This window comes from Polypterus senegalus, chromosome 8, assembly GCF_016835505.1.
Source record: "Polypterus senegalus isolate Bchr_013 chromosome 8, ASM1683550v1, whole genome shotgun sequence".
NCBI classification, from domain to species: domain Eukaryota; kingdom Metazoa; phylum Chordata; class Cladistia; order Polypteriformes; family Polypteridae; genus Polypterus; species Polypterus senegalus.
This window is the reverse complement of record NC_053161.1, coordinates 160,485,896-160,557,984: the sequence shown is the minus strand read 5'-3', so window position 1 is coordinate 160,557,984 and position 72,089 is coordinate 160,485,896. Positions and strand designations below refer to the sequence as shown.

General features: G+C 40.3%; 3 protein-coding genes across 4 annotated transcripts in view; 1 reads left to right on the top strand and 2 right to left on the bottom strand.

Annotated features, from left to right (window-relative positions):
• Positions 1-12,030, bottom strand: part of LOC120534650 (zinc finger protein 208-like) — a 95,827-nt gene extending 83,797 nt beyond the window's left edge. The window contains exons 1-3 of the mRNA XM_039762241.1: positions 10,774-12,030; positions 4,425-4,967; positions 2,694-3,197 (exon numbers count right to left, since the gene is read on the bottom strand). Coding sequence (XP_039618175.1) covers positions 2,694-3,197; positions 4,425-4,794 — 874 coding nt within the window. The 5' untranslated portion in view covers positions 4,795-4,967; positions 10,774-12,030. The remainder of the gene's footprint in view (positions 1-2,693; positions 3,198-4,424; positions 4,968-10,773) is intronic.
• Positions 12,031-23,891: 11,861 nt separating this feature from the next.
• On the bottom strand, positions 23,892-42,992 carry LOC120533257 (zinc finger protein 660-like). 2 transcript variants are annotated; one of them, XM_039760058.1, is made up of 3 exons: positions 38,335-38,416; positions 33,081-33,626; positions 23,892-25,848 (listed from the first exon to the last, which is right to left on the bottom strand). In XM_039760058.1, exons 2-3 carry the CDS (start codon positions 33,583-33,585, stop codon positions 24,449-24,451), a joined length of 1,905 nt encoding a protein of 634 aa, XP_039615992.1. In that variant the 5' UTR covers positions 33,586-33,626; positions 38,335-38,416; the 3' UTR covers positions 23,892-24,448. The 2 variants fall into 2 exon arrangements, with proteins under 2 accessions (XP_039615992.1, XP_039615994.1); XM_039760060.1 differs by lacking the exons at positions 33,081-33,626; positions 38,335-38,416 and adding an exon at positions 42,700-42,992.
• An 8,665-nt stretch (positions 42,993-51,657) lies between these two features.
• Positions 51,658-58,834, top strand: LOC120533264 (gastrula zinc finger protein XlCGF57.1-like). The gene is made up of 2 exons (XM_039760069.1): positions 51,658-52,189; positions 56,952-58,834. The coding sequence occupies exons 1-2, from the start codon at positions 51,697-51,699 to the stop codon at positions 58,211-58,213; spliced, it is 1,755 nt and encodes a 584-aa protein (XP_039616003.1). The 5' UTR covers positions 51,658-51,696; the 3' UTR covers positions 58,214-58,834.
• Positions 58,835-72,089: the final 13,255 nt, after the last annotated feature.

Below are 72,089 nucleotides of genomic sequence, written 5' to 3'. Positions count from 1 at the left end.
TTTGGCCAGTTGTAGAGTAGCCCAAATATTATGTCCGATAGTGGTTTGTGCCCCACCTGTATCCTTTATTTATTTATTTATTTTATTCTATCTGGTACTGTTCCTTACTACTTCACATGTGATTAAAAATGACCACAATCCAGATATGCAAAGCTTGTACAGATGTACCCAAGTAGATTCAAAGTTATAATTGCTAGCAAGAGGTTTCTTCAAAATCCTAAATTAAGGGTCTGAATACTTATATAAATGAGAAATTTCGGTTTATGTATTTTTTTTTTTTTATTTGCAGATTGTTTGAAAATATATATATATATAACTAAGGACTTTTGTAAAATTAAAAAAGAGCATTTTCCACATTGTCTGGGAGCCACAGATGGAACATGGCCAGTGTGTCTGTACAATCACTGGTGCTATCGGCTAGCACACTCTATATTCACAACGGCCACTTCTCCTGAAAACTTTTAAGAATGTGAGATTTCAGTTTTTTTTTATTTTTAATAAATTTGCAGACCTTTCTGAAAACATGTTTTTACTTTGTCATTATGGGTTATTGGGTGCAGAGTGATGGGCAAAAATGATAACTATGTCAATTTAAAATTAAATCTAACACTATACAGTGTGAAGAAAGTAAAGGGATCTGAATAATTTCTGAATCCACTGTATTTGGACATATTTAGATTTGACCTTCATTGAAATTGTATCTAAAGCAATGTTACATGCTTTAAATAAATTCAATAAAAGTAAAAAAAAAAACAAATTGCATCTATAGATAGAGGTAATGTAATATAACAAACACCATGCCACATTTACATTTTGTAGTCCATTATAAAATGTATTACTATAATTATATAATTTAGCACTTCAAAAAGAAGTTTACAGCTGCCTATTAGTCTGGGAACAATTTAAAAATATCCCCTAACAATTGGAAATCAACCCCTCCACTGTCCAGAAGATCATTCTAGAAGGTGAAGGAGATTTCAAACAACTGCCAACTTGTCCAGGCCAGGCTGCAGGTTCAGCCGAATAACAGAATACAAGATGCTGAAAGAACTCTCAAAGAATCTTAGAATTTGCAGGTGCACAAATCTACCTTTTGAAAGAAAAAGTGCAAATTAGTCCTAAAAAAGAAGTGCCAGGAGAAAAATTTTGCTTGACAGAAAGAACATCAGGACAAGACTTACGTTTACCCTTAAACACCTACACAAAGAGCAGGACTTCTGGAATAAGGTTCTCAGGACAGACTGGGCAAAGACAGAGTTATTTGGCCACATTACCAGAAGACATGCTTGGCAAAAACCAAAGAGGGCATTTGATCCAAAGAACCTGATGTCAACTGTAAAGCAGGGTGGTGAAAATGTTATGGGTTGGGGCTGCTATGCTGAACAGCCTGGTCTCCTCGCCATCATACAATCTACTATGAATTCTTCATTGTTCCAGAGGGTGTTTGAGGATAATGTGAGACCACCTGTCAGAAGACTGAAGCTCAACTGAAAGTGGACCTTGCAACATGACAATACCCTTAAAGATATCAGTAAATCCACCAAGGAATAGCTGGAATGAAAGAAAGAAATGGAGGGTTCTGGAATGGTCAAGTCAAAGTATAGATCTGAATTCATTTGAAACAGGCTGTGCATACAAGACACCCCTCAAACACCATACAAATGAAAAGAATTTCAAGTAGGAGGGAGGAAAAACTCTCTCCATGTTAATGTCAGAGACTGCTAGATAGTTATAGGAAATGACTAATTGAGGTGTCATTACCCAGTGGGCAGTTTGGGGGGCTTACTTTGTCCACATACAGGAACAAACATTTCTGTTCACTTCTCATTGGATACATTACTACAAAGTCAGTGCACCAGATTACACCGCCGTTATCTAAAGATATTTTTTTCAATAAAGATCAAATTTTAATATGTCTACATATGTTTAAAAAAAAAATCACACTATTTCATAACAATTCTCTCTATTGTTGGTGTGACCCAGACCTACTTTTATTTAGTTATTTTGCCAGCAATATTGCCAGCAAGTTGAGTCTGTCACATAGTCGCTTTGACATTTCCTGTTGGGAGATTTTTAATATTTTTTTTAGTTCAAATAAACCATGTGAAAAAGCAAACAACACTTTTGTGCAGTTCTAATAATTAAAGTGTGTTACGGTGTATAAAATCTGTACATTTTTGTTTCCATTATATTTTGTTCAAGACAAGACAACAGATGAACTAAGACAAATTAAAGCAGGTTTTCTTCCCTTACACCTTACTTTTGTTCATAGCTTAGTGCTAATTTGGTTTATAGCCTAGGAAAGGATGTTGAGCGGATACCTCAAGCTATTGATTACTTTATGGATGGACATCTGGAAGAACAATTTGGTTTATAGCCTGGGACAGGAAGAACTACTGATACCTCAGAGCACATCAAAGGTTTTGTTGTGTGGGAAAACGGACAGTGAATTAATTCATCAATCATTTGGACAGCCAGCCAATCAGGTGCATGTGTTGTGAAACCAAGGCTTGACATTTCATAATAAATATGCCATGGCTTGGAAAGCAAGTTAGAGAGAAGTAAAGGGAGAAGAAGAGATATGCTTATATTTAATTTTAAACACAATTCTTGATAAACAATTTCCCTGCTTATATCACAACGGCCTCAAGCCTCATGTTGATTTTTTTAATTTTGGTTATTTTATCACTTACCTCCTTCTGAATGGCTTGAACCTGATGCTTTTGCAGACTTGTCCAGGTGGTGAGAATAATGGTGCAGGTAACAGTGCCCACCAGGCTTGAGGTCTAATTCAGGTCCCTCTTCGTTCAGACAGGACTGGGGTACAGGATCCGATTTAAAGTCTTCCATAAAGCTGCTTACAGTTTCGGTATTGGGCCTGTCTGTGTAGCCAAACACTGAATCAGATTCTTCCTTAATCCTTACAGCCACCCATTCACAATCCTCCTTTTTAAAGTTAAGTCTGCCCTGATGAAGGAGCAAAGACTTCCATTCACAGGCCTCTTCCTTAATGGCTACACTTCTTCTCTCTGTTGTAGACATGGAAGGAGGGGCCCTGTGCAGTATGGGATCCCACTGTTCTTTGTCATTACACATCTCTTCACGTTTATACCCCACATCTAGAGGCTCCTGGAGAGCTAGGCCCACTTCCTGCATATTGTACAACCAATGCTGAAAATGGCAGTGTTCATTTTTGTCTGTAGAAAGAGGAGAATAAAAATTAGAAGAGGTGCATCAGAGAAGCACTGAATACATTTGAGTCAACTCCTTTAATCGTTTCTTACACCTTGTTACCCACTGACCTTGAGTCAATGCTCTTGATTTTCTCCAACTTGGGGAACACCACCACCTCTCACCATTGCCTAGGTGTGACCTCATGTGTGCATATTAGAGGCATCCAATATAATATAAAATAACAGCAATATCATTTCAAAGATGATAAAATGTAATATCACAATACTGTTTAGGTAAGAATGATGGGGGCAGCACGGTGGTGTAGTGGTAGCGCTGCTGCCTCACAGTAAGGAGACCTGGGTTCTCCCTGTGTCTGCGTGGGTTTCTACCAGGTGCTCAGGTTTTCTCCCACAATCCAAAGACATGCAGGTTAGGTGCATTGGTGATTCTAAATTGTCCCTAGTGTGTGATTGGTGTGTGTGTGTGTGCCCTGTGGTGGGCTGGCACCCTGCCCGGGGTTTGTTTCCTGCCTTGCGCCCTGTGTTGGCTGGAATTGGCTGCATCAGACCTCCTTGACCCTGTGGTTAGGATGTAGCGGGTCTGATGATGGATGGATGGATGGACTTTAGGGACTTTCAAAACACAACTTGATGTTATTTCAGAAGAAGGACTGGTGAGCTTTGATGGGCTGAATGTCCTGTTCTCGTCGAGATTGTTCTAATGTTCTAAATATAATCCCCATGCGGGGAGCACTCAGAATGCAAACCCCGGTCACTTATTGAAAGAATAAAGAAAAAAAATATTAGCAACACCTGACTGAAATTTGGGATGACACATTTCAGAGCCAAGTCTGCCAGATGGGATTATATTAATGAATGAACAGTGCCTTTGTCACATCTGATAAGCATTTAGAGCATGACAAAAAGCTCCTCGGAGAAACCGAATGGTTTACAGTGCAAACCAAAACATTCAGCAATTATAAGGTTATAAAAAATGTTCCAGCCTTTGCCAGCTGTTACAAATGTTCTGTGGGTGATCTTGAATACTGTTAGTGATGTTACAGGTAAAAGGCAATAAAGATGTCTGGTATAAATGACTTGTTAAGTTCAAAATGTGTAACTACATGATGACATTTCATTTCTTAGATCAAAACAAGCCTGCGGGTCATGACTCCAGGCTCAGTGGAAAAGAAAAGCAGAGTCCATTAGGGAAATTGCATTAGCCTGAAGTTTTATTTTTTAATCACTTACCTTCTTCAGAATGACTAGATCCTGCTGCTCTTACAGATCTTTTTGCGTCACATTCCAAAGGTTTGGACTTTGGATGGACAGTATGATGCTGTGGGGGGCCATGTCCACTTGACGTTAAGACTATTCCAGGTAGCTCCTCATTGAGACTTGAAGATGGGGCCACAGGCTCCGATTCCAAGTCTTCCATGTAACTACTTACAGTTTCATTTTCTTGCATGTCAGCGTGGCCAAACACTGAATCAGATTCTTGTTTAATCCTCTTAGCCACCCTTTCACAATCCTCCTCTTTAATGCAATGACTCGCCTGCTGAAGGTGTACAGATCCCAACTCACAGTCCTCTTCCTTAATATCTACACTTCTTTCCTCCATGGTAATCACAGAAGAAAGGCCCCTGCGCAGCGTGAGATTTGTCTCATCGTTAGCACACAACTTCTTGGACTTTCTCTTCACACGTATGTCCCATATGTAAAGGTTCCTGGACAGCTGGACCCACCGCCTCCATTTTGTATAACTGTTACTACAAATGGTAGCATTCTTGTTGGCTGTTGAAAGAACAGAGCAAAGTGAGAAGTGCACCAAACATCACTAAACATTTTTGATTATTAGTCCAATATCTGTGGAGACTTTAATGCAAATAATGCATCTTGGAGTAGCAAAAATGTGTGTAATGCTTAAACAGTTATTAGAAGATTTAAACCTGGTTTGCCAAAATGATGGTAGAGTGACCCGATATGATATACAGCACACAGAAGCCCTACTTTTATTTTGTCTGTATTTAACTTTTGCAGCTAGTGGAAGGGCTGATCAGTGTGATTGGGACGTAGAGTATTACACAGCATTGGCTAGTGATCATTCACTCATTACAATAATTAGGACTGATAAGGTATGGAGATGATGGACAGATATTGTTGTTTTTCATTTATTTTAATTAGTTTCTACTTTGTTTTTGGTGTATCTAAACAAATCTGTATCCTTGTATGTAATAGTTCTGTATTTAGTGAGTGGTAGCATCTCTTCTTGCATTTTGCCTTGAGAGTTGTTGCGACATTTTGCGCTGGCACTTAGCGAGGAGCGATTGGCAAGAACAAAGACGTTTGTACCGTTGTGTAATATTTCTGAGGCGGCAATGAAAGATTGGCCATCTAGCTCTGTGAAGAGAATAATTTGTGTTCTGTTTTGTGCATTCCTCAGTGTCTGAACCCCCAAATCACCCATTTGCACTCCCAGCCTACCTGAAAGGGGGTCTCTCTCTGAATGGTCTTTCCCAAGATTTTGGTGTCTGTGTTTTCCAGACTTCTTAAGGAGTCAAGGCCGGGGGGCTGTCAAAAAACACGACCTGTCAAAGCCCATTGAGGCATTCCTTGTGTGATTTTGGGCAATACGAGAAATAAATTGTTGTTGTGTGTACAGTTTACAATACTAATAATCTGCTGAAATTTTATTTTAATAAATCCATCTGGAGTAAATTTAAATATACTTGTGATGAGTTAAAGTCCTGTCACATTATATGACCTAACGATACCAGTCACAAGTTTATTTATATGATCTTAGTGAGTTGCCAGGTAGTTGTGGTGCGCTCCCGTGGCTTCCAGTCATGTAGTCTGACATCTCCAGTGACTTGAGATCAACCAACCACTCTGCAACTCACTCCAAAAAAATAGAACAGGTTTGATTTTTTTCTTAAGTCATATGTAATCTCTGTGTGATGATGTGAGAACCAGTAAGCACTCACCTGGAAGTAGAATTCATATAATGCAACTACAAGGACTTGGACCCTCCTTGCAAACAGAATAGAGGCTCATCTGTCTGATTTCTCCTATTTAATGTAACACTGTGGTAAACTGTGGTCCGCGGTTGAATGGCATCTTTTAAATAAACTGCCATATTCAGGTCTTTGTTTTGGGGGGGGTTCGTGCAATTGTGGCGACAGCGGTTCCCGTGTGCAATGTGGGAGTGGCTGGCCCTGCACTTAGTGTACAGGTGTAGGTTCATCCGTGACCCTAATTGGCGCCAGGAGCTGGTGATTGCCGCAACTGTGCCATGTCCCATTTCTTTAAAAAGGGAAGCGAGAGTGTGAAGAGGGTAGGAATAAAAAACGAGAAGAAAAACCGAGGTTAAAGAGAGAAAGAGGCAGAAGAAGGCAGGAGGCAGAGGAGGCCAGTGCGAGCGAGCTAAAGGGAGCAGGCAGGCATCTGGGAAGACAGCCCCATGGGGAGGAATGTGTGGCCAACACTCTGGGGGTGGTACAAATGGGTCACTCCGGCTGAGCAGTGTTGAAGAGTGGGAGTGACCGGGAGGGCTGGGGACCCAAGTCTAGGACCGGGGAAGGAGCCTTACTGTAGCTATGGGATGACAGGGACCCGGACAACTGCGTCTGTCAGTAGGGCGACTCCTCTGTTGCAAGGCCTGCATGGGATAAGCTGGGAAGCCACCAGTGAGAAAGAGGAATGCACCAGACTTTTAGAAAAGACTGTTTTAATGGACTTATTTATTGATATTTTAACCTCCAAGGGTCACCTTCTTTTAATGGATTTCTAATTGAATTTTAAAGCACTGCACTGTTGAACACCCGTTTTGATTCTTTTTAATAAAAGCACTTGCACGTCACAAGTGATGAGCAGTGCCTGGTTGTCTCCACACACTGAGGAGAGGCAAGACACATGACAGCCCGCATGGAGTTTGCTGAAAGACACCTGAAGGACTCTGAAATGGTGAGAAATAAGATTCTCTGGTCTGATGAGACCAAGATAGAACTTTTTGGCCTTAAATCTAAGCGGTATGTGTGGAGACAACCAGGCACTGCTCATCACTTGTCCAGTACAGTCCCCACAGTGAAGCATGGCGGTGGCAGCATCATACTGTGGGGGTGTTTTTCAGCTGCAGGGACAGGACGACTGGTTGCAATCGAGGGAAAGATGAATGCGGCCAAGTACAGGGATATCCTGGACAAAAACCTTTTCCAGAGTGCTAAGGACCTCAGACTGAGCCAAAGGTTTACCTTCCAACAAGACAATGACCCAAAGCACACAGCTAAAATAACGAAGGAGTGGCTTCACAACAACTCTGTGACTGTTCTTGAATGGCCAAGCCAGAGCCCTGACTTAAACCCAATTGAGCATCTCTGGAGAGACCTAAAAATGGCTGTCCACCAACGTTTACCATCCAACCTGACAGAACTGGAGAGGATCTGCAAGGAGGAATGGCAGAGGATCTCCAAATCCAGGTGTGAAAAACTTGTTGCATCTTTCCCAAGAAGACTCATGGCTGTATTAGCACAAAAGGGGGCTTCTACTAAATACTGAGCAAAGGGTCTGAATACTTAGGACCATGTGATATTTCAGTTTTACTTTTTAATAAATCTGCAACAATTTCAAAAATTCTTTTGTTTGTCTGTCAATATGGGGTGCTGTGTGTACATTATGAGGGGAAAAAAATGAATTTAAATGATTTTAGCAAATGGCTGCAATATAACAAAGAGTGAAAAACGGAAGGGGGTCTGAATACTTTCCGTACCCACTGTACTTGTATACAATTTATGTGCCACACATGGTACATGTGTTGAATGAGATAGCGAACAGCCTGAGCCATTCCTGCAAATCATCTTGCACATATGAAGTATGTTTTCTGAATAAAGTGTTTCCGCCATTCAAACGTTAACAGAATTTTGACTCGCCCTGTACTTCTTTAATCAGACCTGCATTCAAGCATGGATGCCAAACAAATGCTTCAGTGGCCCCAGCCCCCCTAAACCATTTAGATAAGACACGGCACTGTGAGGCTCACAATAACAATGCATTTGAGTGTTTGTCTGTCAACAGAAGTAAGAAAAAGAGTTTGACCAAGAAACACCTCTGATCTTAAACTACAGGCGTTTATTTGAATTAAGAATGGAATTATCCAGCTGCTGATATTTTAAAAAGATTGCTGGGGATACCAGTATGGAAAAAGCAAAAAACAAATCACATGAGAAAAGAGTAATTAAAGTGGAATGAGATTTAGGATTCAATGAGTATTCAATAGAGGATCACGGTATGGCTACCATGATGTCAACTTTGTTAAATGGTGCGACTCAAACCACTTACACCTTTAACACCAGCAAGACCAAGGAGCTGGTGGTGGATTTTAGGAGGCCCAGGCCCCTCTGCTGCTGGATTATGTGAATTTCCCATTGGGAATAATAAAGTATCTATCTATCTATCTATCTATGTCAGGTTAGACCAGATCTTAATGTAAGTCTGGAATTGAAAGATAAGAATTTAGTGGTGTATTATACATTTCTTAATACTAAATATGTATAGGGAGGCACTGTGGCTCAGTGGTAGCGCTGCAGCCTCACAGTAAGGAGACCAGGCTTCACATCCCAGATCCTGCTTGTGTGGATTCTGCATGATCTCCCCGTGTCTGCATGGGTTTCTTCTCATCGTCCAAAGACATGCAGGTTAGATTAACTGTAGGCGCTAAACTGGCCCTAGTGTGTGTTTATTTAGCGGGGTGTGTTTGTGTACAGTACCCTCCACTGTTACTGGCACCCCTTGTAAAAATTAGTAAGTCAGGTTAGAAAAACATTCCTGTTTGCTGAAGAACCATCATCTTGCACAGAAAAAACGAGAAACATCTGACTTTTACTTGAAACGAGTTCATTCACAGAAAAGCAAAGCAAAGGGATAGGCTCCAGCACCCCCTGCGACCCTGGGCTGGATTAAGCGGGTTACAAAATGACAAGACAAGAACATGTATAAAGGATTTAATACACATACTGTATATACGAGGCATAATCAAAAAATATGGTGAACATTTAAAATAAAAATAAGAGACGAACGTTTATTGTAGTAAGAGATTCGCAACTACTAGTCACCCTCAAAATACTCTCCTCCACATTGAATGTACTTATATCAACGCTCTTGCCACTTTGCGGAGCAGTACTGGAAGTTTTCTTTTGAGAGTGTCTTTACTTGGGTTGTCATGGCTGCCTGGGTGTCCTGAATGGATTGAAATCGTTTGCCTTTCATGGTCATTTTCAATTTTGGGAACAGCCAGAAGTCGCACGGTGCCAGATCCGGTGAAAGAGGTGGATGCGGACACGGCGTAATGTTTTTATTGAAAAGCGATGTGTGACAAGGATCGTTGTCATGATGAAGAATGAAACCGTTTCAACATTGTCCTCGGTTATTGACTTTGAATGACGTCCTGATCTTTTCTCGTCTTCAACCAAGTCAGATCCATTACGAATTCGATTAAACCACTTGTAAACGGCCTTAGTTGTCGGCGCAGTGTCACCATAAGACAGGAGAAGGACTTAGGAGTCATAGTGGACTCTAAGCTATCGACTTCCAGACTGTGTTCAGGAGCCATGAAAAAGGCTAACAGAATGTCTTACCGGCACTTCATTCTATATTATTGTGAAAGGTTTAAGACAGAGCGCCAGAAACTAAGACACGGGTTTGGTTACCAAAAATAAAAAATGTTTTTAGTACATCAGGTAATATTATAAGGAGGATCGTGAATAATATATTTTATTAAAGAATGTAATATTTAAAAGATACAGTAAAGTAAAACGATTTCTAAAAAAAGGAATGAAAAAATACAATTGAAAGAATTCGAGGAAATCGCACAAATCTATACGTGCAGCAGATGGCAGCAATGCCTCATAGGAAGTCCCATCCAAGTGAAAAGGAAACCTGCGGCCCTCCAGTATCAGGGTTCAGCATCCGCGCTCTGTAGGCACTGCGTCGCCCCTGTTCCAGGTCTCAATCATCTCCTGTATGGTTTTGACTAAACGTTAATCACTACATGTCCGTCAAGCACGAACAAAAAAAAGCAATGTATTGTTGTATCCTCCATTCCGCACGGGCTTCAATGCTCCGCACTGTCAGAGACCATTGCACACAGCCGAGCATTGACAGCACTGGGTTCTGAGTGCTTTCGGCTTGAACTTGGGAGCTGACAACGAACGTAAAGTACGACGCGGGCTCGGAAAAAATCGAGCGGAGCGGGCAACTGGAACACACCGAACTCGACATCAGTGTGGAGTCAACAGCGAACACCGCGTCTCGCCGCAGCTTGACACCCTCCCCAAATGAGGAAGGCGCTGATAGATTAAGACAACAAGACCCCCAGCAGGCCGTAGCGTTTACAAAAAAGAAGGCACCAGCACCCCGAGGTCAGTCACCAGAGGCACGTGCAGAAAACATGCACTGAATACCCAGAACGAGATCTCGAAGATAAAAGTAGAAGTCATGAAGTCAGCCATAGCCACGGGGGCGCCGGGATTAAGTTCGAACCGCTCGACGTTTCTGGTGCGGCGGTGTCATTTATTTGGCATATTCTGTAGAAAATTAAATTACTTACCCTTTTCTCACTCTCTCATACGCGTCACAGTCTAACAGAGCTCAGCGTCTCTACTTCCCTCCTCGGGAGACGGGAACCGTCACGCCGCCTGTTTACGTCGCTTTTGATGACGTCACCATCCTCCGCTCTTCTGTTCGGTGTTCCTTTTTTTAACTGAGCAACTGACAGGAGCAAAAAGGAAATGTGTAGAAGAAATATACGCAAAACAAAACCTATTCTTGAAAAGCTTAGAATAATAGTGGAATAAATGACACGTTGTTAGGAAAAAGGAAGAAAGCGCTGAATTGTGATTTCTTGCTAATTTAATTGCTCTCTTAGGAAGCTTTCTGTTCTTAGAAGGACCACTCGCTTTGAACACATTACACTGGCGGTTCATGCGACAGTGGCAGTCTCGTCCTTTTTCCAGGCTCCCCGTGAGTGTCGCTGAAGCTAATATCCCCTAATGGGATGTGAAGGGTTACTTTTTTCACATAACCAGGAAAAATTGGGGATTGATAATATAGGTATGTGGAGTGTTGTTTTATGCTATTTCGAGGTTGCAGCATGTGTAAGAAGAGCACAGTGCAGAAGGAACCAAGAGACAAGTATGGAGGTCTGCCGACTGTGTGAACGCGTGGAAAGAAGAAAGAAAGGAAAGCACAGGCAAAGAGGATCAAATTGCCAGTGTTTGGACATTCAATAATTTAAAAATGTGGTTACACCACACTCTACATGGACACTGATACTTGCAAACTATTTGTGAGTAAGAGTACAGCCTAGCTGAAATTTTGAAAGAAAGGCTCGTGTCCTCATTTATTCCACTGGAAATCTCATTTACTAGGTATGTTCTGACGATTGTGTGGACAGCACTGGTCAGCTTGTATGTCAAAGTTCACATTTTTTAAACAGTTCCGTCAGTTGTACAGACTGCATTATCTTGACCAATATATCATAACTAAGCACCATGTGAAGAGTGTCTTAATCTATGTGCAAGGTTTGTTTTTTTGTTTTGTTGTCTTTTTTTTACAGTAGACAAATATTTTTTTTTTCATAATGTGTTCTCAGGTCATTCAGTGATGATGGCATTCAAACCAGTTAGAATTATGCAGCATGCAGCCATTACTGACGGTTTCAATGCCTCTAACATCTTGTGAGGAATAATCAGAATGAGAATTCACTTTATTGGCCAGGTAGACGCATAACACAAATTACACATCTAATTAGACATTGTGAGAGATGGCCGGCAGTTTATCCCAGCCAACACCCCCAGGCTGATAGATGGAGTCCTCCCTGCAACATGGAGGTGCCCCGAATTTCCACAGGGCATCACAGACAATGGAGTTCGGCTTCACAGCCCTGCTGGATACTGTGGGGGCTGCCAGGGGACGCTGCAGGGAGGCACAGGGATTTATATTTTCCTTATAGCCCGGAAGTATTCCCTAGTCATGGGGATGGAAGAAATGAAGTACTTCCGGGCAGAAGCATTTCTGGGTCAAGCACTATTTAAAGGACTGTGGGAAACCCAGCAGACGGAGCTGGAGTTGGGAGGGAGTGTGACAGAGCCGCTGGGTGGAGAGGAGGATTGATTATTGCTTATTATTGATTTATTGTGGATTATTGAATATTGTGGATGTGCTTTGTGCACAATATAGAAAAAATTAAAATTACTTCTGATACTTTTACCTGGTGTCTGGACGTGTTGTCTGCGGGTTTCACGGGGCAACAGCCAGTGGCGTGGCAAGGTCTGGTGGCACCCGGTGCGGAGTTTAAACTTGTCACCCCTATGCCCACCAAAATATAAAATGAAATTTGTTGAGAAAGCAATTTTTTTATTCAATTGGTTAAGTAAAGAGGGCATAATGTTAATTATTTTGTAATCAATTTTTTATGAATAAAAAAAAGTAAAATTCCTTTTTATTAATAAGCCAGTTTAATGCACAATGTAAGAAATCATTTTTTCATAGTGATAGTACCTAGTGCATAACTTTATGATTATTATAACACAATTGAATGAAAACTCAATTGTTTACAAGTTTCATTCTCTAGGCTCGAATCCAACAAACTGTACTTTAACATGATGCTTAGAATCTCTTCTTTCTAACTCTTTGTTCTGCAAATTTTGAAATTGCGTCATCAAAATTGATACCTTCAGCTACATTATTTTCAATTGACAAAATGGCTAAGCTAGAAAGTCGTGCTTGGTTCATAGTGGGTCTGAGATAATTCTTAATTAGTTTGAGTTTCGAAAAAATCTTAATCTTAAAAATCTTAATGCTAAAGTGAGATTGGGAACAGATTCTAAAATTTCAAATTCAACAACAAACAATAAATTATGCACACGTTTAAGTTACCATAGATTTACGACATGAATTTCAAAGAAAAACCGAAGAAGCGTCAAGAAAATTAGAAACAAATACGTTTAAAAATACCGTCTTGGCGACGTAAAATAAAGGTAATAACGAGCCAAATCAAGAGAACGCCAATGATAATTTCCCAACACTGCTCATTCTTGGCCTCTGATTTGTCACCAAAAATTACGCCAAATCACCAATTAACCAGAATTGTGACACATGATTTTGTCGTGTGTCCCGGCTCATATATATAGGGGCCTTAAGATAGTGGGATGGGGAGGGAGATATTGTCCGTTCGCTTGTAGAACGATCCTAAAGTAACCTTATGGTCGGTTCTAAAGCGGACAATACCTACCCACTGTCTAAAATGTTTCACGCCGACTATATTATTATGATGTTCGGGTTAAAAATATCATCTTGTTGCACAGAACGACTTGGGGGCGATGATATATTTGTGGCAGAGATGAGACAATGAGTCACGGGACCGGTTGTTTGTTTACTGGAGTACCAGCACAGTACAAAAGAAACGAGACAGAACACCCCCTCCCCTCACGCGGCACACAATAATACTACATTATTACAGCATCACATCGTTCACCCGCAATTTGCTACAATTAGGGATTGTTAAAGCCCATGTAAATTATTTGACATGTTATTTTATGTCACAAAAAGGTGCATTAATACAAAACCGGCACTTTTTTGTCACCCCCTCAGAGCTGGTACCCGGTGCAGGCCGCACCCACTGCACCCACCTTCCTACGCCACTGGCAACAGCGACCCCTACTGTCACAACACACTAATGGGCAGCCTGAACAGGTCTGAAAATGACCAAACACTGGAGTGTATTTGCACTTCAGTTAGCAACAGGAGAGAATGAATGCATAGACAGCAGACTCTCACTTGTTTCAGAACAGTTTTTTTAAAGGATGTTTCAGGCCAGACGGTGTCACAAGAGTGGGTCTCTATCAAGTACCATTTGATGACTGGAGAATTAAAAGGTATGTTAAAAGATGTCAGCCTCAAATAGTGCTGTTTAGGAATGTTTCACAAATATGTGCTTTTTAAAAGCAGCAGCCCGACAAAACAACACATTTTCTGTTTATCTATAGGTACAAAACAAGTCTACATACACTTTAATACGATGCATCTTTCAGTGACAGAACCAACTTTACTTTATGTCCAAACTAACCTCAGTTTGTGGAAATGGGACCCGTGTACCCAACCCTCAGCCGCCCGGCTGGCATTGCACTTACTGCACTCATTTCCAGTACCAACTCTGAAAAGGATTTCTCAGCAATGCCTTGGGTAAAAATATAAAGTAGCAGATTCTCATGAATGCTTGCAGTACATTTGGGATTTCCTCAAAATTGTGCATAGAAACTAAACATTTAATCATACCTTTGGTTTCAGGTGAAGACATACTTGAGAAACAGGCTCCAGGGTGAACACCTTGGCATTTGCTTGCCAGTCTCTTCTGATGAACCGCCTGGAAAGGACTTCCTATAACACCCCCTATGAGGCCAGAGAACTGTTTATTTCAAGGCAAACTCTGACATACATAAATAGTAAAATTATTATGCGACCATTGGAAACATTTGCTTTGAAAAAGTGATTTTAATCGATTTGTCTGTTTATTCATTCATTATGCCAATTTTGTTTTTGTTTACTTTTTATTTATTCAATGTATAACATGTTTGTTAATTTGTTCATCACATATTTAAATTCCTTTTTCATCTTTATCTATTCAAAAAAGTTTTTTATTTTAAAATTCATTTTGGGTTTATTCATTATTGTTTGTAAACTTGTTTTATTTGTTGTTTATTATTAATGTTATTAAAAATAACTGTTAAAAGTTAATTAATTTATTTTGTTATTTTCCCAGATTAGCACTCTGCAATAATCATCATAACCATTAAGTAATTCATTTACAGTGTCTAGTATTCACCTCTTTGGACGTTTTCACATTTTATTATTATACATCATTGATTCATAGTGTGAACACTTACACAATCAATTATGTTGTGTTTTATATTTGTAATTAATTTTGATATCACTTTACAAAACTGTTTTAGAGCTTCTTCTCCTGTTGGCCAATGTCAAAGATGCCATAACCATTGTGATTCACTGTTGAATAACAATAAAATGTGAAAACTTAAATCTGGGGTAACAGCTTTTTACAGGCACCATAAATATACTGTGCATATGAATTTAACCACAAATATCATATATATATATATATATATATATATATATATATATATATATATATATATATATATATATATATATATATATATATATATATATATACAGGGATGCAAAAGTTTGGGCAACCTTGTTAATAGTCATTATTTTCCTGTATAAATCGTTGTTACGATAAAAATGTCAGTTAAATATATCATATAGGAGACACACACAGTGATATTTGAGAAGTGAAATGAAGTTTATTGGATTTACAGAAAGTGTGCAATAATTGTTCAAACAAAATCAGGCAGGTGCATAAATTTGGGCACCACAAAAAGAAATGAAATCAATATTTAGTAGATCCGCCTTTTGCAGAAATTACAGCCTCTAAACGCTTCCTGTAGGTTCCAATGAGAGTCTGGATTGTGGTTGAAGGTATTTTGGACCATTCCTCTTTACAAAACATCTCTAGTTCATTCAGGTTTGATGGCTTCCGAGCATGGACAGCTCTCTTTAACTCACACCACAGATTTTCAATTATATTCAGGTCTGGGGACTGAGATGGCCATTCCAGAACGTTGTACTTGTTCCTCTGCATGAATGCCTTAGTGGATTTTGAGCAGTGTTTCGGGTCGTTGTCTTGTTGAAAGATCCAGCCCGGCGCAGCTTCAGCTTTGTCACTGATTCCTGGACATTGGTCTCCAGAATCTGCTGATACTGAGTGGAATCCATGCGTCCCTCAACTTTGACAAGATTCCCAGTCCCTGCACTGGCCACACAGCCCACAGCATGATGGAACCACCACCATATTTTACTGTAGGTAGCAGGTGTTTTTCTTGGAATGCTGTGTTCTTTTTCCTCCATGCATAACACCCCTTATTATGCCCAAATAACTCAATTTTAGTTTCATCAGTCCACAGCACCTTATTCCAAAATGAAGCTGGCTTGTCCAAATGTGCTTGAGCAGACCTCAAGCGGCTCTGTTTGTGCTTCCTCTGCATCACTCTCGCATACAGCATCTCCTTGTGTAAAGTCGCGAATGGTTGAACGATGCACAGTGACTCCATCTGCTGCAAGATGATGTTGTAGGTCTTTGGTGCTGGTCTGTGGGTTGACTCTGACTGTTCTCACCATTCGTCGCTTCTGTCTATCCGAAATCTTTCTTGGTCTGCCACTTCGAGCCTTAACTTGAACTGAGCCTGTGGTCTTCCATTTCCTCAATATGTTCCTAACTGTGGAAACAGACAGCTTAAATCTCTGGGACAGCTTTCTGTATCCTTCCCTAAACCATGATGGTGAACAATCTTTGTCTTCAGGTCATTTGAGAGTTGTTTTGTGACCCCCATGTTGCTACTCTTCAGAGAAAATTAAAGGAGGAGGGAAACTTACAATTGACTCCCTTAAATACTCTTTCTCATTATAGGATTCACCTGTGTATGTAGGTCAGGGGTCACTGAGCTTACCAAGCCAATTTGAGTTCCAATAATTAGTTCTAAAAGTTTTGGAATCAATAAAATGACAACGGTGCCCAAATTTATGCACCTGCCTGATTTTGTTTGAACAATTATTGCACACTTTCTGTAAATCCAATAAACTTCATTTCACTTCTCAAATATCACTGTGTGTGTCTCCTATATGATATATTTAACTGACATTTTGTATCGTAACAACCAACGATTTAAACAGGAAAATAATGACTATTAACAAGGTTGTCCAAACTTTTGCATCCCACTGTATATACATATATATATACTGCTCAAAAGAATTAAAGGAACACTTTTTAATCAGAGTATAGCATAAAGTCAATGAAACTTATGGGATATTAATCTGGTCAGTTAAGTAGCAGAGGGGGTTGTTAATCAGTTTCAGCTGCTGTGGTGTTAATGAAATTAACAACAGATGCACTAGAGGGGCAACAATGAGATGACCCCCAAAACAGGAATGGTTTAACAGGTGGAGGCCACTGACATTTTTCCCTCCTCATCTTTTCTGACTGTTTCTTCACTAGTTTCACATTTGGCTACAGTCAGTGTCACTACTGGTAGCATGAGGTGATACCTGGACCCTACAGAGGTTGCACAGGTAGTCCAACTTCTCCAGGATGGCACATCAATACGGGTCATTGCCAGAAGGTTTGCTGCGTCTCCCTGCACAGTCTCAAGGGCATGGAGGAGATTCTAGGAGACAAGCAGTTACTCTAGGAGAGCTGGAGAGGGCCATAGAAGGTCCATAACCCATCAGCAGGACCAGTATCTGCTCCTTTGGGCAAGGAAGAACAGGATGAGCACTGCCAGAGCCCTACAAAATGACCTCCAGCAGGCCACTGGTGTGAATGTCTCTGACCAAACAACCAGAAAGACTTCATGAGGGTGACCCAAGGGTCCCATGTCCTCTAATGGGCCCTGAGCTCACTGCCCAGCAGCATGCAGCTCGATTGGCATTCGCCATAGAATACCAGAATTGGCAGATGCACCACTGGTGCCCTGTGCTTTTTACAGATGAGAGCAGGTTCACCCTGAGTATATGTGAAAGACGTGAAAGGGTCTGGAGAAGCCATGGAGAACATTATGCTGCCTGTAACATCATTCAGCATGAGCAGTTTGGTGGTGGGTTAATGATTGTCTGGGGAGGCATATCCATGGAGGGTCACACAGACCGCTACAGGCTTGACAAAGGCACCTTGGCTGCCATTAGGTATCAGGATGAAATCCTTGGACCCATTGTCAGACCCTATGCTGGTACAGTGGCTCCTGGTGCGACAATTCCTGGCCTCATGTGGTGAGAGTATGCAGGCAGTTCCTGGAGGATGAAGGAATTGATACCATTGACTGGCCACCACACTTTCCTGACCTAAATCCAATAGAACACCTCTGGGACATTATGTTTTGGTCCATCCAATGCCACCAGGTTGCACCTCAGACTGTCCAGGAGCTCAGTGATGCCCTGGTCCAGATCTGGGAGGAGATCCCCCACAACACCATCTGTCATCTCATTAGAAGCATGCAGCGATGTTGTCAGGCATGTATACAAGAACACAGGGGCCATACAAAGTGCTGCGTATAATTTTGAGTTGCTGCAATTAAATTTTGGCAAAATGGACTAGCCTGTCACATAATTTTTTCACTCTGATTTTTGGGGCGTCTTTGAATTCAGGGCTCTGTAGGTTGATCATTTTCATTTCCATCAAACGATGTGGCATCCTTTCGTTCCTAACACATTACTCAGTCTATATCAGTATAGATATCCAGGAGGATTTCTTTTTCCCATTGAGATCTGATGTGTTTTCAAAGTGTTCCTTTAATTTTTTTGAGCAGTTTATATATACAGTGGAACCTCGGTTTACGAGTGTTTTGCAAGACGAGCAAAAATTTTTAATAAATTTTGACTTGATAAACGACCGATGTCTTACAATACGAGTAGTATGGATACACTTTGTCTGCTGAGCGTTATGTGATCACAACTGAGCTGATGGTTCTTCTCTCTCTCCTTATCTCGCTCGCTCGCTCGCTCGCCCAGCACATCTCTCTCTCTCTCTCATCTTGCTCGCCCATTGTGTCTCTGTCTCTCTCTCTCTCCTTATCTATCTCGCTCGCCCGCCCAGCGCGTCTCTCTCTCTCTCTCTCTCTCTCTCTCTGGCAATCGTCTCCTATTCTCCGTCTGAGTCTGTGTGCCTCACTCATATAGTCACATCTGTTTACTACAGCATTGTGACTGTGTGTGTGTGCGCTGTGAAGTGCGAGTCCCCGTCTTGCTCCCCAAAACACAAAGCTGAGTCTCAGTACTTTAACACCAGCTTTATTCAGAATTAAACAGCAAAAGCGCTGTTATTTATTGTAGCAGGATCTTTATAATGTTCCTTGTATGACCCATTGACGACAGGCGCTTATAGCATGTCTGTGATCTTTTTGGATGCGCTTATACGGTGAACTGCAACAGCGCTGGGAGGCTGCGATTGCTTTGGGGTGGAATCCCACATGAGTTTAGAAACTCACACCAGCCATGATTCTTTATAAAGGTAGAGTGCAGGTTAATTTGTATTATGTATTTTAGTTTATATTTTGTATTAATCATTTTTATATGAATAGTTTTGGGTTGTGGAACGAATCATCTGAGTTTCCATTACTTCTTATGGGGAAATTCGCTTTGATATACGAGTGCTTTGGATTGCGAAACGAATTATGCTCACAAACCGAGGTTCCACTATATATATACACACACACACACAAACACACACACTTAGGGGGCTTTGCCCCCTGTTCGCTTCGCACACCGTCCCCCGTGTTTGATTTTCCGGAAACACACTTTTAAGATTTTTTTTTTCTTTGAATTGTTGCTATTTCATTGATTTTACTTTTATTTCAGAACTTCTGTAAAACAATATTTGGAATCTTTCCTATCCCAATATGCTGAATCTTTTAAATGAGGTCAGTGAGACTAGTGTTTAATGACTTTGTACCATAATTTAGGATAGGTTTCTCTGTTTGCAATTTCAGCACAGACAAAACGATCTTCATCATCAGCAGTTAACATTTTTTTTTTTTTTGTAAAGCAACCAATAAATGCATGTGAGGTAAACCTCGTTTTTGAAATTTGAGCATGTAAATGTATGCTCGGATTTTCCCGAACACCTTTTCGAGTTCTTTCAATAAAATTAAGATTTTTTGATAAAACAATCTACTCAAGAAAGTCGGAATATCCAGTGCCGATGTAGCTGGTGGCATTGTTTTCAAGAATCTCCGTATTTCTGGCCATTGTGGATTGCACGTCATTGTAATAAATAAATCTGGCCAATCGATAGTTCTGGATATTGCCATTGCATCAAGATATAACTGTTGCAATGCTCTTGGACTACCTTGATATGAGGATGGTAATATTACTGCTTTACCTATTTTGAATTTGTCTGAACTATTGATAATTGAATTTTGGACGTGATCAATTAGTTCTTGCATATGTTCCATTCTAAGTTTTGTTTGATTCGATTTAATAAAGAAAATACGATTAGCTTTAACTTTTAGATATGCATTAATAATGTAGTGCTGCGAAAGACATTGAGATGACAGAAGTGGGTTAAATACATTGGAACGTATCGATAATTTTGCTCCGAAATATTGTGTTGGTGTTATTCGTTTTTCTGAATCCGCATGTTTCATATTGTATGACCATCCTGTTTCTCCATCTGGGAAAGGCAAGGGAAAGAGTAATGGATCAGAATGTGGTGAATTATAAGAAAGAAATGTCGATTCATGTTCTGCTTTCGGATAAACACGAAAATCTACTCTGTTTTTGATATTTCCGTCTTTCGAAACTATTATCGCTGATAACTCGTCACATGTTGGCTTATTATATATGAGTCCGTGATCTTTTTGATTCATATAGATATCCAAAAAAACTTCTTTGTCAGTGTTGTGCAGATAGATTTCATGTAAAGTATGATACTTTTGGACGTATGGATTTGTATTCATTATTGGCTGTATAATTTTTAATATGTCCGATCGTTTAGCTCTTTCGATTCTATGTTGTATCGCTTCTCCGTGATCATAAATATACACCTGCCCGAATTGTGGTTTCTTCAAAATTAAACTTGTCGTTGCTTTAACTGTTGCAGGACCACAGATTCTCATGGTCTATTATTGTGTAAATCCACATTTTGTGCATAAGAATGATGCGAATGCGAAAAGACTCTACTCTTTGCCTTTTATTTCTGACCTCGATTTGTCCTGCTCTTTTTTCAATTACACCTGGTTCTGATGGTTAATCACCTTTTGTTTTGCAGTAATGCGATCTTTTTTTTGATACTGTAGTGACTGACATGATAAAGTGTCACAAAAGTTTTACTTGAACAATCGCTGACTTCGTAACCCCAAACACAACTTTCTAGAACCCTCTGCAATCCCTCATCCCCCGAGTCTTGCCTCCCCCTTACCACATCAATCAATACCCCACTATCAGTCTTCCATGGTGTACTCCACCCTCTGTCAATCAGACCAAACAGTCACTAAAAAACCAAAAAGGCTGCAACCTGGCTGGGATGCTGGAATACTTTCTAATTTTACTGGATTTTATAATCTCTTATCTGCCTTTTTTATCTCCAACGCCTTTGGGTGTCTATTCTCCGTATTGTCCTTATACGCTTTATATGTGTTGAAAGCACAGTATGTGTGTGCACTACGTGCTTTTACACGACTGACTGTTTTTTGATGCATGTGCTCTTGTATAATATCATTTGTGAGTAGGGCGTGTCTTACAAGAACCTCATGTTCCACTTGCCTGCGAGACAGCCCTGGCACCGTCTCTTGGCACCAAGTCTCATTTTACGATCCCCGTGAGACGCTCTGTTGCAAGTCTCTTGTCTCGAGGGTCTTTTAAATGTCTTCCGAGAAAAATCATGTATCGTCGCCTTGCTTTTGCATTCCAGGATTTCCTTTTATAATAGATATATATCTATATTGTGGGGTATGGCCGGCCATTCATCCCGGCCAATACCCCAGGCCACCAGGTGGAGCCCTTCTTGCAACATAGAGGTGCCCGAGTTCCAGTAAGGTAACATGGTCAGTGGAGTTTTTTATCACAGCCCTGTTGGATACCATGGGGACCTCCAGGGGACACTGCAGGGAGAAGCAGGGACTGCTATTTTCCCTATAACCCGCAAGTACGTCTTAGGCACAGTGACAGAGGAAATGACGTACTTCCGCGATGAAGAAGAAGAGTTTTCACCCGACCCGGAAGTGCTGGATAATCATTTGGACTGAGGGCTCAGAAGCACTTCCAGGTTATAAACTATAAAGGACTCTGGGAAATCCCAGACAGGCGAGCTGAGTTGGGAGGAAGGGAACAACGCGTCTGGGAGAGGAGGATTTGATCATTGTATTGTGTAGTATTGTGATTTGTTTATTGGTTTATGAATATAGTGGATTGGAGGGTGCTTTGTGCACATTATTGTCTGAATAAATTCAATATTTGGACGTTTACCTGGTGTTTGATCTGAGGGTTCAAGGGGACAACAGCACCCCCTATCTGTCACTATATATATATATATATATATATATATATATATATATATATATATATATATATATATAGGCGGAGTGGTGGGTCTGAGGTTAGGGATTTACAATGGCAATCAGAAGGTTGCCGGTTCGAATCCTGTGAATGCAAAAAGTGATTGCACACTGCTGGGCCCTTCATTAAGGCCCTTAACCTACAATTGCTCCATACTGGGTATGACATTAATTGGCACTCCAGCCACTGTGAAAAACCTCTTACTGTTCCATTCCATTTGAAGTAGTGTGGTGTTGAGGTGTCACCCATTGTATGGATACACTTGGGTCCCAATGTGGGATCCTGAGGTGGATTGTCATGTGGGGGTACAGCAATGCGTGTGCTCCTAGCCTCTCTCTCTCTCTCTCTCTCTCTCTCGCTCTCTCTCTATATATGATTAGAAACACTGAATAAATGAAAAGGGTTGTGCTACAAACTTTTCCAACTAGGGGTGCCACTGCTGCCAAACATCATCATAAAACGGCCATCACATTACACGATGATTAGGGTTCGTGTTTGAGGAAGGTTATCCAACTCAAAGGGTGTTTTGTGACTGACATTGTGGGAATTACCTGACCTACGTCATAGGTATTTGCAGACTGCATTTAGATCCATCTCGATTTTTGTACTTATGCATAAAAAATTAGTAAACCTAGTTCTGTAATTTTGGAATGGACACTAAAACATAGAACCTGAGAAATAACAGCTCATGTAATTAAGGAATGAGTCCAAGTAGCAACAAACATTGGATGGGATTAAAACCTGCAGCCGAAGAGGGGCCCCGTGACCAAAGTTGAGATGCACTGAGTCAGAGGGTGGCCTTCTGGTTCCTCGGTCATTTGAACCTCATTGTTAATTGGCAGTTGGGTAAGAAAAAAGGCAGCAACTATAAACCATGAATGCAGCTGATTAAGACTAATATAAGCAATTAGGAGTTTGGCCAATTAAAAAAAAAAAACAAAACAAACAACAGCTAAAATTAAGCACAAAAGTCTTTCTTTTGGCTTTGAAACCAGGCTGGAACAAAAACCTGAAGCCAATGCAGCCCACCACAACAGCATTTGAGGAACACTGTTGTAGTGTGTGCCTTGCCACGTGTATAAACAACTAATAAGAAGAAGTAGCATTAAGCTTATTTAAAGGAATGAAAAGAATGGAGTTGGAAGGGAGCATAATAACAACTGTGCAGGAGATATACAGTAAATACTGATTTCTTTTTTAATTAAGTTCTTGCTTGCTCATTCATGAATCTTCTCCACCTACCCACACACAACAAGCTTAATGAAGCAATAGTAGACATAAGCAACAAAGTAGGATGGCTTTCTCCGTGGAGTTAGTTTTAGATCTACTCCCATGAACCTGTTAGGAATACCTATACCTATATAACAGACGGATGTATATTTCCATCCTAAAAGTACTTTCCTCTCATACAATGAATATCACCTTGAGGACCACTTGACTTACAGTTTTGAGACCAAGTTTCCAATCTGGTTTCCTGATATAAATGAACCCATCCATATACCATCATCAGAGAAATTAACCACCTCTTTTCATATGCAGACATGTGACACTTCATCAAATGAATCCAGGAAGGCACATATATATTTTATTTTTTGGTTTTTCACTATCCTGTCAATATCTCTAGCAGCACTGGCACTACGATGACAGAAGACTTGTCAGGCCTTGTAATACAGATGGGATATTTTATCAGCATGCATTTGTATTTCAATGTCAATGTAACTTTCACATTTGAATAGTTGGTGGCTTGACCTGTTTAATACTTTCAAGCACTGTGTTTGTATTATTGTTATGTCTGTTTACAGTAGGTTTCACAGTAGTCAGTTGTATAGCAAAGCTGTCCATTTTATGAACAACATCAATGGCAAAAAGGCATACAATTAAATGAGCGACAAAGGTTAGTTTTGTTGTAACAGTGACATGTTAAAAGTATTGGTAATATTACACATAAACGTGGGTGTATTGTTGCCCCTGTCCTTGTGCTTCTAAGAAGCTAAACTGTTTCAAGGGCAGACATTTTTGCCTTTTGTCAGGTGTGGATTTTACTGAAGACTATGTTCCTCACAAAATTTATTACAGGATTTCCAGTTATTAGTATCATATCTTTAAGTTTCTTCTTGTTCTCCAGTATGAACTTTTGCATGGTTCTGAAGACTTCTTTTGTCGGAGAATCCTTTGCCGCATTCAGGACAGGAATGAGGCTTTTCTCCAGTGTGACTTCTTATATGGCAACGAAGAATGCTGCTGGTTGTGAATCGTTTGCCACATTTAGAACAGCAGTATGGCTTCTCGCCTGTGTGTATCCTGGTGTGGGTTTGAAGTTCAGTCGTGGTAAAGAATCCTTTACCACATGCAACACAAAAAAATGACTTCTGTCCAGTGTGGATTTTTGTATGTTTTTTGAAAGTGCTCCCATGAGAGAACCGTTTGCCACATTCCTTACAACAATACGGCTTCTCCCGCGTGTGAATTCTTTTGTGACTCTGAAGATGCCCACAGGTGGCAAATCCTTTGCCACATTCAGAACAATGATACGGCTTCTCTCCTGTGTGAATTCTTGAGTGATCTTGAAAATTGCTTAATTGGGAGAATTGCTTGCCACATTCTGAACAGCAATATGGCTTCTCTCCAGTGTGAATTCTTCCATGGATCTGAAGACTGTTACTGTGTGAGAACCGTTTGCCACATTCTGAACAGCTATACGGCTTCTCTCCCGTGTGAATTCTTGAGTGTCTTTGAAATGGCCTACTGTCCGAAAATCGTTTACCACATTCAGAACAGCAATATGGTTTCTCTCCAGTATGAATTCTTGCATGAATTTTTAGACTGCTACTGCGAGAGAACTGTTTTCCACATTCAGTACAACTGTGTGGCTTCTCTCCAGTGTGACATCTTCTGTGTGCATGAAGACTGCTACTACATGGGAATCCTTTTCCACATTCTGAGCAGCAATATGGCTTCTCTCCAGTGTGAACTCTAATGTGTCTCTGAAACTGCTTTCTGTCAGGAAATCCTTTACCACATTCAGAGCAGGTATATGGTTTGTCTCCGGTGTGAAGTTTTGTGTGGATCTGAAGGCTGTTATTGCGAGTGAATCGTTTGCCACACACAGAACACTGGTATGGCTTTTCCCCAGTGTGAATTCTTGTATGGGTCTGAAGATGCCATTTCCTAGAAAATTGTTTTCCACATTCAGAACAATCATACTGCTTTTGTTTTGAAGAATTCAACTTATCTTTGTGCTTAGGTTTGCGATTGAAACCTTTTCTCCGCTCTTGGTAAACAGACAGCGCTGCTGAATTTCTATTGTAGCCATGTAGCTTACTGTTGGACACATCTATTCTTGTAAGTACCACAACAGGCAGAGAACTATTCTGCAAAAAGGCTGCTTTCAAACTGTTGGATATAGAAGCTGAAGTCTTCATACTCTCATCATGTGTTGTACATTGTGGTCTGGACTGAAGACAGGTGTGAGATGAGAAGAAACTACCATTGTCTTGTAGATCTGAAAAATTATTAAAAGAGACTTGTCAAGATGCAATCATTTATTGCAGAAAAATGTATGCATGTTGAAATAAACACAAACTCAGACTCCACTACTCCCTTTTGTTGGCGACAGAGACACTATTACTCTAAGTAACACACAGAGTTATATGGAAGCTTATTCCTACCTACCAAAAAACTTTGTTTTGCAACTGTGAACAAAAGAGATTAGAAAACATTGCAAAATAATAAGAACCTACATAACCCAATACAAGACAAATAACTGTAGTTCTATCTTTACGACACATGGGCACATCAGCGCACATGTTAAAAATAATATTATGAATACAGAAAATGTACAATTTGACCTGACAAGGCTCTTTTCATATGTTAGTAGTAAAAGAATGACCATAAAGGATAAATGTGAAATAAAATATAACAGAAAAAAAGGATGACAATACTATTTTATTTAAGCTTTAATTTAAAAAATTGATAACCTACTAGCAGCTACAGAGAATATTAAGGAAGTATCCAGTAATTTGGAGTTTAGTGCTTTCTGGATTAAAAGGCTGAATATCAAAAGTTAAGATCAAATATTTATATTTGCGGTTTGTAATCAGTGACCACGTTTTTTTTTTCCCCCCAATCTTGCCAGTCCCCACATGTTGCTGTTTCTTTTGTACTCCAGGAAATGCAGAGGAAAGAATAGTACAGAGCAGTAAGTTCAGCGCTATATGCAATCATCAGATTCAAATATTAACAATTCACACACACGCAAGGATCGTCCTACCTACATTTACAACGTGTGTACCTGTTACAATGTACACACTTCTCTCTATGCTGTGGTTTCTAATACACACCTGAAAGAAAGAGACAATATATGTGAAAACATCATCGCACTAATGCAATAATATTTGAAAACAAACAGCGTCAGATCGGGTGTGAATTTATGCGGTGGGCTGGTGCCCTGCCCGGGGTTTGTTTCCTGCCTTGAGCCCTGTGTTGACTGGGATTGGCTCCGGCGGACCCCCAAGGCCCTGTGGTTGGGATATAGCAGGTTGGATAATGGATGCATGGAGATTATATATATATATATATATATATATATATATATATATATATATATATATATATATATATATAGTCATGCTTGAGTCACAAAGTTGCACAGGAACAAACGTAAGCCTCTTTCAGGAGCAATCCGGGCGCACTGTCAAACCGGTCACCTCAGCTCCGCTCCTCAACCAAAAGAACACAAAATCTTCCTCCACAAAGGGGCACGGTGGCTTGGGAGCCCCAACCGGAGCAGAGGATGTCTGGGGGAAGAGAGACAAGGCCAAGATATGCTTTTATAAATGTTCAAAGCCCCACGCGGGATGCAGATCACGTGGCATGGCAGCAATAGCGGGCTGGGAGGTGATCCTGTAAAGAGGAGATGAAAAGCTGTCTTAGTTTCCCATTGTATCAGTGTTTAAGAGAAGGTTTTGGAGAAGCGGCCATGTCTCCCAGGGGCTGTGTTCACAATTTAAAACTGTTAAAAAAAAAAATTAAAGGATCACTCTGAAAACAGAAAAAATCATGTTGGCTATCTCTGCTGATATGGACTGATATGGTAATGTGTTAGGAACTAAAGGCACTTTGAGCTACTGTTTGTATGAAAATGTGCTATATAAATAAATGTTGTTGTTGTTGTAAAAGATGCCACATCATTTGATGGAAATGAAAATTGTCAAACTACATAGGGCTGAATTCAAAGACACCCTGAAAATCAAACTGAAAAAATTATGCCGCAGGCGAGTCCATTTTTGCCAATGCAAGGGTATGCTCCTAATGAGACAGCACATGGTGTCCTGGGGGATCTCTTTCCAGATCTGGACCAGGGCATCACCAAAGCAGCTGAAACAGATTAACATCCCCCTCTGCTACCTAACTGACCAGATCAATAGCCCACAAGTTTCAGTGACTTGATGGTATACTCGGATTAAAAAGTGTGCCTTTAATTTTAAAAGTCTAGGTTGTGCTTGTGAACTTTCTCTGTCTATGTCAGGTTTGGGGAGCTGTTGCGCCCCCTGCAGGCCACTATATATCTATATATATGGTTAGGTGGATTGGCGATTCTAAATTGGCCCTAGTGCGTGCTTGGTGTGTGGGTGTGTTTGTGTGTGTCCTGCGGTGGGTTGGCACCCTGCCCGGGATTGGTTCCTGCCTTGTGCCCTTTGTTGGCTGGGATTGGCTCCAGCAGACCCCCGTGACCCTGTGTTCGGATTCAGCGGGTTGGAAAATGAATGGAGATATATATATATATATATATATATATATATATATATATATATACACACACACACATATATACATACATACATACATACACACACACACACACGTTAAGAGAGAGAGATAGAGATTATATATACAGGTGCCGGTCATAAAATTAGAATATCATGACAAAGTTGATTTATTTCAGTAATTCCATTCAAAAAGTGAAACTTGTATATTAGATTCATTCATTACACACAGACTGATGTATTTCAAATGTTTATTTCTTTTAATTTTGATGATTATAACTGACAACTAATGAAAGTCCCAAATTCAGTATCTCGGAAAATTAGAATATCAATTAAGACCAATGCAAAAAAGGATTTTTAGAAATGTTGGCCAACTGAAAGGTATGAACATGAAAAGTACGAGCATGTACAGCACTCAATATTTAGTTGGGGCTCCTTTGGCCTGGATTACTGCAGCAATGCGGCGTGGCATGGAGTCGATCAGTCTGTGGCACTGCTCAGGTGTTATGAGAGCCCATGTTGCTCTGATAGTGGCCTTCAGCTCTTCTGAATTGTTGGGTCTGGCGTATTGCATCTTCCTCTTCACAATACCCCATAGATTTTCTATGGGGTTGAGGTCAGGCGAGTTTGCTGGCCAATCAAGAACAGGGATACCATGGTCCTTAAACCAGGTACTGGTAGCTTTGGCACTTTGTGCAGATGCCAGGTCCTGTTGGAAAATGAAATCTGCATCCCCATAAAGTGCATCAGCAGCAGGAAGCATGAAGTGCTCTAAAACTTCCTGGAAGATGGCTGCGTTGACCTTGATGGACCAACACCAGCAGATGACATGGCACCCCAAACCATCACTGACTGTGGAAACTTTACACTGGACCTCAAGCAACGTGGATTCTGTGCCTCTCCTCTTCCTCCAGACTCTGGGACCTTGATTTCCAAAGGAAATGCAAAATTTACTTTCATCAGAGAACATAACTTTGGACCACTCAGCAGCAGTCCAGTCCTTTTTGTCTTTAGCCCAGGCGAGATGCTTCTGACGCTGTCTCTTGTTCAAGAGTGGCTTGACACAAGGAATGCGACAGCTGAAACCCATGTCTTGCATACGTCTGTGCCTGGTGGTTCTTGAAGCACTGACTCCAGCTGCAGTCCACTCTTTGTGAATCTCCCCCACAGTTTTGAATGGGTTTTGTTTCACAATCCTCTCCAGGGTGCGGTTATCCCTATTGCTTGTACACTTTTTTCTACCACATCTTGTCCTTCCCTTCGCCTTTCTATTAATGTGCTTGGACACAGAGCTCTGTGAACAGCCAGCCTCTTTAGCAATGACCTTTTGTGTTGCTCTCCTTGTGCAAGGTGTCAATGGTCGTCTTTTGGACAACTGTCAAGTCAGCAGTCTTCCCCATGATTGTGTAGCCTACAGAACTAGACTGAGAGACCATTTAAAGGCTTTTGCAGGTGTTTTGAGTTAATTAGCTGATTAGAGTGTGGCACCAGGTGTCTTCAATATTGAACCTTTTCACAATATTCTAATTTTCCAAGATACTGAATTTGGGACTTTCATTAGTTGTCAGTTATAATCATCAAAATTAAAAGAAATAAACATTTGAAATACATCAGTCTGTGTGTAATGAATGAATCTAATATACAAGTTTCACTTTTTGAATGGAATTACTGAAATAAATCAACTTTGTCATGATATTCTAATTTTATGACCGGCACCTGTATATGTGTGTGTGTGTATATATATATATATATATATATATATAAATAAATAAATAATATACACACAGTGGAACCTCGGTTTACGAGTAACTTGGTTTACTGAGTGTTTTGCAAGACGAGCAAAAATTTGTAATAAATTTTGACTTGATAAATGAGCGATGTCTTGCAATACAAGTAGTATGGATACACTTTGTCTGCTGAGCGTTATGTGATCACAACTGAGCTGATGGTTCTTTTCTCTCTCTCCTTATTTCGCTCGCTCGCCCAGCGCGTCTCTCTCTCTCTCTCCTTATCTCGCTCGCTCACCCGTCTCTCTCTCTCTCTCTCTCTCTCTTATCTCTCTCGCCAGCCAGCGCTCTCTCTCTCTCTCTCCTTATCTCGCTCGCTCGCCCAGCGCGTCTCTCTCTCTCTCTCCTTATCTCGCTCGCCCACCCACGCGTCTCTCTCTCTCTCTCTCTCTCCCCTTATCTCGCTCGCCCAGCGTTTCTCTCTCTCTCTCTCCTTATCTCACTCACACGCTCGCCCAGCGTGTCTCTCTCTCTCTCTCTCCTTATCTCACTCACACGCTCGCCCAGCGCGTCTCTCTCTCCTTATCTATCTCGCTCGCCCGCCCAGCACGTCTCTCAGTGCCTCACTCATATAGTCAACATCTGTTTACTACAACATTGTGACTGTGTGTGTGTGCGCTGTGAAGTGCGAGTCCCCATCTTGCTCCCCAAAACACGAAGCTGAGTCTCAGTACTTTAACACCAGCTTTATTCAGCTTGAAACAGCAACAGCGCTGTTATTTATTGTACCGGGATCTTTACAATGTTCCTTGTATGACCCATTGACGACAGGCGCTTATAGCATGTCTGTGATCTTTTTGGATGCGCTTATACGGCGAACTGCTACAGCGCTGCGAGGCTGCGATTGCTTTGGGACGCTCTTCCGCATGTCGTCTCGTTGGGTGGAATCCCACATGAGTTTAGAAACTCACACCAGCCATGATTCTTTTTAAAGGTGAAGTGCAGGTTAATTTGTATTATGTATTTTACTTTATATTTTGTATTAATCATTATTATATGAATAGTTTTGGGTAAAAGAAGAAAAAGAAAAAAATTAATGACATATCTTAAAATAGTCTTTTATTCCTGAGCTTTCGACTCCCAATCAGGTATTATCATCAGAGGAAAATGGTTAGTCATACAGGAATAAAAGCAATGCATAGAAAATAAGGAAGGGCTGCAAGAGGGGTGGATTAATAAGATGGGGTTCAGAGGGTGTTAGTCTTGAAGTCTTTTTATTATTTGGATGTTGTTCTTTTTAAACCTCATATGCTGGGTTCAAGTCCAAGTGCCTGTTAATGGCATTTTCATTTGATAGCCACGATTCAGCAAGCTCTCTGACACTCTTAGTATTTCCCTTGAATGTCACTTGCACCGTGTCGAATTAAACATGTGCCCAGTGGAACCCCAAGAGGTAGGGCCCGCTGTGACATGACACCTAAGAGACCATCCTCCACTTTTATATTCTGGTGGTTGCCATTGAGAGCTCTTGGGAGATTAGCATAAATATTACTTTGATTTGATTTTTCTGCTTAATTAATAATCGTGCTTCCAATTTTGGGATTGCCGATTACTGGATAATGTTCTTGGACTTGTTGACCTCGGATTTCCATTTTTGGCAAACCCTGTTAACCTTGTTTTGCCTTGGTTACTTATTGCACTTTTCCCACTAATTCAAATAAAATCTTAATTTATAAAGATTCCTAGTGGGACTTGTCATATCAAGCTATACGTTTTATAGCTCTTGCAAGTTATTTTTCAACTTTTAAAACCAGATCCCCATTTTTACACCAACGTATACGGTAGCCTGTGTGTGGTAGCTGTGGGCTGGCTCTCTGGGGTAAGGCCATTTCTAGACACGCCAGAAAGGGTCCCACCTTGGTTAATGGATCTTTCAGGAGGCCTTACATCCTTTTTTCACCATGTCAATAACTCATTTATACAACATGGTAATGTATTTCTTACACACAGATCAACCTGCAGGATACAGGATGTTATATCTTTTATTATGTCCCTGCCCATTATTATACATTGGAGAAACGTACTCTATGATTAGGCACTGCATAGCGGAACACAAAAGTAATGTTAGACATAATCTAAAAATCTCATTGAGGCTTGTTATTCAATTTTAGACTTCAAATATATTGTACTATAGGTAATAAAAATCACACCTGCAACATGGTGACGTGAACAATCATATTCTCAAATAAGAAGCACCCTGGACTGAACTCTACCTGCTTGGCTTAAATAAATCACATGCATTTTCCCAGTTTCCTTTAAAGTTGCCTTTCTGAAAACCTTCCTCTACACCCACTGAGACAATCGGTTTATGAATCTCTCGCTGATAGTGAGTTGTTTTGGAAAGATGTTAACTGCTTTCATTTTCACCCCATCACAATCTACTATCAATCTGTATTCTTAATATTGCTTGTGTCGCTCTGTAGTGTAACTTCTCATTACAGAATTCCCTCTTGCCCGTCTCTAATTAGAATGGAAATATATGGGTGAGCCCTAATACTTCCTTTCATTTTCACCTTTTTTCCAGGTTGTTCATGTGACACATATGTAAATTTTTTTTTTTTTTTTTAAATCCTTTACCTCATTTAATATTGTTTCACCTTTCCAATTACCAAATTATACATAGCATTCCTCTAGTTGTGATTCTGACAGATGGCTACTTGCACGCAAGTTTCTCCCAGTTTGTCAGCTACTGCCGATGCGAGTTCATTAGTTCATCCAGTCTTAAAAAAATAAGTGTAATTATGACCTATAACGAGATTGCACATAAAGCGAATTCTATCTTATCGACCGAAGTGTGCTTCAAAAAAAAAAAAAAAGTGGAGCAAATTTGCCTTAAATCTCAGACAGGTGTGCCACACTATATTGTACTGGTAATGGTATAGTGGCTTTGACAAGCATTTAATTGATATCAAACATTCCTCATGTGTGGTATCTCATGATCGACATTTCAAAATAGAGTGATCTATTGAAAAACAAACAAACAAAGGTTTTAAAACTGAAACTTTGCCACCCTGCAGTAAATTAGCCTGTGATAAGTGACTAGTTCAGATTAGTACTCGCAAATAAGCAATTCATTTCAAATTTCCAAGATCAGTGAAAAAGAAAGACAGTCCCCTTGACGATAAATCACCTCATCTCAGTTTGTGTGTGTGATGTTTTATTTTTGCTATTTTATCACTTACCTCGCTCAGAAGAACCTGAGCCTGATGATTTTTCAGACTTCATGTCACACTCCACAGGTTTGGATCTCAGAGATACAGAATGGTGCTGCAGGGAGCCGTGTGCACTTGCTGTGAATTCTAATCCAGGTACCACTTCACTGGAACATAAAGTCTGCGAGATGGGCTCTATTTTAAAGTCTTTTTCCGTGAAGCTACTTATACTTTTGTTTTTCCGCATGTCAGTGTGGGCAGACTCTGGATCAGATTCCTGTTTACACCTTACTGCCTCTCTTCCACTGTCCTTCTCTTTAATGCCACCACTGTCCTGTTGAAGGTGCACAGACTCCCACTCACAGTCCCCTTCATTTATATCCACACTTCTTTTCTCCATGGTAGTCATGGAAGGGAGCCTCCTGTGCAGTAACGGATTGTCTTCCTTCTCATCATACCTCTCTACTAAGACTTGCTCTTTACATTCATATTCCATTTCTGGAGAGTCCTGCACAACTTGGCATACTTTCTCCATTTTGTACAACAGTTACTGCAAATGGAGGTGTCTCTTTTGGTCTGTAGAAGGAGCAAAGTAAAGATCAGTATGCACCAAAAACACTGAACACATCGGAATCAGCTCCATCACTAGTCCCCACGGCTTGTTCCCACTATCCTTTGAATTAACCAGCCTGCTCTTCTCTTAACTTCTTCAGTAATAAAAGGTCAGATGCAAAAACAAAAAAAAAAGCTGTGAAGGTCTATGTGACAGCAAAGGTGTTTACAACGCAAGGCCAAAAATTACATCTATCTAAAGCACAATTTGATCAAAGTCACAGTTAGAAATCAATGCAAGTCCTTAATTCTTCCTAGAAAACTGCCTCTATAATTATTGAGCGAGTTCAAACAAAGATGTCATTTTAATCACTCTGTAATATGTAAAATAGCACTCACACATACTGCAAGATTTGTTTTATTTTATCCTGCTCCATTCTCATTTGCAGTAAATATTGTATTGTCACAGACATTTTCTGCTGAAAGGCGGCGAATGTATAACAAACAAGTCCCTTTTTTCCCCTTACTAGAGTAATATAGAAATTATTGCTTAGCACTTTGAAAGCATCTCCAGTGCTTCATAATTTTCTAGATGTTTTTCACTGCCACAGGGGCAGTGATCTTGAGCTACGGTTGGCTTCTTCTACTTGACCATATTAACACTAGAATCCCTGCCCACCTTAAATCCCTTTGCACCTCTCTGTTAGCGTCTTTTGTTTTGTAAATGTGTTGATCAGTACAAGCAGCCTGCTATCCCATCCACCTACTTGCCGGAGCTCAACTTGGGCAAAAAGATCTCCCAGCTCAAGTCTTGTTTGTCTGGGTGTGAGGTGCCTGGAGTTGTAAAGGGTCAATAATATATCGTCATTTGGAATACATGCATTTCATGTGTGTTCCATGTCTACAAAGATCTCGGTAAATGTAGGATGACAGGAAATGCGAGGCAAGAAATGATGAACACATACCTAAAACAGAAACTTTTTGCATGATATAGTACTAATGACAAAATTTTTCAAAGTGTATAATGTGTGAAGACTATAGTCTAAATCTTATATATAAACGTCTATGCATGGAAGTGTATGTGTCCATCTGTCTGGCCTGGAAGTGAGAGGTGGAGTCAGGGTAAGGGTTCCACCTCCGAGAATATGCAAGCGAGGCCAGCACGTCGGAAAACAAATCCTCCGAAGAGAGAGTCACTCGCTTATCCGTTAATACAGAAGCGAGGCGAGCACATCAGCACAACGGTATCCCTTTTACTTTTCCTCCCGTCGCTAATACACAAGTGAGGCGAGCGCGTCTGCCAATCGAAACCTCCGAAGAAAGACAGTCGCTTAGCTGCCAATGCACAAACGATACGAGCACTATGGCAAAACAAAACTTCCTAGGGCAGAAATGCCCAGAGTAGTTCCTTTCAATTACCTGTCATCTGAACATTTACAATGCGATTATCTTATATATAAACATCTACATGTGGAAGTCTGTATGTCTGTCCGGCCTGGAAGTGAGAGGTGGAGTCAGGGTAAAGGCTCCTTCTCTGAGGAAACAGAAAACTAAACATCTATGTGTGGAAGTGTGTCTGTCTGTCTGTCTGGCCTGGAAGTGAGAGGTGGAATCAGGGTAAGGGCTCCATCTCCGAGAATTTGCAAGTGAGGCCAGCATGTCGGAAAAACGAAACCTCTGAAAAAAGAGTCACTCGCTTAATGGCTAACACAGGAGTGAGGCGAGCACATCGGCAATGTGATATCCCTTTTACTTTTCCTCCTGCTGCTAATACACAAGTGAGGCGAGCACGCCGGCAGAAGGAAACCTCCGAAGAAACTTTCAATTACCTGACATCTCTATATATAATTTTTTTTTTTCTGATGATTTCAATAGCTTCTAGGACCCTTGTGCTTTTTACAGCATGGGTTTACACAGCTAGTATCAAATAAGCACTTTCACAAAAGGTACAAGTATAACAAAACAAGTTCATTTTTTTTTTTTAAGACTACAACCAAAGAAAAAGAAATCTGGTCAGGCTACTTCGTTGTTATGACTGCTTTGGTAGTACAGCGGTAGGAACTGCTGACTCATAATCTCATAATCAAGAAGTCGGGGGTTCGATTCTGGTCGCTACCCAGAATTACCATTTTGAGTAGTGATCTGCTCTTATTGTTACTATTATACAATAAAAACATACATTTGATTCGAGTCTGTAACCGTCGGTGCAAATGTATGGAACTTGTAAAGGTTAGCATTTTTTAATTCATTCAGTTTTATTCTCTCAGTCGCATTCACGCTTGCCCCGATCTGACACTGCTGTTTTTAAATAAAGACGAGCTATAACAGCGGTGAACTCAGGTGAGGATGAGGGTTCTACATCGAAGTAAGAGAACAGAAGCCCTCCCCACAAGAAACATCTGCTTACATATAAGAACAACGCAGCTGCACCAGGCAAAAGATGGCACCATTTGGATACAGGACGAGGTCAGACGTCATCCTGCTAGTCAGTCTGTCCTTCAACGAAACAGCAGGGCTTACAGCGCTCACCAACATATCATGCAAAGTCCTGTTTGTGATGGTCTTTATATGAAAAACATTTATATGTTACTGATATAAAAGTCAGATCGAATGTTGTTTACCTTGATTTATTTACGCATCTTCCTAAAGTCAAAGTAGGCTGCAGAGCTTTCTCTGTTTGATCAACACGGGCATGCTGACAAAGAAAAGACTGGCTATTAACTGTAGCGTCTTGAAGGGATACCCACTGCTCTACAATGATTACATTCAAGATTGCATCATGCCTCAAAAGCTTGCATATTGTAATGTTTTTAGTTAGCCAACAAAAGGCGTCACGTTGCTTGACTTCTCAATGACGTTGAACAGTAGCTTAATATCCCATTGTGCTTGCAAGTATTTTCCTCACAGTCTCTAAGGTATTCAATGTCAAAGTGTATCTCAATAAACTGGTCACTTTGTAGGATGCAGCATTTTTGTACATAGCCATCATAAGCATGTTGCAGCCTGCGTCATGGTATATTTCCACTGGTACTGGCTGTAATGTCTTATTCAGCCATTTTGGAATAAGCCTAAGGATTTGAAAAGCGTGTTGTGCTCTCCAGTCAACTCTACATCAGGCTCACGCAATGGAGGCAACTCAGCGTAGCTCACTTATCCCCATCACTGCCTCAAAAAGGATCTGATGTGGATTATTATAATGGAAAGGGATGCTCCTGCTTAATTTAACTCCAGGCCATCGTTCTGTACTGGTGTGCTATTTTGGAGGCAGCTGAGATATATGGCTTACCAAGAAAATATGTATTATGGAGAGCAAACGTAATTTATTCACAAAAATAAGTTGAAGCAGCTGTAAAGGATGATGCACCTGGGCGGGTGTCCCAGTCGGGATGAGGCAAGGATCCTTACCTGGATGGGAGGCCAGTCCATTGGAAGCTCAGGAGGAAAAGCAATGTGCTCTCTACCCTAGCCAGGAAGAAGGAAGAATATGCCAGTTTGGATCTGAGAGTACTGGCGTCCCAACAGGGTCATATCAAGCTGGTAAGGAGGCCAGTTAGCGACGTCAGAAAGTCAAGTGCACTGCAGCGGTCTGTTCATTTTTATTTTTTGTTTCGGCTGACTGCCAAAATGGAAGATGAAAACTTTTAAAACTAAAGGGAAATAAGGAGGACTTTTACAAGAAAGTGACAAGAGATTTTCGTGGAGAAGGATAGGCGCATGTACTTCACTTACAAATAAAGGTAAAACCATAAACGGTTTTCAATTTCATAAAAAAAAAAAAAATGGGATCTGACTACAAAAACAATCCAATATTTAAAAATTAAGTTTTGACCTTAAATAAAATATTATTTTTTTTTTAAAAAAACAACTAAATATTTCAATTAAAGTCATAATTGCAATCCATTTTTGTTTTGTACACCCCTCTATATTTCATTTGTATTGAATGAGTATGAATTGTGGAATTGCAACGGCAAATTTTGGACACATGAAGGGTGCAGAGCAAATGCGTTCTCTTCGCTCTCTGTCACCGCTAAAAATGTAACGTTCTTTCTTAGCCAAACAAGTGCCTTACCGATATATGTGTGTAAAGAATGCTGATGAGATATGAAACATAACCAGCACTCAATGTGCACGCTGCCAATTGAATAGCGAATAAGCTAGTCTTTTGGGTTCATATATTCGTAATTCTGACTCTGTGCCTCACCAGCAATGAACCTCACCGCACGTCACTGGAGCTGTTCTACCTGAAGGTGCTGTTTGGCAGATCTCGTGGAAAGGGAGGCAGCGGCGCATACCGCGTCTCCTCTGCACCCTACGTCAACACCACATTCGGAAAAAGATAAGAAACCCTGGAACCAATGGGCCTTTTATTGTTTAGAGAAGCCGTCATCAAACAGACAGGCAGGTTATGGCCACGGAGGAACACAAAGTAAGCCGCAAACAAAAAGCAGGACTGGAGTGCCGCTCGAATAGAACTGCTAACCTCGGCTTCTCACACAATTGCCGACTTTCGCTGCTGCAGCTGCCATTGAGGTGCCGCTTATTTCTATTATTTATAGTATTAGGGTGTTGTACCCTGTTAGCCACTATGGATGTAGTGAGAACTCAAGAAAAATGACACCTTCGATTGGCTAACTAAAAAGATTACAATATGAAAGCTTTCGAGGCAACTCAGGCCGCTTCTTCAGGCCATTTTATCACACTACATTACGTTTTCAAACATTTTACTACTGACCTTTTTATCTTCCTGTAATTTAACTCTCCAAGTTAACTCGGCGGCTCCACTCTAATCATCGCGTCGCCCCGCTTGTGTTTACGTCGCGCTTGATGACGTTTTCGGCCGCCGGCGTTCTTCCGCATATAGACAGACTAAATAATAATGTACTGCTGCCATCTGCTGGATGAAGGTTCTAATTTTATATATTTTATTTATTGTGCTCCCAAGACTCATGAGCGCTTTGAAATCATTCGTTTTTTCTATGCAGTGCCTCCTGACTCACCAGTACGAGAACCCCCTCATATATGTTATACCGTTCAAATCGTTTTAAAGTCAAGATATTCGAGACTTTGGGGGTCCTCATTTGTAGGTCATATTTTGTGTAGAAAATTGCACTCTTATGATAAAGTAATACCAATAGGTGTCTTCAGCAAAAATGATCAGAAAGACTTGACGTACTGCATGCGACATCAACCGACCCCGGAGGTTCGCCCTCTAATGCGAAATGAGTGGTCTATGTTTCTCTTTTTCACAAAATTAAAAAATGGGGAATGGGGGTGGCGTTTATGCTTTCTTGAGCTTGCTGATCACAAGCATGAGAGTATTTTTGATATTTGTTTTTTTTTTACGGGTGGCTCTGTAACTCAAAGTGCCACTCCCAGAAGCTTAAAAACGACAAGTTTCAAACATAAACATGTTGGGTATTATCGCTTTAGACTATTTCGAGGTCAGTGATGTTCAGTATGATGTTATTTTTGATTTGTTGATCCTTTACTAGGAATCGAACCCTCAATGGACCTCTCTCACAGGGTGGAAAATGACAAATGTCTGTTACAACTGAGAATTCTCAGACTTTAAACGTTTAAGTTGAAGTACGTAGTTTAATAATTCAGACATTTACCACAACTATTCTTGTGTATTTTTTTGTAGGCGTCTCGTTCTACCTCATGAAGTAAATCATTACATTTCTTATGAACTCCTCAAATTAGGGCAGCTTACGCTAATTCCGACTTTTTGCAACTTGAGTTTCTTTCTCTATTAGATTCTACGATATAGTCTTATTTTTTTAAATATTTAATAAAACCCATAAAAGACTTTTATTCTAGGTTGTATTAGTAAATATGTATTTTATATTATTAAAGTGGAGTCCATTTTAATAAACTTTTCCAATCAGATCCTATCTTAACCTAGTCTGTTTCAAACAACAGAGTTTGTAAAGTTATAATATTATTTTAGTGCTACATTGTTCACATTTCTATGTTTTATGTATGTCAAAATAATTATACTAAAGATTCAAACCAAAATATACAAGTTTCATCCTATTAATAATAATTTCTTTTTTCTAGCTAGAGGACAACATTTTTGTTATCCCTACTCAAAGTTTTATTATAAACAAATGCCTTCTTTTTTTTTTTTTGACAATGCTTGCAAAGCTTTTGCTATTTACTATAAAATGCATTTTAGTTTGATTTTTTAAATTCATATATGCCTAAAGGTGCCTCAAACTCTGCTTAAGTTTTATTCCGCTCTTTCATTATCATAGAATCAGAATCACACTTATTCAGGCAGTGCTTAATGTACATGATATCGCTTGGTAGTTTTAGAGCTGCTTAAAAAAGAACACAATATCATATCAGAAATATCATAAATTTAAAAATATACAGGGTAAGTCAAAATTATGTTAACATTTGAATGGCGAAAACAATTTATTCACAAAACATACTTCATATGTGCAAGATTATTTGCAGGAATGTCTCAACCTGTTCGCCATCATGTTCAACACGTGTACCATATGTGACACATAAATTGTGTGGCTCTGAGGCTGGGGATCCGCACTGGCAATTGGAAAGTTGCTGGTTCAAATGCCATAAATGCCAAAGGAGACTCTGCTCTGTTGGGACCTTGAGCAAGGCCCTTAACCTGCAATTGCTGAGCGCTTCAAGTAGTGAGAAAAGCGCTATATAAATGCAAAGAATTATTATTATATATATATATGGGGTGCCAAACAGGCAAATACATTGATTTTCTGAATATATAAAGTCAAAACCTGAATATATAAAGTCAGCGTTGGAATATTTAAAGTCAAAACTTCAATATATAAAGTCAGCGTCGGAATATATAAAGTCAGTGCTAGAATATCCATCCATTTCCAAACACATTGAATCCGACCACAGGGTCACGGGGGTCTGCTGGAGCCAATCCCAGCCAACACTGGGCGCAAGGCAGGAACCAATCCTTGGCAGGGCACATGCATCATTTTCAAAACATTAACCGAACAGTGGTTTTTTTATTTATTTTTCTGAATACATTTTTGTTAACTTATTTCAGTTTTTTTAGTTTACTAAAAATGTGTCGTTTGAATGAATATATTTTGACTTTGACTTTATAAATCCCGACGCTGACTTTATATATTCAAGTTTTGACTTTATATATTCAGAAAAATGTTTTGACTTTATATACTGTATACCGACGCTGACTTTATATATTCAAGTTTTGACTTTATATATTCAAGTTTTGACTTTATATATTCCAGACGCTGACTTTATATATTCAAGTTTTGACTTTATATATTCGGGAATGACTTTATATATTAAAGTTTTGACTTTATATATTCTGACGCCGACTTTATTTATTCAGAAAATCAATCTATCTGCCTGTTTGGCACCCTATATATATATATATATATATATATATATATATATATATATATATATATATATATATAATCAGTACCATTAGTGTTCACATCATTTTCACTCAACCTGTACTTTATAAAGTGAACAGACAAAAACACTAGACACATAAGCAGTGACAAGATGACAATGATTGGCCTGATATGCAGGAAACTACAAAGGTTTCCAATTCCATTGATCATTATGCCAAATCTATGGGCAGCAAAGTTGATAATTAGACTATTCTAATGAGGGTTCTATTAGGCTTAACCTCATTTATCCTTTCTAAGGCAATAATGATTGGCATTGTTTCAGCTGAATAAACATAATCAACCTGATTGTCCATTTTACATTAATATTATACATAAAATGCAGTGGTTACATTATTACTTATGGGGTCTTTTTCCTCTTCAATTTTTCTTTTTCTTCACTCTTAAAAATACAGTTTTTTTCATGGCGTTCTATGTTTCTTTATTGGGTTGTGTGCTTCACCATAGAAGTATTGCATGACAATAATTTTCATAATGGGAAGGGTTTTTTTGCATATAAAGTTTGTTCCTTGTGCTTTGAAAAACTTCCAAATATGTAAAGAAAACAAATAATGTATGGTAGGCAACTTAACAGAACAGCCTGTGTTATTGTCTGTAGCAGGAATCCTTTTAAAATCAAGGCACATTCTATTCATGGTTATTTACTGTGTAGAGCCTGTTACAGATCTAAATATATAAATGTTCTTTCTGAACCCTTGGTCTTATTGGGTCTTTTGGGAAACAGAAATGGTTCTTCTATGGCATCACTTTGAAGAACCGCTCTGGCACCTTGATTTTTAAAAGTTTTCTTCTGATTACAGGCAGACTGTGATCATGTACCCTGTATAATTTTCCATTGCTGTTATCTGGTGGATGGAGGTTCTCATCTCTCTACAATTTAATATTTAACTAGCCGTCCCACAAACCCCTGTAGTAGTGAAACAAGACAAACTATAAAAATCAATAAACAAACAGGAGCTAGCTAAGCGCAGGCAAGGTCCCCTCCAAAATGTGGCCAAAAACAGAGCGATTTGAATGGAGGCTGGCACGTGAGTGAGGAAGACCCCTCCTGTCTCCCTACTCTTGACTTCACGCTTCCCCCTCCCCTCGGTCCGCAGCCTCTGTCTCGGATTAGCGCAAATATATCGCTCCTGCAAACGAACTATGAAGCTTAGCTCGATGAGAGAAGTCACAAAATCAACCGGAATGTTCAAGCAAATTATAGAAAGAAAAGAAAAAAAGATCTAAATCCGTTAAGTAGTTCTCTTGTGAAAAGTGAACAGACATACAGACAGACGTTGGATTTTATATATAGACATGGTAGAAATTGTGATAAATCCTAGACTTTCGATCTCAATTACATTCATTTTTCTTTCTTTCAAATTATTAAAATAGATTCCTTTGTGATGAAAATTTTCCAGGAAGAGGCTGTCTTAACTTACTGTGAAATGTTTAACTTGTCTGTAGTACTCCTTTGATGACTTTGATAACTGCACATTTTATGTTTAGATAGATAGATAGATAAACTTTTTTACCGATGTAACAAAAATAATTTCGACCCATTCTGATGTCAGCTCATTATTTCATTTTTATATCTAATTTGAAATATGTAGTTTAATGTATCCGTACAGAATTAGCGTGATAAATAGACAGAATTGTTTAGAAATTAACAAAACTCTTACCTGTTTGAGTTATCTTCAAGAAGTGTGCTATTTCTTTATTACAATTCAGTTGTAAGGCGCCGTGCTTAGCGCAGCTGCCTTGTAAATCTGGATCGCAGGGGTTCGATGTTCGGGTGCATTTCCCATGTTGATCTCGTGTCAGCCTGCAATCAAATTCTGTAAAGATTAGCTGCTGAGGTTGCTTGGTCATTTCAGAATTTGCCGTATTGGATTTGATGATGGGACTGGCTTCAAGTCCCCGGCTGTTTCTTGTCTTGTACCGAGAGATGCAGTGATTACGCCCGTCTGTCGATACCCTGAATCAGATTAAGACCGCAAGTGTACCTATGTGATGCAATTTTGTTTCTCGACAGGCAGTAGTTCAAGACGCGAGTGACTTTTATTTTGACACATTTCAGTGGTTTTAACAAACGGAAGGACTTGTTTGCTGTTGTTATTGTTGCTATCAGCCCACCGCATGCGAAGCGTCATGCATTGAAGTGAAGACGCATTTGTTTTTCGGGTGATCAGTTCGTGAAGCTGGCCTGGAGAATAAAAAAAAAAAAAATCCCGGAAGACTGCGTAAAGGTATGCACCTAAGTAGTTTATGAGTGAAAGAATGTATGAAAAAATAAATGACAGTGCTGCAGCCGCCGCAGTGGTCATCGTCTCTACAGACACCGATCTTGGCCATGGTGTGCCCCGTCCTGTTCGAGTGGCCATATTTTGCTGCATATTGCGTCCGTTTTTCACAAAAAGCCAGCACACGTAGCCTTCTCTTCGTCTCCGGTTGAAGATGCCTACAATTTAAACTCGTGACGGTAGCCATTTAAATCACCAAAGGCCCATTCAGTTCGGCGCTTCTCTAGATTTAATTCTTTGATGCCTTTCATATTCGGGTCAACATTCAGTGTGTTTTAAAGATGCAAGGCTTAATATGTACTCAAAACTGTAGTAGGCTACTTTTAAAAGGTGAATTACAGAAAGTAATTTTTAATTCATTTTTGACTAAAATTGTGCGTTGCAGGAAGTGTTTTAAACACTTATTTTAAGAAGTCCTCGCAGTGCTTCTGCCGTTGTACATCTTGTACTTTTTATTTTAATAAATCACATTAATCCACTGTTAACAGTCGGAGGTCGTACACAACAAAGTCTACGTGCTCTTTTTTTAAATAATCCTGTGTAATCACCAGATGGATGCGAAAAGTACACACTGAGGTGTTCACCGGACAGCCCGCTTTAAAAGAAGCACAAACAAGGGCCCAAAAGAAAATAGGTCAGTTTAGCCTCCAACAAAACGGTTTAGGACCCGTAGAAGTTCCGACTTGAGTCCGAAACGAGACAACTCCTTTCGAAAAGTGATAGGCAATTCAAGAACGATTCGTTCTCCTCGAACGGATCTTTCCAGTGAACCACATGTTCTGATTGAGTGGCGCTCAAAGGGAGATGCTAAAGCGCATGCGTGGCATCTTTCGTTTTACCGGTGAATGTATAAAGCGCATGCGGGAGAAACACCTGGAATCATGAGCCTCCACTCATTCGATTCGTGAACGAGTCACTACCCAAGAATCAGTCTACTGATTCTTGTTTATTTGATTCGAGGAAGTAACAAAAGGATATCCTCAAAGTGCTGCATTTGCTACTATTGAATTTCAGAAAGAATTTGATAAGGTGCCACATAAGAGGCTGGGCATCAGACTAAAAGAAGTGGGAGCTTAGGGTGTTGTGTGTAGATGGATGCAACATTGGCTCAGATACAGGAAGCAGAGGGTGATGGCGAGAGTCATGTTCAGCAGGGGTCAGTACTAGGGCCACTGTTATTTTGAAGAAAAAAAGAATATATATATATATATATATATATATATATATATATATATATATATATATATATATATATATATATGATTTGGATAGGAATATAGGAGAAAAGAAAAAAAGATTGGTGAACTGGTAGATAATTAAAGAGGTAATTGGACAGCATACAGGCTTGGACAGATTTGTGGTAGATGAAGTTTAATGTCTGTATAATGTAAAGTATAACGCAGAGGAAGTAAAAATGTGAGGTTTGAATGAATAATGGGAGGTCTGAAAATCGAGAATACACCTTATTAAAAGGATTTAGGAGTCCTAGTGGACTCTAAGCTATTGACTTCCCGACAGTGTTCAGAAGCCACTAAGTTTGCTAACAAGATGTCAGGTTATATAGCGCCTTGATGTGTGGAGTACAAGTCACAGGAGGTTCTGCTCAAGCTTTATAACACACTGGTGAGGCCTCATCTGGAGTACTGGGTGAAGTTTGTGTCTCCAGGTTACAAAAAGAACATAGCAGTGCTGGAAAAAGTCAGATTCCAGGGCTACAGGGGATGAATAATGTGGAAAGATTAAAAGAGCTGAGCCATTTTAGTTTAAGCAAAAGATGATTGAATTTATTAAAAGCAAGTGATATTCCATACAAGCAAGTCCAGCTTGACTAAACTAAATTCAAATAAAATTAACCCTCACCCATGAGAAAGAAAGCTAGGCGAACAGAAAGCATACAACTTTAAGAGTCGGGTGGGGGGAAAGGGGAACAAAATCCTGTAAAATGGTTTTATATATTATGGAGATGCTGTCTGAGTCCTCAAGACTGATCAATATTTTTTTCTGGCATAGAGGTAGATAGGAGGTGAGGAAAATTGGGCAGGTTCTGTTTATCAAAGTTTCTAATTCGAAGGTAGTGAAAGAAATGTGTTGATGGAAAGTTACATTTGGAGTGTAATTGTTCGTAGGATGCAAAGACGTTGTCTGTGTACAGATCTCTTAAGTGATTTAATCCCAAATGTTTTCCAAACATTAAAAACTGCATATGTTTGAGAGGGTGGAAAAAGGTGGTTCTCGTGCAGAGGTGTCACAGATAAAAGCTTCTCTATCTTAAAATACTTTTTACATTGGTTTCATATTCTGAGTGAGTGAAGCAGAATTGGGTTGTTAGTATATTGGTGATAACTTGCATTTATTGTGGCACAAAGCAGGGAATATAAAGAAGTACCGCAGGATTTTATTTCTATTGTAGACCGAGCCTGTGTATGTTCGTCTATTTGTGTCCATGTCCAGGTTTTTATAGCTTGTTTGCTTGCTGCCCAGTAATAAAACTGAAAGTTAGGCAGAGCCAGGCCACCTTCTGCCTTTGGTCTTTGTAGGGTCGCTCTTTGGATACGTGGATGTTTTGAATTCCAAATAAATGAGGTTATGGTTGAATCCAATTTCTTAAAAATTATTTATTGATGTACTTTGGAATGGCTTGAAATGGAAAGAGAAGCTTCAGAAGGATATTCATCTTGACAATGTTAATTCTTACAGCTAAAGTGAGATGAAGGGTTGACCATCTATGCAAGTCTTGCTTAATTGTTTCCATACAGATAGCAAACTTTTGTTGATAAAGAGCTTTGTCTACTTGTGTTGTTTACCCCTAGGTACTTAAACTGATCTGCGATTATAAAAAGGAAGGTGTCCAATCTAATATTGTGTGCTAGAGAATTCACTGGGAAGAGCACACTTTTATTCAAATTAATTTTGAGTCCAGAAATCTTTTGAAATTCTGTTAGTGCTGTTAGGACTGCAGGTACGGAATTGTGTGAGTCTGATATATACAGTACCACATCATCTGTATATAGAGAAATGTTCTGTTCAAGTCCTTCTTTGATAATCCTCTTTATCTCATAAGCATTTCAACAGTGAACTGCCAGTGGCTCAATGGTGATTGCAAAAAGCAGTGGTGACAAGGGGCATTCTCGTCTGGTACCACATTCTAGTTTAAAGTAGTTTAAATTAATGTTAATACAAACTGAAGGTTCTGGATTGGTATACAGTAGTTTGATCCATGCACAAATGTTCGGGCCAAATGCAAATTTCTCCAATGCAGTGAAAAGGTAATTCCATTCAATCATATCAAATGCTTTTTCTGCATCCAACGATAATAATATCTATGGGGTGTTTGACTTTGTGTGAGAATATATTACATTAACACTAGAATCTCTGAAGCCTACGAAAAAAACTTGTAATCCTGGCCCACCTTAAATTCCTTCGCACCTCTCCATCAGCGTCTTTTATTTTGTAAATGTCTCGATCAGCATAAGCAGCCGGCTATTCTATCTCCTCCTTGTTGGAGCTCAAATCGGTCAAAAAGTTCTCCCAGCTCAAGCCAAGACTCCTTATCCGCGTGTGAAGTGCCTGCAGTTGTATTGGGTAAATAATACAGTATATCGTTATTTGGAATACATGCATTTCATGTTTGTTCTATGTCCACAAAGATCTGGGTAAGTGTAGGATGAAAGGAAATGCAAAGCAAGACATGCTGAATACTTGCTTAAAGCAGAATTTTTTTCCATGTTATACCAATAATGACGTGAAGTGTATGATGTGTGAAGACTTTAGTCCAAATATCAAATAAACACGTGTGCTTTTATTCAAGAATATAACCAAAGGGAAAAAAAAAGCCTTTGATTTGCATGTTGCTATCAATGAGTTAAAAACCCAACAGGGAGTTTATATGTATTCTAGAATTGTACAGATGTAAGAACTGCTGTCTTATAACCCAAAAGTCCTGGGTTTGAGACCAGGCGCTCCACATTTTGAGTAGTAAGCTGCTATTATTATTATTATTACTACTATAATATAATAAAACATACATTTGATTTGAGTCTGTAACACCTGGTGTAAATTTTGGCTACTTGTAAAAGTTAGTTCTTTTTTATTATTCAGTTTTATTCTCTCAGTGACGTTCATGTGGTACAATGAACTTGCCTCTCCCTCTCTGAGCTGATGGTGTTTATCTTCATTATTTTTACAAGAGCTGCGATGACCACAGTGAGTGCTATGGCTGATACCTGCTTAGGAAATAAGGTAATTAATGCTTGACGAGAAGTCTGAGGTAGAATTTTATTATCTCTAGCTTTTGGAAATGTTGCTAATAAAATGAGAGCTAACCTAATTGAGAATTTTTTTTTTATAAAATTCGGCAGGGTAGCCATCAGGGCCTGCTGCTTTCCCACTCTGAAGTGACTTTATAGCATCTAGTAATTCTGATAGTGCCAGAGGTTTGTCCAGTTCCTCTGTACTGAGAGTATCTATTCGTGGTATCTGTAATGCATCCACAAATGCATTAGACTGTATCTTTTCTTCTTTAAACTCAACAGAATATAAATGTATATGTGTGTATGTATATATATATATATATATATATATATATATATATATATATATATGATGGACAGCCGGGTCCCATGCCCGGCCGGGATGTCCCTGCTGCATATGTTTCGGGGGAGCCACCATGGCCAGCTCAATACCTCCCCCGGGACGTTAGGTGGCAGCCTCCCTGGCCAATGTTCATTTCCCACTCTCCCGCGTGGCTCCATGGGATATGGAGTCCTCCACAGCCTGGTTGGGAGATAGGGTGGCCGCTAGGGGGCGCTGCCAAGACTCAAGAACCCGGCTGGACGAGTCATCAGCCCCACCTGTAGGTGCAATTGGGACCAGGTGGTCAAGCACCTGGAACACTTCCGGGTGGGGTAAAAAACGGGCCAGCCTCCACCACTATAGGGCCAGAATCGGGAGGAAGAGGACGACGTTGCCTGAGAGGAGTGGTGGTGGTACAAGGTGAAGAGTTGTTGTGTGAGACTAAAGGGCTTTTGGGACTGTGTATTGCCTGTGGGTCACGGGGAAGGCGTGTGCCCACGGGTGAAGAAAAAATAAAAAGCCTGTGTGTTTTGTACACGTGCCTCTGTGTAGTCTGTGCCGGGTCGGGGCTATATAGCGTCTTTCACTATATATATATATATATATATATATATATATATATATATATATATATATATATATATTGTAAGCTGGAGGGGTGATCGCACCCCAAGAAGACAAAGACACCCCTGGGAATACCTCTGAAACACAGACTACCCTCACATTGCTCCTTACCTTCTCACTTGCGGTATAACGCGTAATACAAGCCTCACGTAATACTCCGCTAACTTAAAAGCCTTGCGCATCGCCTGTCGGTTTTGGAATTGATTGTTTGCTTTTATCTCTCTCTCTCTGCTCCTAGCGGAACTGTCATCTCTGACTCGTCATGGAGCACGTTTAAGCTCATGTGTTTGCAGTGTTTGAATAAAAATTCTTCTTGTTTCTACGACCTCCTGTGTCTCTGTGACCCAAGCGTGACAATATATAGTATATGTAGTCTTTAAATGTGTGCGTTATATTTTTGTGGTCAATGATTTTGTCTCTTGTCTGTGTTGGTAATTACTGGTATTGTATCGCAAACTTCCTGCCTGTGGATTTGTTGAGTAAAAAAAGATTAAGAGGAGACATGACTGAAGTGTCTAAAATTGTGAAGGGAATTAGTTAATCAAGAACAAGGGGACACCGCTGGAAACTTGTTAACAGTAAATTTCCCACAAACATTAACAAAAGTTTCTCTTTACACAAAGAACCACAGACACCTGGGATAAGCGACCAAGTAGTGTGGTAGACATTAGGAATTTAGGGACTTTAAAAACTCAACTTGATGTTATTTTCAAAAGAATTAAGTGAATAGCACAGGCCGAGCTTTGTTGGGCTAAATGGCCTGTTCTAGTCCAGATTGTTGTAATGTTCTACATGAATCAAAAGAATCGATTCATTTAAATGGATAGTTCGAAAGAATTGAGTCAAGAAGCCCATCGCTGCTGGGCACATCTCTTGTTGTGGCATTATGACTAAGATGGGCTCCACTGGAGTGGTCAAATGTCCCCACTGGCTGTCATCTTGAAACTACAGGTGGAAGAGAGAGGACAGTTAGCAGCAGCGCCTCCTCTCAGCTTAGGGTGGTATTGCTTACCTCTCTTGAACCCAGAAGGTAATCCCCAGGCACACACGTGTGACACAAGTTATTTGAAAAATTCAGAACTTCTTTACAATTTTGGCATTGTATTACCATGAATGAAACATTTATTCAGTTTTTACACTAAATTCAAGTAAACATATGTGCATTTCCACATTACTTTTTCTTAATATTTTTAGTAGTTGTACAGTACAATATGATGTAGTGGTCCAAACATAAAACCACTTAGGAACAAAGGAGAAGAAAACAACATCTGCAGTGTACACAAGTGTCATAGCACCACAGGTGGCCTCCATCATCTTGGATTAAAGCATTAAAGATCTTGCACCAAGTCGACTTTAATGGCATTAATGCCTGTGATCCATTTGGAGGTACAGTGACTTGGTCATAGCAGTATCTTATATATAAACGGCTACGCGTGGAAGTGTGTGTGTGTGTCTGTCCAACCTGGAAGTCAGCGGTGGAGTCAGAGTAACGGCTCCACCTCCGAGGAAACAGAAAACTAAACATCTTCACGTTGAAGTGTGTGTTTGTCCGGCCCGGAAGTGCGAGGCTACTACAGCATGAAGCTCAGAGAGCCGGCATAGCGGCCCTAAGTTAATGAGTCCAGGAGGAGAAAGCGACTCTGTTGCCAAAGTAAAACCGTCGAGAAAAGAGAGAAACTCTTATACAAGCGTGACAAGCACATTGGCAAAACAGTATCCCTTTTACTTTTCCTCCCGCTGCTAATACACAAGCGAGGCGAGCACGTCCGCACAACAAAACCTAGGAGAGAGACGCCCAGAGTAGTTCCTTTCAATTACCTGACGTCTCTATATTTCAATTTTTTTTCTGATGATTTCAATAGTTTCTAGGACTCCGGGCTTTTTACAGCACAGGCTTACACAGCTAGTGGGGAAATAAAAACTTTGTATGATTCCCATAAGCATCAGTTCTAAAGTGATAAGTCTCTACAGTAAAACTGAGTTGAAGAGTTCATATCGGAAGCGCTGTGTCCATACCTAGCTACAGGCTACATTCAGTCTGAACGTAAAAATTACTTATTTCTGATTTTTCATTCTTATTTTTTTTGTTTTACTATTTTTAAGTTAATTTTGTTAGTTATTCAAATCTGATATGTATGTACAGATACCAACCTTGAATGTGCCTTACATGCACAAATATATAATAACACATTCGCTGAACAGATGGGACCTAATAGAGCAGCACAAGCACCAAAAGCACTCTGACTGCTGCGCTGCAGTGCAGGGCGTCTGCAAATTTTTCAGATGGTTAGAAACGGGAAACAAAAAATTGTACCTGTTGCCTTACGGAGGCTTTTAATGCAAAACAGTGGTTTGACAATATAAGAATGTTGGGGTAAGTTTGATTACTAATGTCCATCTGCAGAACTCACTTGGAAAAACGTAGGCTTGAGGGGTATTATGTTGTCAGAAAATGCATCATAGCATGTGGGCTCGAGTGTTTGGGGACAGGAGCAGAGTGACACACACAACACAGGGCTGTGTTGTAATGTCGGACTACATCAGGCCGATTTCAGCATTCAAGCACAGGTGACATCTGTATCACATTTAGTACCACATACAAAAGTGGTCTAGGTTTTGCTGTTATCACTTTTCTAAAAAGATTATATTTATGTCCCATATGAGTGCAAAAAATTATAATTGAGCAGCAGGTTTGAAAAAGGCAGATTTGTATCAAATAAGTAAAATCGTAATCTTTACCAAAGCAGCTCCATAAATAATAATAATAAAAGTTTTAAATAAAATTAATTGATGAGGAATTTTGAGTATTTAAAGTTCACCTTATAGGACAGATGAGGGAGTTCTAGCAGACGTATCAGTGTTCACAATCAGATAGTGTCCAGAAACAGTGAAAATGGCTAGTTGGAAGTTGTGTATAGTGCCCACCCTGTAGAATACAGAAGAGAAATGTGTATACTGTGAACCTCAAACCTTTGATGACACAATTGAAAAAATGTGTCTGGTGTTGGTCTGCATATAGCAAGAAGGCCAGAGAAGAACATATCAGCTGAATCAAGGGTAGTGAGCTTTAAGGAGTGATTGAAGGAGCTGCTGTGCTTTTTGATGCTTATTTAAATACTACTCTTCTCTGCCCACAGAGAGAGAAAGAAAAAAAAGAAGTTGCCATTTTAAGGATCAGACATGGAGGAAGTGTGTCCAGCTGCACAGGAACCTCTAGGCATGAGATGTAAAGTTGAAGAGGGGATTTTAAAGGAGATGTGTAATGAAGAGGAAGAGAAGAGTTCCACACTATGCAGGGGTCTCCTTACCATGTGTGCCATGGGGAAAAGAAGTGTGAACATTAAGAAAGAGGACTGCGAGTGGGAATCTGTGCACCATCAACCAGAGAACATCGGCATCAAAAAGGAAAGTTATGAAAGGGTGGACTCTCGGCTAACATCTCACATCACTGACATGCCACAAAATGACATTGTAAAGAGGACAAAAGAAGAAGACTTCAAATCAGAGCCCGACTCCCGGTGTTTTTGTCCAAATCAAGAGGTTATTGGATTAGACTTTACGCCAAGTAGTCACTTCTGCCTACAACATCATTCTGTCAATGTGAAGTCTCAATCTGTGGAATCCGACATGAAGAAGTCCACAGAAGCCTTGTGTTCTAGACATTCTGAAGAAGGTAGGTGATAAAACTATATATATATATATATATGTGTGTATATGTATATATATGGCCATGAGATTGTCCCGCCATACTCTCAATGATATTCAACCATGCACAAAGCCCTCTCATTCGTGTGAATGCTTTTGTCAAACACATTTCCTGCGCTCTCAGCTCTTCTAAATGGCAACGTTTTCCTCACTTTAAGTTCCCAATTAAAGAAGACGTATTATGTTCAAATCTTATTGATGAATTTCATCACGAAGGATTATCAACAGAAGAAATGAGTACACGGGCAAACCTAGCACTGAGAAATGAAGTCAAATGAATTAATGCCAAAAATGTTAATTGGTTACACTGCAAATTGGTTAAATGCATATCAATAGACTGTGCTGAAACAGTTGGTGGTGATGGTGTGGAAGATGAAAACATCAACTTACAATATCCAGATGGATATCTACAACCGTTAACACCATCCAGTCTTCCACTGCCCGAATTACTGTAGAAAGAAGGATGTATCCAAGAAAGGTAATGTAGTACATCTTCAGGGGATAACATTAGACAACAAAGGAGATCTTGATATGCCACTCGTATTAAAATGTTAACAGTTTCCCATAAGAATAACTTTGGCAAAGACGATTAACAAAGCTCAGCGCCAAACATTCAAAAAAGTAATTTTATTTAATAGAGTGAAAGAAATGATATTCACTCACGTTGCGTTGTCACAATGAAAGTCCAAACACAGAATCAAAATTCAATGCTATATTAACGAAATTTTAATTAAAAAAATTGTTTTTACTGAAGTTTTACAGTAAAAGTGTACATTTAAAAAATATTTGCGTGTTAACTTCAAAGCCAAACAGAATGAAATTGTATAATGCAACGAATACCTCTAAAGCAACATGACACATAATTTACTTTCAAATTATTACGTTTTACTATTTTTTTACTATGGTTAATTACTCGCTGTAATGTAAAATAGTTCTATTATGCATATGTAACAATCTGTTTAAATTGTACATCCGCTTCCCCATATGCGAGCGTCAGAAAAGTGCAAAGTGGCTAGCGTTTAGCACAGACCCAGGGGCTGGTGAGAGAAGTGAGCATAGGACAAAGCCCTCTAGTGTATATGTGTGTGTGTATATGTGTATATATATATATATATATATATATATATAGTTGAAAATGGGCCATCGGCACAGACAGACACCGTATGTCCAAAATGCACACGTTTTATTCACTAAAGTACAGCACACAGCACGGTGCTCCAACCACAGTACTCAGTCCTTCTCTTCTTTTTCGCCTCCTCTACTCCTTTCTTTCCAAGCTTCGTCCACCTCCTCCCAACTCTGGCCCAGGAATGGAGTGAGACGGCCTCCTTTATAGTGCACCCGGAAGTGATCCAAGTGTCCCTTGTTTAACATCTGGCAGCACTTCCAGGTGTGGCAGAAGTGCTGCACTGGAACCCTGCTCCTCTTCTGGCAGCACTTCTGGGTGTAGCAGAAGTGCTGCATGTCCAGACTCTGGAGCTGTCCAGGTGCCCCCTGGCGGTGGCCACGGACCCGCACCGGGTTGAGCTTCTAAGTTCCAATTCTGTGGCCCCGGTGTAAACCAAGGGGGCTGCCCTCTCGTGTCCTGGGGGAGGTACTCCTGGCAGTGTGCCCATTCTCCCGGTCTTCTCCTGAAAAGGGCTTCCCGTCTGGGCAAGATTCCCGGCCATCCATCACTATATTTTTTATATTTATATATATATATATATATACACACACACACGCACAAATGTTTTTCATCTTGTGGTCTTCTTTTTCTTTTTTTATGCTGTTCCTTTTAGGCTTCCCCACCACATATGGCTCCATCTCACTGCAGACTCTCGTTTGCACCATTTCTCACAGTTTACAGTTGCCACAGTATATTTATTTGATATAAAATAGTAAAAGCAGAAATGAAACCTCAAATAGCATCTAATTTCTTGATTACTAAATGTACATGTTATTTACAATAGCACACATGGAGAGCAAGGGAGCTGCTGCGTGGCTTGTCATTTAAGCTCCTTTCTCATATAAATGTCAGAACATTGCCCTTTTTTAAAAATGATAGTAGTGCCTACCTCTTTTCACTTCTTCAGCCTGTTACAACATCAGCACCTCTCTTATGCCATTTTGACATGTGTTCACATGTAGTTCTTCCCTATAAATGATCTGTATGTGAAAGGGGTTTTAGAGACACAAATGTTAACCTCTTTACTACATTAGTGAAATCTCCAGTCTTTTGAAGCACTTGTAATGTAACCTGAGCTTGCTAACAATGCTTCCATTCATGTTGGCTACATCCCCCAAGTGACACAGTTGCTACAAATAAATGTTTCTATTTCTCTTTCCTCTGCAATTAAAGTCAATTGTTCAAAGAAGAAATCTGGACCCCCTTAATTTAAAATTCTGCTCCACTAATCTGACAACATGATCTTGGCCAGCTTGTGACTACGTTGTGATTAAACTCTTTGATATGTTGAAGTGCCATTAGGTTGTACTGCAATATGTCATCTGCTGTGATCCCTAGCCTTAGAATCTGACCAAAAGTTCTCAATTTAGGACTGCGCATCACCCTATGAAACTTCATTTTCGACTTCCTAATTAACAGATCTTAGCAGGTGCAGATTGGCAGCATCACCTTTCAGTGGTGACCCTCAACATAGGCACTCCATGGGGTAGTGTGCTGAACCCCCTTTTGTGTTTCTTAATTACCTCTGACTCTGTATCTACACACAGCTAAACTCCATCATTAAATGTGCTGATAACATCACCGTGGACCTAATCACTTGTCTGTCTACTTGATCAATGGTGTTTTAAGGCAGCAGCTTCACCTTTAATGTCACCCAAACCAAAGAACTAATCATAGACATAAGGAAGCAGAAACTGGCAGCTACAATGGAGAAGATGCGACTGAAGGGTGTGATGCTCCATGCACTTTTGGAGTATGTTATAGTTGATGTACTGAGATGGACTAGGGCAAGTGAGGAGGCAACGACAAGTTAAGGTGCATAATTGCCACCAGTGTACTGTTAAGTCTTCAAAAGTAGTTTTCCATGAATAAATCGATAAAATTAGTGCAGTGAGGAAAAACAATCAAAATCCAATAAATAATTAAAACCAGGAATTAAAATCAGAATTGGTCTTCTCACAGTGTCTTGTACCATTGACCCTCCATCCCATTTCCCCTGCTCTCTGTTTAACTACAAATGAAATGTGTGAGATGCCAACGAAAACGGTGTTCATGTGTCCTCCTTGGCCACCTTAGCTGGTACCAACTGAGAAGTCCCTGAAGCTCAACTCTCACTCTGTCTCTCTCACTCGTATTCTCTGCTTGATGCACACAGTCTGATCTCCACAGCCCTCGATTGCCCCTGCTCTCTCACACTAAGCAGGTTTATATCGACTTCCCCAGGAATGGCACTCTTCTCACACTCCCCATAGATTCTACAGACCGGTCCACTGTCTTTTGCTCATTGGGTACATTCCAATTCCTGTATCTGTCTTTCCCTCATTTTGATTTTCCTCCCCTTCTGCCAGCACTCAGAATGTTATATTCATTAGGTGGAGGTGCTGCCCTAAGTGATCCACTGAGTCCCTAATGAGGAATGGTTGCGCTGATCTCTCGCTCCCAAATAATTAATCAGCCCATTTCCCCATTAATCGCTCTGTGGCAGCATGTCTTTGCTACCCACACACCTACCCACGAACCTTCACTGTTATGCCACGGCCACATGCCATTCCACAAAGTGGTGAGCAGCACTAGTTTTGCTGCTATGACCATCACTGCTGCACAATAAAATTAGAGTTGGATCAAAATGGGTTCTACCCCACCATCAATGTGAAGTGCTACTTGACAATCTCATGCTTATGTAATTTAATTAAGCATTTATTATAAGTTTCATTTAAAAGATAGCAATGTAGTGTTGACTCATTACTAAAATGTTTTTCCTCTATTATACTTCTGTTTCTCAAGAATGTTTTCCTTATTACTTATTAGGGGGCTTCTCCCCCTGCTCACTTCGCTCTCCAAATCCCTGGCCTGCGCTACGCGCCAGTCACTTCGCATCTCTGCTGCTTGCATATGTGGATTTCACTTTCACCAAACAACAAATCTTTTAATTTTCGTGGATACGCCTCTTCATTGGGAAGAAACACTAGTTTTCCCTGATGGCAACACGAATTAGATGATCTACAAGTCTCTGACTTAAAGTTTAAAGCTGAATGATATATTCAATCTCTTTTTGCTGTTCCGTTATTTCACAGAGTAATAATTTCTGTTTGTTTGCTCTAATGCAATCTTTGCTATCATTTTTTAAGACTTTCAAATTTTAGTACTTTCATTGTCTCTAACCTGCTCTGCATGTGTATCGCGCCAACATTTTGGAACCTCTTTACGACGTTCTACTTTGTTATCTACTCTTTGTCTTTTATTTCCGGCCCCAAGTGTGGTTAAATCTCTTGGCACAAAGTCTCATCTTGCGGGACATAAAAGTATCTCTCTGAAAAAGTCACATTTCGTCCCAGGCTAAAAAGTCGTGTCTCGTCCCAGGATTTTTTTTATATAATAGAGAGATGTAGTCAAATGAAGCATATAAAGTAGACATAAAAATGAATCTGTCACCAACTAAAGAGAAGAACTGGGACTGGAATTTCATCATCGTGTTGTGTTTATGTCAACAGGAATATGTTATTCAACACTAACATTCTAATTTTAAATTCTAATTTTTATTTTAATGCATGTGTTTCTGCAGATTGTCAACAGAGCAGCAGCTGCTTAAACTCCTTGGGCAATACCTTTCTTCAGGGTAGATCACAGGAGACATTTCATGATGAAAATATGAAGAAGTCAGCCTCCGGATCGGAGACTTTTGTACCAGACACTTTGGAGGATATTTCTCTACTTGACCTGAAACTAACAAAGACAGATGTAGTCGGCATTAAGCTGCAGGTACCCTATTCAAATTCAGCAGACTGCCAAGGTGGGAATATAAGTGTAAAACACAAAGCTAAATGTGATGGTAAGCAAAGTCATGCAAACCCAAAAGTGTACTCTTGTTCTGAATGTGGCAAACAGTTCTCCTCCAATGGGCATCTTCAGACACACACAAGAGTTCACACTGGAGAGAAGCCCTATTCCTGTTCTGAATGTGGAAAACAATTTTCACAATCAAACAACCTTAAGAAACACAAAAGAATTCACACAGGAGAAAAGCCACATTGCTGTTTTGAATGTGATAAGCGATTTTCAGATTTAAGTACTCTTCTAAATCACACAAGGATTCACACAAGAGAGAAGCCGTATTGCTGTACAGAATGTGGCAAAGGATTCTTACGCCGGTGCACTCTGCAGCGACACATAAGCATCCACACTGGAGAGAAGCCATACTGCTGCTATGAATGTGGCAAACAATTTTGTGATAAAGGCAGTCTTCAGTCACACAGAAAAATTCACACTGGAAAGAAACCATATGTCTGTTCTCAGTGTGGGAAAGGGTTCTTGCACCGAAGCTATCTTCAGAGGCACACAGGAATTCATGCTGGAGAGAAGAAATTTTGTTGTTCTGAATGTGGCAAGCAATTCTTACAATTAAGCCATCTTCAGACTCACATAAGAATTCACACTGGGGAGAAGCCATTTTGCTGTTCTGAATGTAGCAAAAGATTCTCTAACAAATACAACCTTGAATTACACACAAGGATTCACACTGGAGAAAAGCCTTACTGCTGCTCTTACTGTGGCAAACGTTTCTCTGTAAAACGCAGCCTTCAGTTACACATAAGAATTCACACTGGAGAAAAGCCACATTGCTGTTCTGAATGTGGCAAAGGATTCTCCCAAATATGCCATCTTCAGAGGCATACAAAAATTCATTCTGGTATTGATCACCTAAAGACAAAACAAAGTTGCAAGACTAATGCAGTGAAAAATATACAAACAATACAACTTGCTGGCACAGCAGGAACACGGGGACCACCAGCTGGCCAGAATAATGGAAAAGAAGGAGGTACTTGACATGTATGACACACCAGTCCCAACCGATGGAAGCAGTGATGCCAGGAAAGTAGTCTAGATAAATCAGATAAAGCCTGAATAACAGCCGTATGTTTACTCAGTGCTGGGAGTGAAGAGGCAAAAACAACAAAGTATTAGGTGATGCAAATGAAAATATGTCAAATGTGAAATAAAACCACCAGTTCTGTTTTAATTGTGTCAATGGTGGTGGAATCCACTGGGCTTTAAAAAAAAAATGTGCCAATTGCTGTCACCCCAACCCAAAGAAGTACAAAAGGAAGAATTATTGAGAACATTTCTACAAACTGTGGAAGAAATAGTTACCTTAAATATACATCTAGAGCCAGGAAGCTTGTCCATTGAGTTTTTATCTTCTCTTTAGCCATGCTTGAAGAGAAACTATCCTGTTAGAGGACAGTGCCCTGAGCAGAGGCTGTCAGTAAACGGTCACAGAACAGAAAGGGAGAGTCATTCTTATAGATAACTGAATTTGCATAACAATGGTGTAATTATTGCTTACATATTCAACTGGCATTTACTCTGATTGGTTCAAAAGACAGGTGTTTTAGCAGAGAGCCTAACCAGCTTACATACCCCAAAATAAAAGTCTCATTTCTACTACATTTTTGTCCTTGAATACCTCTTAAGTTCAACTCTTATTATTTTATGGAAAACCTGTGTATGTGACAACTGGCAAGTCTTACTTGGTACATGAAAGAACGTGACATTTATCCAAATTCTTGGACCATTCTGTTTGTTTAACATTTCAGCAGCCTCTTCATGCTATTCGTCTAAGACAAATGCTATGTATTTCTTATAATGTACACTGCGCACTAAAACACTTTATGCACAAACTGTGTTACTCCTAAATAACAGTGTGACCCCGTAGATAACTATATTATTCTCTCACAGTACAAAAACCGTATAAAAGTACCACTTACAGTATAGTGTGTTATAAATGTAGATGAGTTACCCCTTTGGAGGTGGGATTTCCTGTTTTATAGTTTCAGGTCATTTATTTTCAAAAGCTTTCTCATTCATCACAATCTACTCGGATTCACTTTTTATTTTTTTCTTGGCCAGTGTTTCCTGTCAAATGTTTGCAACTGTATTTAAATTTATCGGCGCTATACTGTATTTATATGCAGTAATGAACAAGGGCTGCATGGGTGTTTGCCATCATTGCTGCATGTACTGTTCATTTGTATATTTAAAGTTGATAATTGTGGGAAGGGCTATGCATTACTTAGTAAATAGTCACTTAGAGCTTTTACTTATTTATTTATTTTACTAAGTTGATGGGGTGAATGAAGTATTCATGGGGAAGAGTTGATTATTGTGAGGTAAGTACGGCTTGACATGGCTTAGCTCCTGAACATTTCTCAAGCCTCTGACTGGCTGTATAATTAGCTGCACCTTCCATTGAAGCAAGTTGCTACAGTAATAGTTCTGCCAACCATGAGTTTCTACTCTGCTGACTGATTCCAAAACATAAAATATATCCCGAGAGGCAGTAAGCCTATCTTAAGGGTAAGCAGAAAAAGACATCTTTACCAAGACATCCACCTTTATCATGAATATTACCAGTGTGTACCCTATTCAAACCTGCACCATGTTACAATCAAAAGTTGAAATAATGGCATGAATGAAGTGTGTGGGACAAAGCCCCACCAAGAGTAGCTTGTGGTGACAAATGAACAGAGCAACAAAAGCTCTCACATTCAAGGCATTGCCTTGTCTTTTCTGACAGGTATTCACAATCCATGTTTACTAGAAGGCATGCAGAACTGTTGTCCTGGTAGAGCAGTTAGTGGATGGATTTTTCTGTCTCAGACAGTCAATGTGGTAAGGAGCACAGGAATTGAATTTAGTGGAAAATGTTTAACTGCAGGATGGTAGGTGGTAGCGCTGCTGCGTCACAGTTAAGAGACCCAGGTTCCTCCCTGCGTGGAGTCTGCATGTTCTCCCCGTGTCTGCGTGGGTTTCCTCCCACAGTCCAAAGACATGCAGGTGAGGTACATTGGCGATCCTAAATTGTCCCGTGTGTGTGCTTGGTGTGTGTGTGTGTGTGTGCCCTGCGGTGGGCTGGCGCCCTGCCCGGGGATTTGTTCCTGCCCTGCACCCTGTGTTCGCTGGGATTGGCTCCAGCAGACCCCGTGACCATGTGTTAGGATATAGCAGGTTGGAAAATGACTGACTGACTGTTTAACTGCATGTGAAAATGTTACTCGCTTTAGGTTTTGTGCCTTAATACTGAAATATGGATGGGTGCCACTTTTGCCGCTTTTTGCACTTTAAATTGCATGGTATACTTAGCCTTCTGTTTACAGGGTTTTGTGATTTCTCTCCATTTATTTATAGTAAATCTTCTTTTGTTTTGCCACATTTTCTTTTTTCGTTTTTATAATTTGCACAAAATAATCTGTTAAGTAAATAAAATTATCTTTCAATGGTAAAATCACAATTCACAACAGGCTAATATATTTTTAATTATAGTTATTGTATATGTGCCCTGAATATGTGCAATGTATATGTAATGTAGAAATTATTACCCATGGAGGTTTACCTTAAATAATTATTATTATCATCCAAGGGGGTTTACTGGTCGCTGTGGGCATTTGTCACGTGCTTTTCTTGGGGTGTTTTTGTGGCACACATTTTTTGTTGGTATGCCATTATAATATAATTAAATTGGATTATTATTATTATTTTTTTTTTTTAAGGAATACTCCACCCAAAAAACTTTCATTTGATACTTACCTCATGTCATTTTGTAGTGATGGCCAAAAAAAACAAAAGTTCAATCACATGTTCTCTTAGATAACACAATTACTGATACAATGGAATTTGAAGGAAGACCCATCCTGAATGCAAACAATATTAAAATTTCCACTACAAAAATATCCCAGATTACTAATTTGGCATGCTCCAACAGTTATCCAGTCTTTTGCTCACAACAGCCCCAAACACATTTATGTTGGCTAAAAAATATTGTTATACAAACCATTTCAGAAAAATTGTTTCATGTAAGACAAGGAAGCACATTCAAATACAAGCCCTCCTCACCATTGGTCAGGAGTCCTGCAACAGTTCATTCATTGGCTACTATGGCACTTCAGGTGACATCACCAGTGCAGAGCGTGGTCTGGGAGAGGAGTCCACTTAGAGAGAGAAAGAAGGGTAAAGAAGAGAGAGTGAAAATGTTCTAAGGGAGGATGTTTGACTTCAGCAAGCAGAAGGTCAATTCGCTGGTGTAGTTTCACAAGTTCACTTTGAATTTTGGATAAAGCAAAAGTCAGTTGTGTATATATACAAGTAGAGAGGATAACTCTGAAACTTTTAGTACAGTGTTAAAAAGAAAATGAAAGAAATTGTGGGAAAGCATAGGTGTTGGTGGCAGGATTGCCACTCCAGCCACCGTTTTTGAAAATAAATAAATTGCTGTCACTGTTCCAGTGTGGTGCGGAGGTGTCACTCGCTGCACTTGGGCCCCAATCCAGGTGGATCGTCATGTGGTGGGTGTGGCAACAAGCTATCGGCGCGTGCTCCCACCCTGTCTCTCTCTGTCTCTGGAATACAATACTTGCCTTAACGCTGGGGGAATTAAGAATAAAACAAAGCCTAAGATTAATGTGAAAACAGTCGAAGAGATCTTGGGGCAGGTTTAAAAGGGTTCTGTTTAAAATTCAAGAGAAATTTATAGCAAAATTCAGAAGCAGTAAGAAACAAAAGACAACTCCATCGTGGACAAATAAGCGGTTAATGAAGAACTTGCAAAGGAAAAAAAAAAACAATCGAATAAGGTGTACAAGACTAATAAGTTCAGAGTTAACTGTAGGGCATATAAGAAGAAGAGAGCAACGGTTAAAAGGGATATTAGGAAGGCTAAAGGACAGTTGGAAAGAAATAGTGCAGAAACAACAAAAGGTGACTTGGATATAAAACCTCTGTTTTAGTAGTAAAAGAACAATCAAGGATAAGGTACAGACTACTAGGAAGGGTAGAGGTGAGCTGGAATAGAGGGACAAGGAAGTGCTTTGAATTGCCAGGGTAGAAGGGCAATGGGGCATTGGGACTCCTTTTGGAACAGATGGGACCTATTCCGCCGTGACGGGTTACATCTGAGCTGGAGGGGCACCAGCGTATTGGAGAGGCGTATGTGTATACTAGTCGAGGATTGTCTAAATTGGGGGAGGGCGCAGGGAGTTTAGGACAGGCCAGGTTTAGAACTACACATGGTGGAACAAACTGGTGTAGAAATAAAAATGTGTAGTAATGGAAATTCTAATCTATTGTTTAAATGTAGAAGGAGTAACACATTAAAAACAGTTTACCTTAATGCTAGAAGTATCAAAAATAAGATAAGTGAGTTGGAGTTGTATGTAGCAGAGCATAATTATGATACTATAGCAATAACGGAAACCTAATAATAATAATAACGGAAACCTAATAATAATAATAATAATAACAGGGCCCTGGGGGTGGATGAGATACGCCCAGAGTTCCTTAAGGCTCTGGATGTTGTAGGACTGTCTTGGTTGACACGTCTCTGCAACATCGCATGTTCATCGGGGACAGTGCCTCTGGATTGGCAGACCGGGGTGGTGGTCCCCCTCTTTAAAAAGGGGGACCGGAGGGTGTGTTCCAACTACAGAGGGATCACACTCCTCAGCCTCCCTGAAAAAGTCTATTTGGGGGTTCTGGAGAGGAGGGTCCGTCGGATAGTCGAACCTCGGATTCAGGAGGAACAGTGTGGTTTTCGTCCTGGTCGCGGAACAGTGGACCAGCTCTTCACCCTTAGCAGAGTCCTGGAGGGTGCATGGGAGTTTGCCCAAACAGTTTACATGTGTTATGTGGACTTGGAAAAGGCGTTCGACCGTGTCCCTTGGGGAATCCTGTGGGGGGTGCTCCAGCAATATGGGGTACCGGACCCACTGATAAGGGCTGTTCGGTCCCTGTACAACCGGTGTCAAAGCTTGGTCCACATTGCCAGCAGTAAGTCGAACCCGTTTCCAGTGAGAGTTGGACTCCGCCAGGGCTGCCCTTTGTCACCGATTCTGTTCATAACTTTTATGAACAGAATTTCTAGGCACAGCCAGGGTGTTGGATGGGTCCGGTTTGGTGGACTCAGGATTGGGTCACTGCTTTTTGCAGATGATGTTGTCCTGTTTGCTTCATCAGGCCGTGATCTTCAGCTCTCTCTGGATCAGTTTGCAGCTGAGTGTGAAGTGGCTGGGATGAGAATCAGAACCTCCAAATCTGAGAAAATGGTCCTCAGCCGGAAAAGGGTGGAGTGCCCTCTCAGTGTTGGGGGAGAGATCCTGCCCCAAGTGGAGGAGTTAAGTATCTCAGGGTCTTGTTCACGAGTGAGAGAAGAATGGAGCGTGAGATTGACAGGCGGATCGGTGCAGCATCCGCAGTGATGCGGGCTCTGCATCGGTCTGTCGTGGTGAAAAAAGAGCTGAGCCGTAAGGCAAAGCTCTCAATTTACCAGTCGATCTACGCTCCTACCCTCACCTATGGTCATGAGCTATGGGTAGTGACTAAAAGAACGAGATCGCGAATACAAGCGGCTGAAATGAGTTTCCAACGCAGGGTGTCTGGGCTTTCCCTTAAGGATAGGGTGAGGAGCTCAGTCATCTGAGAGGGGCTCAGAGTAGAGCCGCTGCTCCTCCGCATCAAGAGGAGTCAGATGAGGTGGCTCGGGCATCTGATCAGGATGCCTCCTGGACGCCTCCCTGGTGAGGTGTTCCGGGCACGTCCAACCGGGAGGAGGCCCCGGGGAAGACCCAGGACACGCTGGAGGGACTATTTCTCCCGGCTGGCCTGGGAACGCCTTGGGATTCTCCCGGAACAGCTGGAAGAAGTGGCCGGGGAGAGGGAAGTCTTGGCCTCTTTGCTTAAGCTACTGCCCCTGTGACCCAACCCTGGATAAGCGGAAGAGGATGGATGGATGGACGGAAACCTGGCTAAATTACAAAGATGGGGATGAGTATAACATTGAGGGATACATATTTTTAGGAAGGATAGACAGAACAGAAAAGGAGGTGGGGTTGCTGTTTATATCAAACAGGGTTCAAATGTAAGCCCTCTTCAGTTGGATAATGATCCCCACCTTAGTGAGGACATTTGGCTTCGTCTGGAAAATATTAGGGAAACTGGTCTTATTTTAGGAGTGTGTTATAGACCACCCAATGCAGACAGTAATTTCAACACACATGTTTTTAGTAATATCAAAAAGGCAAGTTTACAGGGAGATATTATAGTCATGGGGGTCTTTAACTATCTGAATATTAACTGGGATAACCTTGCAGATGAAGGAGCACAAGAGCAGGAGTTTTTAGAACTAATCAGTGACTGTTTGTTAACACAGCATGTTAAAGCACCAACATGGGGTGAAGCCTGTCTGGATTTAGTATTCTGTAATAATCAGGATAGAATTGAGGGTGTAGAGGTGATTGAACCACTAGGGTCAAGTGACCATAATATAATACACTGCTCAGTATTTTGGAAGAGTGCGGATGCAAAAACTAAAACTGTCAAGTTTAACTTTGGTAGGGCAAATTTTGAGCAAGTGCGGCCAAGTCTAAGGAAGAGTGACAGTTGAACAGGTTTAAAAGTGTTTTACAGGTGATGCAGGACAGGTACAGTGCATACCTACATTTGGAATTAATAGGAAATGTAAAAGTGGGTTAATAAAGAGTTAAAAAAGAAGCTGCAAAGGAAAAAACTGCTTTATAAGGCGTATAAGACTAATGACTCCAGAGTGAATTGTAGGGCGTATGAGAACAAGAGGGCAACCATTAAGAAGGATATCAGGGGGGCTAAAAGACAGTTGGAGAGGAATATAGCAGATAAGGTGAATGAAGACCCCAAGAGATTCTTTTAGTATTTTATTAGTAAAAGAACAATCAAGGAGGAGTTGAAGTGCATCAGAAATCATAAAGGGGAATTAAAATTTGACATCTGTGGCAGAGCGACGGGCACTGAGCAGGCTCCTGTCAATCATGGAGAATCCACTGCATCTACTGAACAGGATCATCACCAGACAGAGGAGCAGCTTCAGTGACAGACTGCTGTCACTGTCCTGCTCAACTGACAGACTGAGGAGATCGTTCCTCCCCCACACTATGCGACTCTTCAGTTCCACCCGGGAGGGTAAACGTTAACACTATACAAAGTTATTGCCTGTTTTTACCTGCATTTTTATCACTCTTTAATTTAATATTGTTTTTTTTATCAGTATGCTGCTGTTAGAGTATGTGAATTTCCCCTTGGGATTAATAAAGCATCTATCTATCTATTGTGACAGATAGGGGGCGCTGTCGTCCCCTTGAAACCTTGTATCAGACGCCAGACACCAGATAAAAGTCCAATAATTATTTTTATTTGGACAATAACGTGCACAAAGCACCCACCACTCCACGATACTCATGTAACAATAAATAAATCAATAATCAAACACATAAATCCTCCTCTCCTAGACGCGTTGTCCCTCTGCCACCCAACTCAGCTCAACCCTGGGATCTCCCACAGTCCTTTTTATAGTCCTTGACCCAGAAGTGTTTCTGATCCCTCAATCCTTGTGATTCTTAACACTTCCCGGGTCAGGTGAAAACTCCTTTTCTTCATCCCGGAAATACGTCATTTCCTCTGTCACTGTGACTAAGACGTACTTCCGGGTTATAGGGCAAATAGCAGTCCCTGGGCCTCCCTGCAGCGACACCTGTCGACCCCCATGGGATCCAGCAGGGCTGTGCATTAAAACTCCAATGTCCATGAGGCCTTGCTGGAACTCAGGGCATCTCCATGTTGCAGGGAGGGCTCCATCTGGTGGCCTGGGGGTAATGGCCGGGATGAATGGCCGGCCATATCCCACACTATCTATCTAAAAGATACAGTGAAATAGCGGACGCACTAAACTTACATTTTTCTGAGGTGTTCACAAGTGAGGAGCAGTAAAAGGGACTGCTAAGGAGGTACTGAGTGATTTGGAAATTGTAGAGGGAGAAGTGCTGCTCAGATTAAATAGGCTGAAATCAAACAAATCACCAGGGGCCTCATGTATAACGCCGTGCGTAGAACTCGCACTATAACATGGCGTAAGCACAAAAGCCGAAATGTGCTTACGCACAGAAAAATCCAGATGCAGGAATCTGTGCGTACTCCAACTTCCACGTTCTTCCGCTACATAAATCCCGATCAGCGTGAAAAGTAACGCTCGTGCACGTGCTTTAGGTAACGCCCCAACTCCTCCCAGAATTACGCCTCTTTGAAAATGCAAATCAATATAAATCGCCCTTAAGCGCAGCCTTCTGTGAAAAGACAATGGGAAAAGCACGGGGGGAAATATAAGAATTTCAGCGAATACCAAGTGGAGGCAAAGGAAAAACATACTATTTGTTCAAATAAGCCGTGGTATAATCAACAAAAGGAAGTTGATCGAGTGACATAGCGTGTTGGAGAAACTTGAAAGCTCACATTCACAAATCGCACAGTGCCGGAAATAAAAAAGAAGTCACATATCAAAGTTGCCATGAAAAGAAGAGTTGTAAGCCCACTGTCTGAGTGTCACATGAAAGTTTATTAGGGTACAGAGAAAAAAGGCACACAGTGGGGAAAAAGCACAAAATGTCAACTTCAATCTCGAATTTTCCACTTTAATCACGTAGTTTATTTTGTCATTTAGTAGAACATTATAAACTTCATCTTAAAATCGTTTAATTAACCAGTTTCTCAAATCACATCGTAATTAAAGTAGCACGTTAAATGCTTTGTTTTGTATTTGATCTTCTATGTGCTCTATGTGTGTGAATCACTACTTGCTTTTTAAACCGGCTCTCTTCCTCCAACTGGACACAGAATCAATAACATTCGTAATATTACAGTTCTCTGAATAACTAAAATACTGAGATGTATACGTAATATCATTTTCATGATGATAGGAGTTAAAGCACGTTATTAAACATGGGTTTCACTTCGATGAAATATTTTATTGCTGCAGTACTCAGGGGCGGCTCTAGGCTTGTGGTGGCACTGGGCAGAGGAAGAATCGGTGGCTCCTTTGCCCGCCCGTAAGTAATGTAGCTTATGCACGGTGGAAGGCTACGTCCATTGCAGACACTGCATAGCTGCCTCGTGCTCATGACACAAGTGTTTAACTTTTGCCGAAATTTGTCGCTGCGTTTTTAGCTGTGTTGTTATTTTCTCTTTCTGTTTTATATTAAATATACATTGGCGTAGCCGCCACTGCAGTCAGTGCTTTTCTTTCCCCAAATACCCAATCACCACACAATCAGCTCTGTAATAGACGTTAAGCCATCTGTAAGCTTAGCACCGATTCTTCAAAACATTTAAAGAACATTGAAATATCTTCGTAGTACATGTTTAATTATTCTATCCTTCACGACACTCCCAGTGAAGAATATAGATTATTTAAATGAAGTTAAAGTTTTATGTGTATAATTTAACAAACATATTTTGCTGCATTTCACCTTAAAAATGATATCGTCATCATATGTAAATATGCGCTTTATAAAGTGGCTCAGGTTGTGAGATATTATAACTGTAGTGCAAGTTTACAGTGAGGTGATTGTACTTATAAGTACAAACCGTTCTACAAGGTGCAATTGATTGGCTGCATTTAAAGTTTTTGGGATTAAACTGTTTCTGAACCGCGAGGTCCGTACAGGAAAGGCTTTAAAACGTTTTGCAGTGGCTGAGACAGCGTGTCCATGAAACTGTATACTGATAATTCTCTTTCCGATCAGCTGCTGCTGTGATTCACACTCAGATACAGTGATATAAATACTCCGAGTGGTGCAGTGAGAGAAATATGGAAAAAGATAATCCGCTGTGGCAACTCCTAACGGGAGGAGCTGAAAGAAGAAGAAGAAGAAGAAGTAGTGAGAGTAACAACGCTAAAGCAGTTATGGTATTTAGAATAGTTTGACCATTCTATGGACCATTATATTGTTACAAGTTAATTACAATCAGATACATTACACTAATAAACAATATGCGGTTAGTTTTGGTGTATTTAAAAAGCCGCGTCAGGAAAATAAGGTGTAACCACGCAGGAACCGAAGCACTGCTTTGACGATGGGTGCCGCCAGTCTGCAAAACCGAGCGGAGAACTTGCGTACAACAAGGCATGAGGTACCGTGGAAAAGTGCGTGGATTTACGCCAAGTGTAGGTTTTATACATCACGATTTGAACGTGGAAAAGTTCTTACGCAACATTTCTGTGTGTACGCACCGTTTATACATGAGGCCCCAGGACCAGATAATATTTACCCTTGAGTTCTTAAGGAGTACAGATATAAACCCTTGACACATTTTTAGGAAGTCACTGCACACTGGAGAGATTCAGAAGGACTGGAAAATAGTGAATATCATCCCATTGTATAAAAAGGGTGACCAGGAAGATCCAAGCAACTATAGGCCAGTAACCTTAAGATGCATCACAGGAAAATTAATGGAAGGAATTATTAAGGATAAAATTGAGCAACTGAACAGTCAGCATGGGTTGAAAAGCGAGGTTGTGTTTTATTAACGTACTGGAGTTCTATGAGGAGGCAACAAAAGGATACGATCAAAGTGGAGCTTATGGTATTATTTATGTGGAATTTGAGAAAGCATCTGATAAGGTGCCACATGAGAGGTTGGGCATCAAGCTAAAAGAAGTGGGAGTTCAGGGTGATGTTTTTAGACGGGTGCAGAATTAGCTCAGACACAGGAAACAGAGGGTGATTGTGCAAGTAACCTTATCATATCATGATATCTTAACACCTACTCAAAGCATCATGATGCTCCAACATTGATGGACTAAAAGCCAAAAGTCTACGTGACCATCATCATCAAGTCCTTCCGTGAGAACCCTAAATCCAAAGGGGACTGTTTCATTTATGTTAGGTAGAATGCCCAGAGGGGACTGGGCGGTCTCATGGTCTGGAATCCCTACAGATTTTTTTTTGTTTTTTCTGTCCCCCCTGGCCATTGAACCTTACTCTTATTCTATGTTAATTAATGTTGACTTATTTTATTTTCTTACTGTGTGTTTTATTCTTCTATTCTTCATTATGTAAAGCACTTTGAGCTACATTTTTTTGTATGAAAATGTGCTATATAAATAAATGTTGTTGTTGTATCATCAAGAGTGATACACACATATATATACATACATATACTGCTCAAAAAAATTAAAGGCACACTTTTTAATCCGAGTAGAGGATCAAGTCAATGAAACTTCTGGGCTATTGATTTGGTCAGTAAAGTAGCAGAGGGGGTTGTTAATCAGTTTCAGCTGCTTTGGTGTTAATGAAATGAACAACAGGTGCACTAGAGGGGCAACAATAAGATGACCCCCAAAACAGAAATGAATGGTTTAACAGGTGGAGGCCACTGACATGGAGGCCACTGACATTTTTCCCTCCTCATCTGTTTTGTCACTCGTTTTGCATTTGGCTACACTCAATGTCACTACTGGTAGCATGAGGCGATACCTGGACCGTACAGAGCTGGCACAGGTAGTCCAACTTCTCCAGGATGGCAGGCACATCAATACGTGCCATTGCCAGAAGGTTTGCTGTGTCTCCCAGCACAGTCTCAAGGGCATGGAGGAGATTCAAGGAGACAGGCAGTTCCTCTAGGAGAGCTGGACAGGGCCCCTCGTATAAGGAACTTAACCCACCAGCAGGACTGACCGGTATCTGCTCCTTTGGCGAAGGAAAAACAGGATGAGCACTGCCAGAGCCTACAAAATGACCTCCAGCAGGCCACTGATGTGAATGTCTCTGACCAAACAATCAGAAACAGACTTCATGATGGTGGAATGAGGGCCCGACGTCCTCTAGAGGGCCCTGTGCTCACTGCCTGGCACCATGGAGCTTGATTGGCATTTGCCATAGAATACCAGAATTGGCAGGTCCACCACTATCACACTGTGCTTTTCACAGATGAGAGCAGATTCACCCTGAGCACATGTGACAGATCCCCCAGGACACCAACCGTCATCTCATTAGGAGCATTCCCTCATATATATATATATATATATATATATATATATATATATATATATATATATATATATATATATATATATATATAAAACACAACAACAGCATTTATTTATATAGCACATTTTCATACAAACAGTAGCTCAAAGTGCTTTACATATTAAAGAATAGAAAAATGAAAGACACAATTATAAAACAAAATAAATCAACATTAATTAACATCAAATAAGAGTAAGGTTCAATTGCCAGGGGGGACAGAAAAAACAAAAAAACTCCAGACGGCTGGAGAAGAAAAAAATAAAAATAAAATCTGTAGGGATATATATATATATATATATATATATATATATATATATATATATATATATATATATATTATATACACACACACTAGAGGGCACTGTCACTCCTCTAACCCTACAGACAAACATCCAGGTAAAATTACTAAAAGGTATTTTAATTCCTTTTCCTTTCTTATAAATTGTGCTTCTAAGCACCCCAACCACCATACACAGGCAAGTAATAACGGTAAATACAATAATTATACGCAATTCTCTCCAAACCTCCAAGCAAGCTCTGTCATCTACCTCCCAACTCCGACTCGCTTGCTGGGTTCCCAACAGTCCTTTATATAGTCCTTGACCCAAAAGTGCTTCTGTCCTTCCGTCCCTGTGACTTGCCAGCACTTCCGGGTCAGATGGGGAAGTTGCATTTTTCTTCAGCCTGGAAATACTTTGGAACTTCCGTCCTCATGACTTTGGAGTTCTTCCGGGATATGTAGAAATTAGAGACTCCCAGGTCTCCCTGCAGTGTCTCCTGGTGTCCCCCACGGTACCCAGCAGGGCTGTGAAGCCGAACTCCAGATCCCATGGTGCCCTTCGGGAATCCAGGGCACTGCTATGCTGCAGGGAAGCTGCCAACTAGCATCCTGGGGGAGGCAGTGTCCCAAAGCAGCTGCCTTCCCCCATCCTTCCATTCTTTGGGCATCCCAGTCGGGTTGAGCTGCCAGCCATCCATTACTATATATATATATATATATATAATATACATATACAGTACAGGCCAAATGTTTGGACACACCTTCTCATTCAATGTGTTTTCTTTATTTTCATGGTAGATTCTCACTGAAGGCATCAAAACTATGAATGAACACGTGGAGTTATGTACTTAACAAAAAAAGGTGAAATAACTGAAAACATGTTTTATATTCTAGTTTCTTCAAAATAGCCACCCTTTGCTCTGATTACTGCTTTGCACACTCTTGGCATTCTCTCGATGAGCTTCAACAGGTAGTCACCTGAAATGGTTTTCCATTAGTCTTGAAGGAGTTCCCAGCGGTGTTTAGCACTTGTTGGCCCCTTTGCCTTCACTCTGCTATTTTGAAGAAATATAAAAGAATATAAAACATGCTTTCAGTTATTTCACCTTTTTTTGTTAAGTACATAACTCCACATGTGTTCATTCATAGTTTTGATGCCTTCAGTGAGAATCTACTAATGTAAATGGTCATGAAAATAAAGAAAACACATTGAATTAGAAGGTGTGTCCAAACTTTTGGCCTGTACTGTATGTGTGTGTGTGTGTGTATATATATATATATATATATATATATATATATATATATATATATATATATATAGTCACACGTGCATTTGGGAGGCAGTTTACAGGCTCAAATAGGTGCAGTTACCCACCAAACTCTATTTCCTCTCTTTCAGTAGAACAACTGAAGAATTCACCCAGTAACATCACTCCTGGTTTCAATTCTCACAGTCACACTATGAGCACCTGCCATCGATGGGTGATGCAAGGAATATTCTAAATGTAGGGAACAGGATTACTTGGCCACTAACCTGACC

Excerpts from the sequence above, each read along its gene's own strand:
- LOC120533257 (XM_039760058.1), bottom strand. The coding sequence starts at position 33,585 with ATGGAGAAAGTATGCCAAGTTGTGCAGGACTCTCCAGAAATGGAATAT. Across the intron at positions 25,849-33,080 it reads CTCAGGTTCTTCTGAGCGAG|ATCTACAAGACAATGGTAGT; the intron begins GTAAGTGATAAA and ends ATAATTTTTCAG.
- LOC120533264 (XM_039760069.1), top strand. The coding sequence starts at position 51,697 with ATGGAGGAAGTGTGTCCAGCTGCACAGGAACCTCTAGGCATGAGATGT. Across the intron at positions 52,190-56,951 it reads TTCTAGACATTCTGAAGAAG|ATTGTCAACAGAGCAGCAGC; the intron begins GTAGGTGATAAA and ends GTGTTTCTGCAG.